The sequence below is a fragment of the Salmo trutta genome, chromosome 1, assembly GCF_901001165.1.
Source record: "Salmo trutta chromosome 1, fSalTru1.1, whole genome shotgun sequence".
NCBI lineage: Eukaryota > Metazoa > Chordata > Actinopteri > Salmoniformes > Salmonidae > Salmo > Salmo trutta.
Window position 1 is genome coordinate 39,342,005 of NC_042957.1, and position 60,948 is coordinate 39,402,952.

The 60,948-nt window shown below is 42.9% G+C and overlaps 1 protein-coding gene and 1 long non-coding RNA gene across 2 annotated transcripts; one reads left to right on the forward strand and one right to left on the reverse strand.

Moving 5' to 3' along the window:
- Window positions 1–28,431: 28,431 nt before the first annotated feature.
- LOC115195633 (uncharacterized) lies at window positions 28,432–31,801 on the reverse strand. Its single transcript, XR_003878725.1, has 2 exons — window positions 31,662–31,801; window positions 28,432–29,539 (listed from the first exon to the last, which is right to left on the reverse strand). It is a non-coding gene; the product is annotated as an uncharacterized LOC115195633 (long non-coding RNA).
- A 2,671-nt stretch (window positions 31,802–34,472) lies between these two features.
- Window positions 34,473–58,587, forward strand: LOC115195637 (sine oculis-binding protein homolog). Its single transcript, XM_029755714.1, has 7 exons — window positions 34,473–34,782; window positions 37,424–37,562; window positions 38,401–38,595; window positions 38,878–39,029; window positions 45,645–45,746; window positions 46,432–48,489; window positions 55,528–58,587. Exons 1-6 carry the CDS (start codon window positions 34,690–34,692, stop codon window positions 48,478–48,480), a joined length of 2,730 nt encoding a protein of 909 aa, XP_029611574.1. The 5' UTR covers window positions 34,473–34,689; the 3' UTR covers window positions 48,481–48,489; window positions 55,528–58,587.
- Window positions 58,588–60,948: the final 2,361 nt, after the last annotated feature.

Consider the following 60,948-nt stretch of genomic DNA (forward strand, 5'->3'; position numbering starts at 1 on the left):
ATTGAGCATAGGCTATAATCTCTCAGACCCCGAGCGCATCCATGGGGAATCACAACCTTTGTGAAAGTTGTTACTGTGTGCAGCAGAGAAGAAGCGAAACACTAAGTTGGTAATTTTTATGGAAACCTGCCCATTTGTAAGAAGCATGGTAACAAGCATTCATTGTATTTACATACCGGAATTATTGCCAGTTACATGTTGTTATTACACTGAAACTATGAGCTGTTACAGTTAACTACAATACTTGTTAGAGTGTAATTACACATGTAATTACACTGTAATAAAGACCCCTTAAATGAAGTGTTACCAAAAAAAATGATATATGATTTTTTATATTTTAATAATAGTTTTACTATGTACTTCAGTTTGTGTCCTCAAAAGTGAGTACACCTCAGCAATTTAGAACCATTTTTACCAGAAGGTGAGTTCTAGACCTTTCTAGAACCATGCAGCATTACTAGTTATTGTTTATGGATGTCTAATGAAAAATAATTAGTTTTGGGTACGTCTATTTAGGCGGAAATCTATATTTTGCTATAACGTTCAAGAGTTAAAGATGGTTAGAGCTTTCCCTCAGAGACTTATGAGGACACAAATGGGTCACTCTCACTAGCGTCCCTTTAAAATCGTGTTTGTGTGTAGACTGGTGTCCTGGTTGTTTCTAAGTCTTATAACAGCATGGTATACTTTCTTATCTGGGCCTACTTAGCCACCCTGGGACTGATAGCCCACATCACATCATCACATGGTCGTGTCGAGACTACCGCCTAAATAGACAGGCTTTTAATTGATCCTATTTGGTGTTTTAATTAAGAGCACAAAGGGGCCGGATGTTGTGCACCGACACCATTTGGTCAGGGAGATCTAGCCCAAGGCTTTTGAGGACTTCACCCGCTCTGACCAGCTGGCCACAGATTGATTTATAATCCCTCCTCAAGGGTAGTTTGCCTCTCTTCTGCTTGCTATTCGTCTCAATTTCTCTCTCTCTTTTATGTTTCTCTCTTTCTCTCGCTATAACCACCTCTCTCTCCCTCACTTTAACTCCCTCTTTTTCTTCCCATCTATCACCTTCTTTCTCTATTTTTCCTTTTCTCCCTGTCCCTTTTCTTCTCCCCCCATCTTGCTGCCGCATCCCTCTCAGAATTAAAACCAAATGACTTAACAGATCATCCTACTTCTAATAGACAACAGATACATTGAATGTGTGGTGAGTTTGGACATTGATAGATACTCACGGCACTGTTAATAAAATTGAGCAATGACTAGCACCCCTGTTTACTATAATATTGAACAGATGCCCTGCTCTGGATGTGCTAATAAAGAAAGAGAGAGGTATACAGGCTCCACGATAACCCATATGAATGGGGCTAGGCTGGAGGATATTTTTAGAGCGGGCAAGTTGTTTGTTCTCCCTGGAAACCAGGCTGCTGCTGCTTCAGTGATTGGGTACTTGACCTCAGCCAAGCCAAGCCGTGGACCAAAGCACGGAGACCTACTGTAACTAACTAACTAACTCCTGGAAGGCTTATCTCCATGGAGTTGTTTTCCAGGCAGAGATGTTGTAATGTTGTAGGCACCCCCTCCATTTCAGAGTAACCTGAGTTGTGTGCATTAGGCACCAAACGGAAGAAAACGGACTTAAAACAGAGGGGCTACTTAGGCTTGTCCAAAGAGAAATGTTTGTTTTCATTTGCTGTTGAAAAACGTTTTCCGTTGTGTACCACAATGAAAAGGACCAAGGGTGGGGATGTTCATGACAGTATGATCTACTCAGCATTATTCAAGTTTGTGGGGATGATCCACTCTCATGACTTGTCTTTTACTCGTGCCTGATTGGTCAGCGGGGGAACACATTTCTTCCCCTACCCCTCTGCTTGAAGGTCAGCGGTTGAGAGTCACCCATATTCAGTACAGTGCATGTGTGCATGTGATGCTTTTGGCTCTCACAGAGCAATAGAAAACCATACACCCACTACATTTGTACGAGTATTTCCATTTGAACAAGTTTACTCATAAATTTGATCTGAGACCTCACTTGCTGCAGTTTCAGATCAATAAATCAAATACATTTAAAGTTAGCTACTGAATATGACATTTAATACCAGACAGACCCATTTTTCCAGAGGGAAAAGAGAGAGAGAGAAATAGGTGAATCAACATGTGTCTCTCTAATGAAAACTGATACACCAACCACTCTTCCCAAACACACACACCACACACCCCTCTCTCTCATCATTGTCACTGTGCCTCAGAGGAGGCTCTAACGTGTAGGAAACACAATGTAGTCCGTCATTCATCAGAGGACAGATAGCATCTTATCTGCAGGCTTCCTCCACAGTGCCAGGACAGCGAATTAAATATAATGTTTATCCTGTGGATTAGCGAGCTGATTATGCTGACGCGGGAGTTATTGCCCCCTGTGTTCGAAAGTACAGGGAGAAGCCCTTGGGTCGGCACAATGATTTCAGAACAGACAGTACTAATTGGCACACACCATCAAGTAGTGTTCATTTTCTATCAAATACTAATTATTCGCTCAATTGGCCTTTCCTGGTGCAATGGAATAGTCCCAAATGTGCAAACTGTGCATGATGGAACCAATGGTGTTGTCCCAAAAGTGCAAACCACACTCAATCAAGCACTCATTGCATTTGAGAGAAAGCAAACACTATTTGAACCCAGGTCTAGTACACACACCATCACTATGAGTATGAGTTTCCTTCTCCTCTCACGTACCTTTTCAGTTTTTGTTATGAAAGTTCTACTTGCTCTATGAGAGTTGGAGGTTGTGTTTTTGTGGGGGAGCTCATTCCTGCTCAGCCCTGTTAGCTATGTCTGGTTGCCAGTTCTTCATGATATGAGGAATGGAGGAGGGAAGTGTTTGCGGTGGAAGCCCAGCAGGTCGGACGGAGTGTGATGTCTGAATCGCCGTCTGAGTCCAGGCTACGGCACATGAGTGTGGCTGTTGGACCCATGTCACATCTCACTCACTTCACAACGGAGTGATGCTAGCGAGAGGAAAACGCATACTTGCTAGGGGGAAAACTCAAAGATGAGTTGACTCTGCTCACACAAATACAAACTCATAAAAAGCTAGATGTTCCTTCTACCCTCACACATACACACACTCTCTCTCCAGAGGCAATTGACTTAAATATTCCAGTCCAGTCACACGCACACACCATAACATCTGTCACCGGCCATGGTATCTGACACTTAATTGGGCACCATGTTCATTATACAAATGTCAGGGGATGGAGGGAGGGTGGAATGGAGGAGTGGGAGAGCTGAGTGGAGCTGGTGGACTGTTAATGAGATTTCATCCAGGCGATAGGCTCCTTAGTCAGACCTCACATCCAGTGTGTGTGGTTGTGTGTGTGTAATTCTAGCCGCCTAGAGAGAACACACTCACTCACCTCACCTAAACCATTAGTTGTGTATATGGTATATCTCAAATTTATGAATGATAGACACATTATTCCACCATCATATGTAAACAGTAGGGTTGCGAACAGTAAGGAGAAAACAGGGAAGTGGAACGGAGAGATAATACCTGAGCTTGTCCTATAAGAACACAGATTTTCATCTTCTGTTGAAAAAGGTTTGCTACAGTTAACCCCACTGAACACGACTTGAGTTTTGATTTAGGACGATTTATCTAGATCTTGGGCATTAGGAGCCATCCACGCTGGTCCGACGAGCTGCTACTCGCTCCAACATTTCCTATGGAAATCTGCTGAAACCGACTTACCATCCAAACCTTTGTCCCATGAAACATGTGTACAACATTGATATTGTATATGCTGAGAACATGGTAACCACATTCTGGGTATGTTCTGTTTGACATTAAGGGAATGTTCTCCTAACTCCAACACCAAAAATGCTGAAACGGTTCTCAAAAGGGTTTTGCTAACATAGATAGAATGTTCCCCTAACTAACGGAAAACTGGACACTCAAACATTAGGGGAACATTACATGTAACATTACAAAAAACGTTTTCTCTCCTTATAATTGTAAGCTGGGTTCCTGAGGGATTATAATTGTGATGCATAGGCGTGAACAGGAAGTGAGAGCTCTTGTCTGATTCCTGTGAGGAGACAAGGGAGCCAATGTGTGTCTAAAAGTAATGCCTCCTGGGTAGGTGATGTGGGCAAACATAGCCCTATACCATGACACGATGAGGGCAGAATGCTATGCGAAGTGCTATGCCAGTCAGGTGTAGGAGCTGGGAGGGTCTGATAGTGTTGATCTAGTGTTGAGTCAGAGATCTCTATCCCTGATTGAAGAAACCAGTATCTCAATGGTCTACCTATCGTCATTGCAGCTACTGTAAATAAATGTTTATGGTGAATACTTGAAGGAGCCTTTGGTACAGGAGTAAGTTGTGACTGAAAATATTATTTTCAGACAGAAAAAAAACATTGTAAACAAGTCAATAGTGTGATGTGTATAACAGGACAATGATTAGAATTTTCATTGTTTGTATTCTTCCTATTTTCCTCTCAGTTTGGAGGAGAACCATCCTACTCCTCCCTGGAGGAGCCGCCTCTGCTTTGGTATCCAAGAAGAAAACATTTGTACTCGAATGCTTGCTTGGGGGTTTCATGTGCATGAGGAGTAGGAGTATGAGTAGGAGTATGAGGCTCCCCTAGGTCTGGAATTATGTTGGAAAAGAGAAAGTGTCCCCTCTAGCCACAGAACCCTGCAGAATGTCACATGGACCAGCCAATGATGCAGGACACCCTGCCATGGACATCTGAAATGAGAGCAGATAGAGAAGTGATAGAAAGTGGGGGATGAGGTGGATGATATCAGACACTTCTTTACTCTATGACTCATTCCGTTTGAAGGTGCTTTTTCACATCCTCGAAAGTGTTCTCTTTATTCTCAGATCTGTAGGGACAAGCATTTAAAAAAAACATTTTTTTTTGCGTATGTTTCAGAACAGTCTAGGCGCACAATGCTGTTTTGCAAAAAATATGTACTTTTGTCAGAAAACATGATATTTTGTGATATGGCATTTCGGTTGTACAATTACAGTCCAAAAATGTGGTTTGTTTCAGGTCAGAAAACTTGTCATCTACACTAGGTGACAGGATATTATTCATTACAGTATGAATGCTTTATCCTACGTGTGTATGCCAGATTGCAGTGTGTTGTTTGTTTTGATAGCTGTCAGATGTTCTTGACAAGTGAGAAAGGTTTGGGGACGCCTGGGTCATGTTCATTGGCTCATTTGACGGAAAACATTTTGCAACAGAAAACAAAAATGAGTGTTTCATATTGGACAAGTCTGGGTAGTCCCTCCCTGTTTCAGTCAGTTTTCTTCCATTTGGTGCCTAATGAACACAACCCTGGTGCCCTGGTCAGCGAGACAAGCCGACTCAATAACACATCCATGTATTCAGCAGTCATTGTACACAGGTATTATCCCCATGTACTTTGTGGGTTCCTGGCTGAGCAGCCTAAATAAATCCTAGTTAAGCCAGACTGAACGCTGCACGTTCAAATGGGCACAGCCTTCAGTCTGGTTTAACCAGGATATGGTAGCTCAGATGGCATTCTTTCGCCACACTCCCCCGGCAGCAGACAGAGTGGGTGGAAGATATTTCCCAGCAGCAAACAGGTGCCATCAGGTGTGTTTTCAAAAGGTGAGGAATAGAAAAGAGAGGGGAGGCAGCTGGAGCTCATCCTAGATATGCTGTTACTAGAACAGACACTCTCAGAGAACAAGTGAGCAGCAGACCTGGGTTCAAATACGTTTAGAAATCTTTCAAATGCTTCTAGTATTTGCTCTAGCCTGCCAGGTTAGCCAAGTGGGCTTTATCACTCCTGTCATTTTAATCAGGTCAGTATAATATAAATGAGAGAGAGAGAAAGAGCGAGAGAGAGGGAACTTGAGATGGATAGTAAGCAGAAGAGAGACAGACTACCCTTGAGGAGGTATTATAGGAGCTACAGGAGGACAAGCTTATTGTAATGCCTGGAATGGAATAAACGCAGTGAAATATGTAGTGCATATGTGTTGATGTGTTTGATACCATTCCATTTGAGCCCATCCCCCTTATAGCGCTTCCCACCAGCCTCCTCTGGTCATATTTGACCAATTTACAAGTTTTCTCTCTGAAAAATGTAGTTCATTTAATCTGATTGTCATAAGGTTCCATGACTTTGTCCACACAGGGCATCTGAACACACAAAATAAATGTTGATGATTTTCATTACATTTTGGGTGTTTTATTTAACTTTTGTTCACCTCTGGTGTTCCCTGTCAAAAATGACTGGTCATTAGAAATTAATGGGTGAGACTACAATTAGTGTATAAAATTCAATTCAGGCACATGCCCATTCATCAGATGGACACACTTCCTCTCCCAGACCCCCACATGTATGTGTGTTTGAGCACACACACCCCACTCCCCTTCTTGGCTTTCATGAAAACCCCCACGGGAACCTTTCCCCAATATAATCTTTCCCCGACAGGAACCAGACCTGTTGGCATTCTCACAAACAATCGCAACATTGTTTCAATAATATATAGAACTTTTCTCGCAGCTCTGGCATATAAAGGTTTTTTGAGGCCTTGCTCACAATTCATTCTGTGGCAGCACAATGACCAAATGATATACTGTATGTAAGGATCTTGATCATATCTTTGATCATGACACTGGTGAGGAGGAGAGAGTCCTTGTTAAACTTTGACACAAAGTAATCTGTGATAAATAGCACAATATGTTTCATCTGAGTGTTTGTTATAGTCAAAATAATTCATACATTATGCATTATTTTTACTCAAAAACGAGTTGTATGAGCTCAGGTCAATGAGCCCTACAGGCCATAAATAGCCTATAGGTTCAAAACTTGTAATGTTCACAAGAACTTAAGTTGATAAAAATATCTAACACAACATTAGGTGATAATATATGTGTTATTATCGATTTATAATCAGCAATAAGGAGGTCATTTGGACTGGGAACACAGAATTAATTAACATGAAACAAACATAACAGGAGGGTTAAAAAATACAAATGAGTTTATCTTGATTTGAGAAAGGCATCTTCTAGTTCTATGGACAGATTCTGAGTTATGATATGTGAGATGCTCTGTTATGAGCAGAGGTAAAATACCCCAAATTCTCTGGGGTTTAAGCCAGGGACACACAAAGCCAATGGGGAGGCAGCTTTCTAATGCTTCATAAATGTGCTTGAAAGCAGTATCCATATCCATTGGATGTAGTGATCACAATATAGTAGCCATATGTAGGAAAAATAAAGTTCCAAAGGCTGGGCCTAATATAGTGTATAAGAGGTCATACAATATGTTGTGTAGTGATTCCTATCTTGTTGATGTAAAGAATATGTGTTGGTTCGTGGTGTGTAATGAGTAGAAAATAGACATTGCACTTGGACATTTATGAAATTGCTTATCCCAGTTACTAAAATAAGCATTAAGAAAATGACTGTAAAAATTGTTAAATCCCCGTGGATTGATGAGGAATGTAAAAGTTTTATAGTTGAGAGGGATGAGGCAAAATGAATGGCAAATAAGTGTGGCTGCACAACCGATTGGCAAAAATACTGAGAAATCATGTGACTAAACTTAACTTGTTATGGATAGGGGGCAGTATTTTCACAGCCGGATAAAAAAACGTACCCGATTTAATCTGATTATTACTCCTGCCCAGAAACTAGAATATGCATATAATTATTAGCTTTGGATAGAAAACACTCCAAAGTTTCTAAAACTGTTTGAATGGTGTCTGTGAGTATAACAGAACTCATTTGGCAGGCCAAAACCTGAGAAGATTCCAAACAGGAAGCACCCTCTCTGACTATTTCTTGGCCTTCTTGATCATCTCTATCCAAAACAGGGGATCTCTGCTGTAACATGACATTTTCTAACGCCATATGAGTTATGTTATACTCACAGACATCATTCAAACAGTTTTAGAAACTTCAGAGTGTTTTCTATCCAAAGCTAATAATTATATGCATATTCTAGTTTCTGGGCAGGAGTAATAATCAGATTAAATCGGGTACGTTTTTTATCCGGCCGTGAAAATACTGCCCCCTATCCATAACAGGTTAATAAAAAGAAGAAGCTATACTATGAAACAAAGAAAAATGACAAAGAATGACAGTAAAAAACTTTGGAGCACCTTTAATTACATTTTGGGAAAAAAAGGCATACTCTGCTCCCTCATTCATTGAAGCAGATGTGTCATTCATCACAAAACCGACTGATATTGCCAAATACTTTAATTATTTTCATTGTCGAGATTAGTAAACTTAGGCATGACATGCCAGCAACAAATTTTGGCACTACACATCCAAGTATATCTGACCAAATTATGAAAGACAAGTGAGTGTGGGAAACGTGAAAAAATTATTGTTGTCTATCAACAACGACAAACCACCAGGGTCTGACAACCTTTATGGACAATTACTGAGGATAAGAGCGGATGATATTACCACTACTATTTGCCATATCTTCAATTTAAGCCTACTAGAAAGTGTGTGCCCTCAGGCCTGGAGGGAAGCAAAAATCATTCCACTACCAAAGAATAGTACTGGTTCAAATAGCCGACCAATCAGTTTTGGAAAAAATGATGTTTGACCTGATACAATGCTATTTTACAGTAAACAATTTGACAACAGACTTTCAGCATGCTTGTAGGTAAGGACTTTCAACAAGCACAGCACTTACACAAATGACTGATGACTGGCTGAGAGAAATTGATGATAAAAAGATGGTGGGGTTGTTTGTTAGACTTCAGTGCAGCTTTTGACATTATCAATCATAGTCTGCTGATGGAAAAACATATGTGTTATTGCTTTACACCCCCTGCTATATTGTGGATAAAGAGTTACCTGTCTAACAGAACACAGAGGGTGTTCTTTAATGGAAGCTTATCCAACATAATCCAGGTAGAATCAGGAATTCCCCAGGGCAGCTGTCTAGGACCCTTTATTCAATATTTACTTACGACATGCCACGACATGGCTTTGAGTAAAGCCAGTGTGTCTATGTAGGAGGATGACTCAACAGTTTACACATCAGCTACTACAGTGACTGAAATGACTGCAACACTTAAACCTCTTAAGGATCCAACCCTTTTTTGTCAATTTTCGCCTAAAATGACATACCCAAATCTAACTGCCTGTAGCTCAAGATCTGAAGCAAATATATGCATATTATTGATACCATTTGAAAGGAAACACTCTGACATTTGTGGAAATGTGAAATTAATGTAGGAGAATATAACACATTAGATCTGGTAAAAGATGATACAAAGAAAAAAACTTTTTGGGGTTTTGTACCATCATCTTTGAAATACAAGAGAAAGGCCATAATGTATTATTCCAGCCCAGACGCAATTTAGATTTTGGCCACTAGGTGGCAGCAGGGTATGTGCAAAGTTTTAGACTGATCCAATGAACCATTGCATATATGTCCCAAATGTTGTATCAAGACTGCCCAAATGTGCCTAATTGGTTTATTAATACATTTTCAAGTTCATAATTGTGCACTCTCCTCAAACAATAGCATGGCATGTATTCACTGTAATAGCTACTGTAAATTGGACAGTGCAGTTAGACTAACAATAATTTAAGCTTTCTGCCCATATCAGGTATGTCTATGTCCTGGGAATTTTTTTGTTACTTACAACCTCTTGCAAATCACATTAGCCTACATTAGCTCAACCGTAGAGGTTTTAAATGACTAGCACACAGCTCAGACACCCATGCCTACCCCACAAGGCAGAAATGCCTTCTGGAACATGTGAACTTTCATGTGCCTTAATAACAAACTTGTATGCCATCTGTAAATATGAATACAACTGTTAAACTACGAGCCTAGTTAGTTTAGCCACGGAAAAAACAGCAACCTTCCTGCACGCCATGATTGGTTGAGATAATGACTGGGCTGGACATGCCGAGAGATGAGTTCGGGTTGGTCTGCATGGCTTTTTTTTAAGATATCACATACTATAAGTGTTGCTCTCGACTTTCTGGAGGACCAAATTTTGAAATCAGTGGAATTAGAGTATGTGATAGCTAAGGAGATGGAGACAATTCTGCCGTTGGATTGCAAATATGCAGGCAGGGTTGAAAAGAGAACACACAGAAGGCATTATTTTCGCCACACTCCCCCGGCAGCAGACAGAGTGGGTGGTAAGATAGTCTAGCTAGCTACATTTTCAGATATTACACGTTTCTAATTTTGTCAGAAAGTTGTTTTAATTTCAAGTTAAAGTGTACTGTTAGTTAGCTAGCTAATGTTATGTGTATGATCTGTGAAGTAATATTATTTGTATCTCAGAGCAATTTGCATTGCTAGTTATAGCCTAATGTTAGCTAGTGTCGTGGAAATATTGGCTCAAATATTTCTCAGATACCGGAACTTGTGAATTCAAATAGACATTATTACAAAAGTAACAAAGCCGAGCAGGCCCATGGACCAACTGAACTTTCCAGTCTCAGCACTCTCCTTTTATACAGTTTTACCCTTACTGAACATAGTCACTCCACTTTATGTAAATTATTAATACCCTTTAGCCTTGGCAACCCTTATCTTTTTGCCTTGCTTAGTTTCCATTCATTATTGGCTCAGACATTAGGGCATAGATTCTAGTGGTGGCGTGATAGCAATGACACAAAAATAAACAGACATGCTCACTCCTAATGCAAGTGCCTATCTAATGATGACTATAACTGATTAACTAATGTGCCTGTCCAAAGGCCTTCACAAGACCCAGAATGACCAGGCCTGTGTTGATCCAGCTTTGCACAATCACATGGATTCTGCTTACATTCTGCTTACATATGTTTAATGATTTAATCCTATATTGATTAAGCTTTCTACATTCACATGGGCTCAGCCTACATTCTGCTTACACATGTCTAATAATTAACCCCATATTGATTATGTTTCACTACTTCTGGGAAAACAGTATAGATACTGGAAAATCACCAAAGCACTGGAAATTATCCTACACTAGCTAACATTGAACCTGGTTGCTTATCTACCTGCAGATTCATGCAGGATAGTAACATTATGAGTTGGAATTACAGTTCATTGTTTAGCTAGCTAGCTACATGTCTAAACAAAAGACTCCACATTGCAAGTAAACATTTCAATAGAATGTTAAGGATGTCACTGTGACAACTGTCGATAGACGTAGCTGGTAAATTCGCTCTGGCTATCTACTCCAATTTCAGAGCACTCTCGTCTGAGTGTGCCAGAGCGCAGAATGACTGATGAATTTTCAAACGCTCAACATATAAGCATAAATATGGCCAGTGTCAGTAAACGTTGGCAAAAAAAAGTGTAATTCAATTGTTGCCAGCAGCACAGTTGCAGTCAATAACACTCTGGATAACATAAAAACAGCCTATCCAGCTCTGCTAGGATGAGTAAAATGGTCAGAGTGAGCTGTTCTCTCCTTTGGGTCTGGAAGTAGCTAGCAAGCTAGCCAACATTAGCCAGTTAGCTTGGGTGTTTGACTGCTGTTGTTAGGTCAGAACGTTCGCATCAACCCTACTCCTCGGCCAGAGCATCCAGTGTGCGCTCTGAAAGCTCAGAGCGCAATACCCTCTGAATTTACAAACGGACAATCTGACAATGCTCTGAGTTTACGAATGCCCAGAGCACACTCTGGCACTCCAGATTAAATGTACAAACACACCGGTAGTACAAACCAGCCTTTGGTCTTGAAATCTTTGGTTGTTTAGTACGTGGCCTCACATTTGAATCTTTAAAGAGATGGGAGGGGCGAAAGCTTAAGAGGGTGTGAACCATGCTGTATGTGTGTAGACAAAGAAGAGCTCTCCAGTAGGTGTCGCAAAATATTCAAGGGCCATTTTCTCAAAAGTGAGGTAATAAGTTTATCAACTTTTAAAGCAGAATTACTTTCACATTGTTCCTGAACTGTAGTATATGATATACCATTTTCGAGCTATGCGTCTCTACTTTATCCAATGTAAAAAACACAATTTCATATGTTGCTACATAAGACCGAATCGAGACAGTCGGTCACATATGTGGTAGTGGAGTAGGGGCCTGAGGGCACACACTTAGTGTGTTGTGAAATCTGTTATTGTCAGGAATCCCGCTTCCTGAGTCTGTTTTCTGCCTGAGCTGACTCTTTTTTGTTTTGGAGTCTGTTTCCTGAGGTTCCTGAACGCACCCTGTCTGGTTGCCAGGTGACGAAGCTAGGCGGGAGAACTCTTGATTACCGGCACCTGCATCTCATCAGCCATCTGCACACCTGGTCCTGATCATCAGCTCTTCTCTTCATAAGCCCTGACCTGACATCCATTCCCTGCCGGATCGTTAGCAATGAACAGTATGTTGTGTCAGCGTATCAGCCTCATGTTTCCAGAGTTAGTTTTGTTGTTCTGTACTTTTTGCCGGTTACTCACCCCCGTTTACTCTGTCTACAGTCATCCTCCCGGAACATTTAACTCCCTTGCCTGGCCGTCGGTGGATTCAGTGACATCATTGGATCTGCCTATTCACTCTCATCAACTCACCTCCGCTGCCGCTCCGTCTCCTGGATTATTCTATTTTCACATCAAGACTGTAAATAAATACTCACCTTCATTTTACTCACCTTGTCCTGGTCTGCTTCTGGGTTCAGCTTTAGAGAATCGTGACAGAATCCGGCCAGAAATGAATCCAGCAGACCTGGACTCCGTTCGCCATGCCATTTCCCATCAGGAGAATATGTTGGGACAACACAGCACGGCGCTACATGAGATTGCACTTTCAGTTCAGACCTTTTCTGCTAGTCTGACGAGTATCCAGGCTCAGCTCAGTTTGCCGGCGGATCATCTACCACCTACTTCACCTCTCTCACCTGTCGTTTCTGGAGATGTTCCCTTCCGTGAGCCCAAGGTTCCGACGCCAGATAAGTACGAAGGGAATTTGGGAAGATGCCATTCGTTTCTTATGCAGTGTGGGTTAGTGTTTGGTCTGCAGCCCCACTCTTACGCCACAGACAAGGCTAGGATCGCTTTTGTTATTGCACTGCTGCGTGGAAGAGCTCTGGAGTGGGCTTCAGCCATATGGGAACGACAGGACACCTGCATGGTGTCATACCAGGAGTTCACGGCAGAGCTGAGGAAGCTTTTTGACCATCCTGTACAAGGTAAGAACGCAGCTAAGCGTTTGTTCTCTCTTCGCCAAGGAGCACGCAGTGTGGCAGAATTTGTTATTGAATTCAGGACATTGGCTGTGGAGAGTGGGTGGAATGAGGAATCACTGCAAGCGTTTTTTTACCAGGGGTTGTCGGAGCAACTCAAGGACGAGTTGATCTCCTATCCTGAGCCTAGTGACCTGGACAGTCTGGTAGCATTAGCGATTCGGGTGGATAACAGAATCCGAGAGAGAAGGAGGGAGAAGCAATGGGGCACGTCCCATCAATCAGCTACTCGGTTACCATTCGGGTCAGGAAGTGGACCGGAACGAGTCGATCATTATTCACATTACGGGATGAGTGGAGGGGTCCTGCTTCCAGATCCTGAACCCATGCAAGTGGGGCGGCACGAGTTAACCAAGGAGGAGCACCAACGTAGACGTGAGACCAACAGCTGCCTCTACTGTTGTAGCTCGGGACATTACAGCTCCGCTTGTTCCCAGCGCCCGTTAAACTGCTCGGCTCGCTAAGTTTGGGAGGTCTTTTAGCGAGTCAGTTTCAACCTCTCAATAGTTCTGTTAGACCCCTTTTTCCTGCTACACTCATGAACAAGACCCAGAGGTTAGCGATTAACGCATTTATCGACTCAGGTGCAGATGGCAGCTTTATTGATGCCGACTTGGTGGAACAGCTGGGGCTTTCCAAGGAGAAGTTACCGGAAGCCATTGAAGCAACCACTCTGGACGGCAGTAGTCTGGCATGTATCACTGACGGCCTGTTCACATTCTGTTCCCAATCAGGTCAGTTATTCTAACCCCCCAGATTTGTCCCTGGTTCCTGAAACATATCACGAATTGGGTGAAGTGTTCAGTAAGCAGAAGGCTCTGTCACTTCCTCCCCACCAACCTTATTATTGTGCCATTAACCTGTTCCCTGAAGCTGCCTATCCCAAGGGATGGTTATACAGCATCTCTCGACCTGAACGGGCAGCTTTGGAGACCTACATAAAGGAGTCTCTAGCTGCTGGTGTCATTCGTCCCTCGTCATCACCCCTGGGGGCAGGATTCTTTTTTGTGAGTAAGAAGGATGGCTCTCTTCGACCTTGTATTGATTATCGGGGGTTGAATGATATTACGGTCAAGAACAAGTATCCCCTGCCATTGATGAGCTCAGCTTTCGATTCCTTACAGGGTGCTACGGTGTTCACTAAGCTAGATCTACGCAATGCGTATCATCTGGTCCGTATCAGAGAGGGGGACGAGTGGTTGACTGGCTTCAATACACCGATGGGTCATTTCGAGTATCTGGTGATGCCGTTTGGATTGACCAATGCTCCAGCAGTGTTCCAGAGCATGGTTAATGACGTCTTGAGAGATATGATCGGTCTGTTTGTGTTCGTTTACCTGGATGACATTTTGATCTTCTTTAAGGAGCCTTCCAGCCACGTCCAGCATGTCAAGCAGGTTCTGCAGCGGTTGTTGGAGAACCGCCTGTTTGTGAAGGCCGAAAAGTGTGACTTTCACGCCCACACTACATCCTTCCTCGGGTACATCATCTCCCGGGAGAGATTAAGATGGACCAAGAGAAGGTTAGGGCAGTTCTGGATTTGGCCCAGCCTGATACGAGATTGCAGCACCAGAGGTTTCTGGGGTTTGCGAATTTCTATCGTAGATTTATCCGTGTCTACAGCCGTGTGGCCGCTCCATTAACTGCTCTGACTTCTAGCACCAGGACCTTCAGTTGGAATCCTGAGGAAGACCGAGCATTTCTGGAATTGAAGAGTCGATTCACCAACGCCCCGATTCTCTCTCAACCTGACGCTGCCCGGCAGTTTGTCGTGGAAGTAGACGCGTCTGATGTGGGGGTTGGCGCCATCCTGTCTCAGTGAAGCTCCACTGACGGTAAACTCCATCCCTGCGCTTTCTACTCTCGACGTCTTTCGGCTGTGGAGAGGAATTACGATGTGGGTAACCGGGAGCTTCTCACGGTGAAACTGGCCTTGGAGGAGTGGCGCCACTGGTTGGAGGGAGCGGAGCAACCATTTATTGTCTGGACTGACCACAAGAATCTTGCTTACGTGCGATCGGCTAGACGTCTCAACTCGCGTCAGGCCAGGTGGGCTTTGTTTTTTGGACGCTTTAATTTTTCCCTGACGTTCTGACCTGGGTCTAAGAACGGCAAGGCAGACGCCTTTTCCCGGATGTTTTCCAAGACGGAGGAGAGTGGGGCCAAGACCGAGACGATTCTTCCCCAGAACTTCGTCGTGGGAGCAGTCACATGGAGGATTGAGGAGGAGGTTCTGGCGGCCCTTCGGACGCAGCCTGGTCCCGGTAGCGGTCCACCCGGTCGGTTGTTTGTGCCTGAGTCGGTCCGGTCTGCTGTCCTCCAATGGTCCCACGCCATTGGAGCAACTGTCAGTCTCACGTCTGGATTTCACCCCCAATCTAATGGTCAGGCGGAGAGAGCCAACCAGAAGATGGAATCCATGCTGTGCTGCCTTGTCTCCTCCAACCCCACCTCTTGGGCCTCTCAGTTGCCATGGGTCGAGTATGCCCACAATACTCTCCCTACATCTGCTACTGGGATGTCTCCCTTCCAGTGCCTGTACGGTTACCAACCCCCCCTTGTTTCCTTCTCAGGAGAAGGATCACTCGGTACCCTCGGTCCAGGCTCACATTCGTCATTGCCACCGGACCTGGCATCGGGCCAGAAAGGCTCTCCTTAGAGTTTCTGACCGTTATCAGCTCCAGGCGAATCGTCGCCGGATTCCAGCTCCCGCTTATGCCATCGGAGATAAGGTATGGTTGGCTACACGGGATCTTCCTCTGCGGACTGAGTCAAAGAAACTGTCACCGAAGTTCATTGGTCCGTTTGTGGTGGAGAGAGTGATCAATCCTGTTGTGGTTCGACTCAAGTTGCCTAGAACGCTCAGAGTCCACCCCACCTTTCATGTCTCCTGCCTCAAGCCTGTGCACCTCAGTCCTCTGCTACCCCCTCCGCCTCCTCCTCCTCGGATGATCGGAGGTGGTCCAGTCTACACAGTGCGCCGCATCATGGATTCCAGACGGCGGGTCGGGGTTTCCAGTATCTCGTGGACTGGGAGGGGTATGGTCCTGAGGAGTGGAGTTGGATTCCTCGGCGTCAGATCCTTGATGATGCCCTCCTTCGTGACTTCTACCGCCTCCATCCTGGCGCTCCGGGTTGTCCGCCCGGTGGCGTTCATCGGAGGGGGGGTACTGTCAGGAATCCTGCTTCCTGAGTCTGTTTTCTGCCTGAGCTGACTGTTTTTTGTGTGACATCATTGGATCTGCCTATTCACTCTCATCAACTCACCTCCGCTGCCGCTCCGTCTCCTGGATTATTCTATTTTCACATCAAGACTGTAAATAAATACTCACCTTCATTTTACTCTCCTTGTCCTGGTCTGCTTCTGTGTTCATGCATTAGAGAATCGTGACATTTATGAATGTATTGAATGTTAGGAATGTTATGAATGTAATGTTTTTAAAATTGTATAACTGCCTTAATTTTGCCGGACCCCAGGAAGAGTTAATGGGATCCATAATAAATACAAATACAAATATGACAGCTGAGTGATAATGAATAACAAAATCAATGGAGGCACGTGCCCTGTGTGCCCGGTTGGTATTCAGCCTTGATTAACTCAAATTCAGATAGCTGGCTAGACTATCTACCAATCTAAAAAATTTTAGCTAACATGGCTTATCGAGTGACTATCAGTGACTGAAATATGAGAAAAAATGCTGATACACAACCAAATTTCGAAATTGCACCTGTTGACCTCTTATATTGCTTATGCCTGGAACCGGTACTATGTATGTCAAAAGTAATATTGAATTGTGTTTGGATGACATATTTCAAGGACATGCATCTACTGCTTGGATAGTTCCATCTGAGCCACTTTTATTTGTGGTTGAGCATCAGCTGGAGTTGTGTAAAGCTCACCGCTATTGGACCCTTGAGCAGTGGAAACGTGTTCTCTGGAGTGATGAATCACACTTCACCATCTGGCAGTCCGATGGACGAATCTGTGATTGACAGATGCCAGGAGAACTGTAAAGCTTGAAGTAGGAGGAATAATGGTCTGGGGCTTTTTTTCATGGTTCGGATTAGGCCTCTTAGTTCCAGAGAGGGAAAATCTTAACACCACAGCATACAATGACATTCTAGACGATTCTGTGCCTCCAACTTTGTGGCAACAGTTTGGGGAAGGCCGTTTCCTGTTTCAGCATGACAATGTCGCCGTGCACAAAGCGAGGTCCATGACCTCAACCCCATCTAACACCTAGGGAAGAATTGGAACCCCGACTGCGAGCCAGGCCTAATCGCCGAACATCAGTGCCCGACCTCACTAATGCTCTTGCGGCTGAATGGAAGGAAGTTCCCATACTAATGTTCCAACATCTAGTGAAAGCCTTCCCAGACGAATGGAGGCTGTTATAGCAGTGAAGGGGGGACCAACTCCATATTAATGCCCACGATTTTGGAACGAAATGTTTGACGAGCTGGTGTCCACATACTTTTGGTCATGCAGTGTATGTTAAAAATTGGTTACAATGATTACATAATCCTGTGTTTGAAATTTCACACTCAAAATAACAGTTGATTACTTTTTCAAATCCAATGTAATTTCCATTTAGATACCTTGTCACAATTTACATTGAAACAATGTTGATTCAACCAGTTTGTGCCCATTGGGACAATAAATAGCCTATTAACTTGTGGACAAGTTAAATTATATGTTGGATTCATGTTTCCAACTAAATCAAAACAACAGTTAAAGAATAGGATTAACCCAGGGGCTCAGATCAAACTATCTGTCACAACGCCCAGAGAAGGTGGCGCCTCTCCCCGGTCGGGCGGTGCTCGGCGGTCATCGTCGCCGGACTACTAGCTGCCGCTGATCCATGTTTCGGTGTCTTTTGGTTGTGTCTGTTTTAGTCTGCACCTGTTCATTGTTTGTCATTAGTGGGGGGTATTTAGTTTGTCTGTTTTGTTTGGGATTCGTGCGGGATTGTTGCTTGTCATGTTTTATGTGGTGGGAAGGATTTTTTCATGTATTATGTTACGCCGCGTATCTTGTTAGGCATTAGGGTTGCCGGGCTGCGCCCTGTCAGTTTGGATTTTGGAGCTGTCCTCCTGCCTTATTTTGATTGCGCACCCTGCCTTGGTGCCGCCTTTGCTCTTTGGATTATTAAACGTCTGTTCAACGGACCTCAGTCTCCTGCTCTTGACTTTAGCCCTTTCCTGCTATCGAAGGATAACGTGACACTATCCAAGCATTAGATATCCTTTAAATGTTGATATTTGGTTGTTTTCTCAACCAAAAACAATTCAATATTACTTTTGTTATACAGTAAATAGCCTAAAGTTAAGGCTAATTCATAAACCTGGCCTAACAGTATTTATTCAACCTTAAAATGAGTAACACATCCATGGCCCCATTGAGTTTAGCCTACTGTAGTCTAACTATAAATGTCTTATGTAATCTTATAAAGCGTGCATGTTCAAGCTGTCATGCAAAGGTCACAGGTCTGTGGAGATCTCCACAATTGCAATAATAATCTGCACAGATGTTCAAGCAGCATTAATCACTTGCTCTATGCACTCTGTATTTAAGGCTAGGCGTCCCAGTAGCAGGACACCTGTCGACAACTTCCGGTGAAACTGGAGGGCGCACAATTCAAATAAATAATCATTAAAATTATGGATATTAAACATTTAGGTACATACAAGTGTCTTATATCAGTTAAAAGTTTAACTTCTTGTTAATTTAACTGCATTGTCTGATTTACAATAGGCTTTACAGCGAAAGCATGCCATGCGATTGTTAGAGGACGGCGCCCCACATCAAAATATTTTTCAACCAGCACAGGTTTCATAAATTCACAAATATCAATTAAATATTCAATTACTTTTTGAAAATCTTCCTCTGATTTGCACTCCAAGGGGTCCCAGCCACAACATGTAGTGTCGTTTTGTTAGATAAAATCCTTCTTTATATCCCAAAAAGTCTGTTTAGTTGGTGCCATCGATTTCAGTAATCCACTCGTTCAACATGCAGAGAAAGGATTCCAAATTGCTACCGCTAAACTTTGTTAAAACAAGTCAAAATACAATTCTATTTAATCCTCAGGTACCCTAAAATGTAATTAAACTATAGTATTTCATACGGAAAGATGTGTGATATTAGCAGGTGCGCACACAGACTGATTTCCAACAGTACTAAAACTCATTATTCTTCCTCGTTTTGGAAGAAACAAGCCTGAACCCTTGAACAAAGACTGTTGACATCTAGTGGAAGCCATAGGAATTGCAACTGGGAGCTGGATTTGGATATGCCCCTATACATTCCATTGTAAGAGCATGGGCTATCAAAAAAAATTCAGGTTGGTTTTCTCCTACCATATCTATTGTGTTGTAGTCTCCTACATTATTAAAACATTTCCACAAACGTCAAAGTGTCTCCTTTCTAATGGTACCAATTATATGCTTATCCTGGCTTCAGGGCCTGAGCAACAGGCAGTTTGCTTTGGGCACGTCAGTCAGACAGGAAGTGGAGAAAAATAGACCCTAGCCTGAAGAAGATTTATTTTTAATGTAGCCTAATGGCAACTGCAATCCAGGTTATTTGGTTGTGCCATTAGATGAAGCATCGTGATAACTTTAAAGTGTTGTATAAATACAAAATATCTGACATGCTTTTATATGGTTGAAAGCACAGTGATAATACATTTAGATGAAAACTAAACAAAAAATCAGACATCGTTTTTCCATTAGAATTTGTTTGTGCTTTTAGATGTTTGAAGCGTAGTGATAGCACATCGGGAATTTCAACAAACTTCTGGTTGTCTTTTTGAGTGGGTGAATGAAGGTTGAAATCTCATAATCAACTTCTCAACCAAATACAAGGCATTTGGAAAGTATTCAGACCCCTTCTCTTTTTCCACATTTTGTTACGTTACAGCCTTATTCTAAAATTGACAAAATAAAACATTTCCCTCATCAATCTACACACAGTACCCCATAATGACAAAGCAAAAACTGTTTTTTAGATATTTTTGCAAATGTGTTAAAAATACAAAACAGACATACATTATTTACATAAGTATTCAGACCCTTTCCTATGAGACTCGAAATTGAGCTCAGGTGCATCCTGTTTCCATTGATCATCCTTGAGATGTTTTTACAACTTAATTGGAGTCCACATGGGGTAAATTCAATTGATTGGACATGATTTTTCAGGGGCAGGTACTGGGAGACTAGTCAGGATCGAGGGAAAGCTGAACGGAGAAAAGTACAGTGAGATCCTTGATGAAAACCTGCTCCAGAGCTCTCAGGACCTCAGACTAGGGCGAAGGTTCACCTTCCAACAGGACAATGACCCTAAGCATACAGCCAAAACAACGCATGAGTGGCTTCGGGACAAGTCTCTGAATGTCCTTGAGTGGCCCAGCCAGAGCCCGGACTTGAACCCGATCGAACATCTCTGGCAACCTGAAAATAGCTGTGCAGAAACGCTCCCCACGCAACCTCACAGAGCATGAGAGGATCTGCAGAGAAGAAATACAAGTGTGCCAAGCTTGTAGAGTCATTCCCAATAAGACATCGGGGCTGTAATCACTGCCAAAGGTGCTTCAACCAAGTACTGAGTAAAGGGTCTGAATACTTATGTAAATGTCATATTTAATTTTGAATTTTTTATTTTTTTTGATAAAATTTCGAAAAACCTGTATTTGCTTTGTCATTATGGGGTATTGTGTGAAGATTGATTAGGAAATAATCTAATTTAATCAACTTTAGAAAAAGGCTGTAACGTAACAAAATGTGGAAAAAGTCAAGGGGTCTGAATACTTTCCAAATGCACTGTATTGCCCGTATGGTCACATTTCATTTCCTCTGAAAAAGCTACCCTTTTGAAAAGAAATACATAGTCCGCCACCCCTTGTCTTACCAGACGCCGCTGTTCTATCCTGCCGGTACATCGTATAACCAGCCAGCTGTATGTTGATATTGTCGTTGTTCAGCCACAACTCCATGAAGCATAAGATGTTACTGTTTTTAATGTCCAGTTGGTAGTTTAATCTTCCCCGTAACGTGACAATTTTGTTGTCCAAAGATTGCATGTTTGCTAGCAGAATTGAAGGAAGTGGGGGATTATATGATCTCTTCCGAATTCTCAGAAGGCAGACCGCTCTCCGGCCTCTCTTTCTCCGCCTCCTCTTCACGCAGATCACGGGGGTCAGGGCCTGTTCCTGAGGGAGCCGTATATCCTCCGCCTCGGGCTTATCAGAGTCGTGAAAGAAGAAAAAGAATTCTGCTAGACCGTGGTGAGCAATCGCAGTCCTGATGTCTAGAAGTTATTTTCGGTCATAAGAGATGGTAGTGGCAACATTATGCACAAATTGAGTAAAAAAATAAGTTACAAACAACACAGATAAACGAACAAAAAACAATATCGGTTGGGGGCACGTTAAATATCTGCCTACTACTCCGGCGCCATCTTACAATATTTTTGTAAATAACAGCTGGTGCACTATATCTAAGGATATCTTGAGCTATTGCTCGCCTAAGGTTGAGTATATCATGAAAAGCTGTAGACCACACTACCTACAGAGAGTTCTCATCTGTATTCTTCATAGCTGTTTACATACCACCTCAGTCAGAGGTTGGCACTAAGATAGCATTGAAGGAGCTGTATTCCGTCATAAGAAAACAAGAAAATGCTCACCCAGAGGCGGTGCTACTTGTAGCCGGGGACTTTAATGCAGGGAAACTTAAATCAGTTTTTCCAAATTTCTATCAGCTTGTTAAATGTGCAACCAGAGGGAAAAAACCTCTGGACAAGCCTGTACTCCACACAGACAGACGCATACAAAGCTCTCCCTCGCCCTCCATTTGGCAAATCCGACCATAATTCCATCCTCCTGATTCCTGCTTACAATCAAAAATTAAAGTAGGAAGCACCAGTGACTAGGTCAATAAAAAAAGAGGTAAAATGAAGCAGATGCTAAGCTACAGGACTGTTTTGCTAGCACAGACTGTTTTACACCACATCTGTCATTAGCTTCATCAATAAGTGCATCGATGTACGTACAGTGACTGTACGTACATACCCCAACTAGAAGCCATGGATTACAGGCAGCATCCGCACTGAGTTAAAGGCTCGAGCTGCCTCTTTCAAGGAGCGGGACTCTAACCAGGAAGGCTTATAACAAATCCCACTATGCCCTCCGACAAACCATCAAACAAGCAAAGCATCAATACAGGACTAAGATCGAGTCTTTCTACACCGGCTCTGATGATAGTTGGATGTGGCAAGACTTGCAAACAATTACAGACTACAAAGGGAAGCACAGCCGAGAGCTGCCCAGTGACACGTGCCTACCAGACGAGCTAAACTACTTTTATGCTTGCTTCAAGGCAAATAACACTGAAACATGCATGAGAGCACCAGCTGTACCGGAAGACTGTGTGATCACGCTCTCCGCAGCCGATGTGAGTAAGATATTCACAAGGCCGCAGGGCCAAACGGATTACCAGGACATGTACTGTGAGCAAGCGCTGACCAACCAGCAAGTGTCTTCAATAACATTTCAACCTCTCCCTGTCCGAGTTTGTAATATGATTGTGGACTACAGGAAAAAGAGGACCGAGCACTCCCCCATTCTCATCGACGGGGCTGTGGTGGAGCAGGTTGAGAGCTTCAAGTTCCTTAGTGTCCACATCACCAACAAACTAACATGGTCCAAGCACACCATGACAGTCGTGTAGCGGTCACGACAAAACCTATTCCCCTCAGGAGACTGAAAAGATCTGGCATGGGTCCTCAGATCCTCAAAAGGTTCTACAGCTGCACCATCGAGAGTATCCTGACTGGTTGCATCACTGCTTGGTATGGCAACTGCTCAGCCTCCGACCACAAGGCACTACAGAGGGTAGTCCGTACGGCCCAGTACATCACTGGGGCCAAGCTTCCTACCATCCAGGACCTCTATACCAGGCGGTGTCAGAGGAAGGCACTAAAAATTGTCAAAAACTCCAGTCACCCTAGTCATAGACTGTTCTCTCTGCTACCGCATGGCAAGCGGTCCTGGAGCACCAAGTCTAGGTCCAAAAGGCTTCTGAACAGCTTCTAGCCCCAAGCCATAAGACTGCTGAACAGCTAATCAAATCTGCATTGACCCCCCCCCCCCCCACCTTTTTTACACTGCTGCTACTCACTGTTTATTGTCTATTATCTATTATCTATTATCTATTATCCATGCATAGTCACTTTACCCCTACCTACATGTACATATAACCTCAATTATCTCGACTAACCTGTACCCCTGCACATTGACTCGGTACCGGTACCCCCTGTATATAGCCTCGTTATTGTTATTTTATTGTTGCTCTTTTATTTTTTACTTTAGTTGAAGACCTTTACCGAATGGAACCCTATTCTCCATGTTGTGCACTACTTTAGTACTACAAAAGTAGTGCACTATACAGGGAATAGGGTGCCATATGGGACGCATGCCATGAGTTAGCAGCTGTTCTTCACTGTAATTGTCTAATCTTTGGAAAACCTCTTCAACCCCTATTGGCCTTTATCCCTCAGCCTTGGGCCTCTCCTCCCATTACCGAGAACTAACCAACACAGAGTAGGTAGGCGCTTCCGGGTGCTAGGCAACCGGTCATGTGTTGGCCAGGTGTGTGACAGAGATACAAGCTAACATGTTTGTTAGTCCAGTTTACATGAAGCTAATATATCGGAAATAACTTTCCTGTTTCACTCTATTCTGTGTATATAGCTCGTTCCTACAGGTCTAAACATAATTTACACAAATTAAGAACCTCAATCAAAACCCAGTGCCTATATGCAAAATACCAGACAGGACTCCACACACCTCCATACACCAACAGGTCCATACACACTGTCCCATAGGAGTCTATATGTGGATGGAAGGATGGTATACCTGGTTGCTGTTTGGATAGGAATGTCTCTCTCTTTCTGTCTGCATATGATTACCAAACAAACATGGGGACGCAGACACAGTTAAAAATAAAGTTATAAAAATCAATGTTTGACGTCAATTGTCTGTGTGATGGAACGAAATTCACAAAATTAAGCACACAAGTGGTGTCCCACTGGGCGCAAACCGGTTGAATAAATGCAGTTTCAACCTAATTTAATTTGTCAATGTATTGTTCCGTGGAATCTACATGGAAAATGCATTCCATTTAAAAAAATAAAAATTGAGGGTGGAATTTCAACCTCAGTATTATGTCATCATTGTAACCAGTTTACATGACAAACTTCACAAACGTTGTATAAAATGTTGAATTTGTACCTTTGAAACGTCAGATCTTCAACATTATTTCCACTATCAGAAAATTAATTTCTCTGGGCAGCACCTCCTACCGAATAGCTGATCTATCTACAGCTATTAATTTGGTTTCCCATCCAGGGTTTTAACCAAGCCCAGCTTAGCTTTGACATTTCTTACTGACTACTCCCAATGTGCTATCGTGAGAATGCTTATTGAGAGATCTATATATTCACTGTTGCTATTGAAGTCATTCCAAAGGGTAGGTTTAACAGAGCAAATTCAATATTTCAAATTGAACCTTCAAGTTATTCATAAATATGTTTGATTAATTTCTCCACCTCAACCAAAAATCTAAGTTAAAGAATAGGAATAGATCAATTGAAAAATAATTTCAACTGCATTTAAAGTTTGATTAGATTAAATTTAGACCTATTCTTTAACTTAGATTTTTGGTTGAGGTGGAGAAATTAATCAAACATATTTATGAATAACTTGAAGGTTCAATTTGAAATATTGAATTTGCTCTGTTAAACCTACCCTTTGGAATGACTTCAATAGCAACAGTGAATATATAGATCTCTCAATAAGCATTCTCACGATAGCATAGGAATAAATCAATTGAAAAATAATTTCAACTGCATTTAAAGTTTGATTAGATTAAATTTAGACCTACTCTTTAACTTAGATTTTTGGTTGAGATTGAGATCTGAATCCAACACATTGGTAGACAAACTGGATATTGAATTGTGTTTGGTTGTCAACGCAAACAAATATCAACATTTGAAGGCGATGTATCTTCTGCTTGGATAGTTCCATCTGTGCAACTGCCTTAGTCAGGTTTTAATTCCAGTTTGTCTACAAATTAATCATTTCTATGTTTGATTCACATCTTCAAATTAAAGAACAGGACTAAATCAAATCAAACTTTAAATGCACTTTACATAAAGTTTGATTTCATTTAGGCCAATTCTTTAACTTTGATTCTTGGTTGAGATGGAGACGTGAATCCAACATATCAATTATTAATTTGTAGCTAATCTGGAATTAAAACCAGACTAAATCAGTGGCACAAAAGATAGGCCAAAGATATCTCCTTCAAATGTTGATATTTGGTTGTTCAATTCCAATATCACTTTTGCAATACAGTAAATAGCATATTAAATTGTCGACAAATTAACAAATTATATGTTGGATTCACATCTCCAATTAAATACAAAATAAAAGGATTACGCCAGTGGATCAGATGAAACTATCCAAGCATTATATATCCTTTAAATGTTGATATTTGCTTGTGTTGTCAACCAAACACAATTCAATATTACTTTTGTAAAACAGCCTTAACTTTAGACTATTTAATATCTTACAAACTAATGAAACAGTACTCATTCAACCTTACAATGAGTAACACATCCATGGCCACATTTTGAGGTAGGCCTACAGGAACTATAAATGTCTTATGTAATCATAGAAAGCGTGCATGTTCAAGATAGCATGCAAAAGTCGCAGGTCTGTGAAGATCTTCACAATTGCTATAATAATCTGTGCTGAATCTCGAACAGCATTGATAATTTGCACTATAATTTTAATGCACTCTCAAGGGGGATAAGACAAGCTGGGCAGGGAAGGGTAATAGAGCAGGGAGAGGATGGAGGGAGACAATAGGCAGGTCAATGGCTCGTAAAGCCTGGCTTTAGGGTTGCTGAGAAGCACTTCCGCACTGCATGGTCTCTCTCCACTGACTGTAGCATCATCAGTTTACTGAGTTCTCACGCTCTACTAGTCTATTCACTGAAGATGTCATTCCACAGCATGCACAACAGGTTGCACAAAAATAACACAGTGGTGGGAACATACTTTAGATTTCGGCATTTGTGCGAAATTTGTTTCCTGTCTATAATGTTGAAATGGATTGAATGTTGTGGATTTTAATACTTTGTTAAATGGGAATTTCACCTCTTTTTAACCTTATATTCAATATCTCCACTCCAGCACCATACCAGTCTCTACATAGGGGTGGCCAGGGTTGGGGAATAACGGATTACATGTAAGGGATTACAAAAAACGCTAACTGTAATCCGTTACATTAACTGCAAAAATATTGTAATCAGATTACAGATACTTTTGTAAAAGTAGATGATTACTTTGAGGATTACTTTTAAATTCAGAAGGGGTGTTTGCGGAAAAAATCTTTGACACTTTTCTGTTTTCTCAATCTTTCAAATCAGCATTGAAAAAAGGCGCGAGTTTAAGGTGTTTCGACCTGAGTGAGTCTGACCACAAGTCAGAGACCAGTATGATGACACATCATGTGTTTATTGGATCGCGGGAAAATAGCAGGAATAGACTTTTGTAAGCTACAGTCCAAGCTATGTCTTCCAATGCTGCGACTGCTGTCGGCATCCAAAGATTATCAAACTTGAATAAACGCTTGGAGGTAAGGCTGACAGCAGTGGTGTAGTCTACAGTGATACGGATATCACTTATTATTAGAAAAATCTACATAGCGCATTGATGTGAATCACACTGCTGCTCTCTCATTAAGCTATTTGCACCTTATGGATTGTGGCTGTTCACAAATCTAGATGTGTATTTGGACGTTTGGAGTTCTACCGTTAGACATATGAAATGGTAACACTGGTGCTAGAGCTGCTGAATCAAGTGCACCTATTATCAACAGCATGAAACAAATGAAGAAAAAATAGTTACCCAAGGCTTTGTTTTTTACAAAAATGTTTGGTGATAGAGTAGGAATGGCTTGGAGATGTACCGGTTGGTTACCACTGGTCTATGACAAACAAGTAGCATGTTTGTCTGAGGCTACTGATCTCTTCATTTTGCATGGTAAAGATGTCAGACACCAGATAGGTGCACTAAAATGTACATAGTATGGCGCGCCCCTGGAGCAAACTAAGGTTATGTGCCTCGTTCAAACCAGTGACCTTTTGGTTACTTTTTCTGGTATAATTCAACAACGAAAATTGGATGTTAATCCATATTTGTCTGCTGGGGCACAAAATGGCCGTCGACGTAGTTGTAGTCCCTTTTTAAAATTAGCCTACATATTAGAACAATATCTGTATTAAAGGGATAGTTCACTGCAAAACTGAGTTTTTGCTACATACTGAAAGTGCTCTCTTGAAATTCTTGACTGCTGACATGGACAATTGTTTGGAACAAAGTACATTAAGTGAACTATGCCTTTAAGATGGTTCTAGCCATGAAGCTGCATCACTGTGAGTATGAAAGTATTTTTTCCCCATTCTCTGCAGCAGTCCTCATGAGTATGCAGCACTGAGGCAAAGACTAGACAGTGTTGGGTAGACTTCGGAAAGCATCTCATTACCTAATCAAATAGTAAATAATATACCTTTGGGGGACCCTCTCCAACTCTTGGCAAGTGCATAAAAAAAGTCAGTGCCTTAGGGTTAAAAAGTGATAAATGTGGCATTCTTAGGACCCCAGTCAAAAACTGACATCTAGAGAACATGGTCATAACTATTTTGTAGTGCGTGTCACTGGACTAGAGATCGAGGGGGCATCATAGAATGCAGAGTCTAGCTCAGGCCCATGCAGCCAGCTCAGCAGTTGCTGTCTCGACAAAGTGGCAGCTCAATAAATAATCTGGCTGCTGCTGTTGGACCCCTATAGGAAACTACATTAGGATGTAATGGACCGAGATCGATTGCGAGAGATGATGGATCAAAGTAGAGGTGACAGACCTAGAGGAGTGTTTGAGGGCTGGATCAATGAACAAGCCAGAAATCTTAAAACAAGATTTGGTAGTTTGTAATTTCAAAGAGTTTACAGAAGTTAGAAGCTACATGGAACTTTTGCCCTCCAAAAGGGGTTCCTAAATAGAGAATCTTCAAAATGCCAACTCATTGAACCCAGTGACCCAGTTCAGTATCAACCAACAAACCACCTTCAAACAGTAATCCAAGGAGGACACAAAATATAATTTATTATAATTTATTGTACATTGTTATTCTGTACCATTAATTCGGAAGAGCTAACAAAAACTAACATTGCCATTTATACAAAATATAAACTATAAGGGGGAATATACATGTGTCACCCTTTCCCACGTGGTTACAGTACAGTCATTTTGTTATGACCAACCCATGCATTGAAATGGAGATATGCCAGTTATATCCTCCTTGAAAAAGACCAGAAAATCTTTAGAAATCACTACGCATACAGACTCAAGTCCAGTGTCAAGGTTATTCTCTTCACATACAACACATTCTGGTACATTGCCAATAACACAAACTAAAAAGCACCAAATCGTGAAAACCCCATTTAAAATATTTTAATTAAAAGAGGTTTGAATTTCTTTATTAATAATCTCCTATGCACAACCTTCACTTTGGGCACATACAAAACACATTTCAGATTATTTTCCTAGGTATAATTAAAAACTACGATTAGAACTTCTGTACACCAAAGTGGTCCACCTTTTGAGAGACATGTGACATGACAACCACCTGCATCCTCCAGGCCTACATCCCCCAGCATTCCACAGACTGATAACCAGGATGTTTTGGTGGAGTTGCTATGGAAACACAGGTCTTGAGGGATGATGGAATATAGTGCTGGAGCAGGAAGCCATGTTGAAGAGTGCCATTCCTTTGATTCTCCATAAGTGATTTGAAAGGGGTGGTGATGGTGGCAGCTTCCTCTCCAACTGACGTTACACTCCCCCTTCGGAGAAAAATGGCAGCACTAGGATTTTCTTTCTTTTGGGCGAATGAGTGGGTGGGGCGAAATCTTAGATGTGAGCCTAGTGGTCTCTGTTCAGTGCGGTTGAGGGGAGTGGTGGTGGTTATGGTAATAGGGCGGTGGATCAAGGGTTCAACAGTAACGGTGCAGGAGGGAGGTCGCCATGACAGTGGGGAGCAGGTGAGAGAAGGGGCTGGACTGCAGTGACACTCCCGCTCCGGTAGGGGAGGTGGAGTTGGCCGAGCTGCTGTACGTGTCTGTGGCCATGGTGGTGGAATTGACGCTGGAGCCCGCACTTGTCGCGTTAACCCATGTGGATCCTGTTGTGTTTTGGGAGACCACCTGCAGGCAACCAGGAAGAGGCTTGGTTAAGCGGAAACTCAAAACGTAATTCTACAGAATTGGGACAATTCCTCATTGATCCATGACAAAGCACATTTCAGCCAAAGCGGACATCTTCAATATGATGTAATATCTAGAGGACTTGTGAAATGTTGACACATTTGTGAAATTTCGGTTGTGGAAGGCTGGCTGTGAAAAACTAGCACACAATAGGTTGGACACCAGCTATAGTGGCATGGGTATTCTAGGCCAAGCGTGTAAAACAATGGATTGCGATGTAGATATTACAATGAAATGGCCATTAAGGTTTGGGGAACGTAATTATCCCAGCTAGCACATATGGTTCCTTGGACGTTATGGGAATGCATGTTTGTGGTTTCACATTTGTGTCCTGACCAGTAAAAAGTTAACTTATTTTATTTATGTTCTGAGAACAAGTAAGAATTGCCTGTTCTGGGAACATGTATTTTTAGGTTGGAGTGAGGTTCTGAGAACAATTTACTGTGGTTCCATGAAGGTTTTATTAACACTCTGAGAATAGAATGTACAGGTTTTTGAATAACTTCCTTAACGTTCCCTGAATGTTTGAAGACTTCTCAAAGCACAGATAGGACACATGAGTGTAATTTTCTTAGGCATTGATCATGCAAACACTTTTGTGACATAGCCTCAGTGAGATTCTACAACCTTCTGTTCTCTATGCGTGGAATTAGTTCATGCCGCCACCAGGATGGAGCTAGCGTTCCATTTATTTAGATGTGTAATGTAATATATATATATATATATATATTACACAAAAAGCTGTTAATTTGAATCTATTCAAACAGACCCAATTTCAAAGGAAACTCATTAAGATCAGGTGTGGCCAGTTAGTGTGAGTGGCCAACACCTGAACAAACTTCACGTGATGGCAGATAGAGTTGTGGATGCTGAGAACGGAATGTATGCGTTTTTAAATTACATTCTAAGAATGTTTTCTGACGGTTACTAATGTTAATTTTTTTGGAAAGGAATCTTAATGTTCTCAAAACAATTGAGAACATGACATTAATAGAACCATGAGGAAACATTATGCTGAAGTACTGAAATTCACACAGAAAGTTGTTTCTTAAAGTTCTCTTAACATTGACAACATTCCTAACGGTCAAACACTTGGAGAACGTTCCTGGAACATAACCAAAATTGAAATTAATGTAACCATGTTTGAACTTTCAGGAAACGTTCTGTTAAAGTAATGAAATACCAAGAAAATAATGTTGTCAAGTTCCTTAAATGTGCCAAAGCCAAGCAACTATACTGCACAATTCCCAGAAAGTTGTGGGGAGGTTGTATGCTAAATAACCACATTTCAACCATGCTCTCACCAAGCTCAGAAACATAGTTCTCAGAAGTTGTGCTAGCTGGGTACTGATTGAACAATTTTGTAGTCCAACTTTTCATGTCAAATCCCACAGGAAACCCCTGGATTAGATCAAATATCAGTTGCCTATCCAAGCCAAGCACATTTCCATGGGATGGAAATTAAAATAGCAAATAAAACGCAATGCACCTTTAAATTACAGACACACACTGGCAATAATTAGGAAAATCTATGTTTTTTGAATTGCTATGTGTGACTAGCCTATCTGGGTCACAACCAGGTATCGCATAACCAGTAACACCATACAAAGAGAGAATGATAGTCCAAAAGCAGACAGACGCGCAAACTGTTGGTCTTTGCTACCCGTTTCAGGTTTCGTTTTAGCGCGCACTGACATAAACTTTAACCCTTGGAAAGACTCAGGTGTACCGTGGGTTTAAATAATTAATTCGCCTAAGTGTTTTTATAACAAAGTGATACAAGAAATAAATGTGGGATAATTGCAGAAAAGACACCGAAATTATATGATGTATATGTTTAGGCCTATAGATGAGAAGTAACGAATACCCTAATGGGCTAGCTATTAGGCTACTTTAAGTCCTGTCCACCCAAGCCATATAAAACCTAATCAAAAACAATGTATTAATAACTATCGAATTAATAACCTACCACAAAAATACCGCAAGCAAATGAAAAGCGAATTACTTAATTTAAAAAAAGTATTTTTCTTTTTAATATGAATAATACATGTATTTGTCATACCTGTGTCGATAAATATATGGCGAAGACAATCACTCCAAGATGAACAACTGTCATTTTTGACATCCTGATGATGATGATCTGGCCACAACTTCAAGCGCAGCCACAGTCCCTCTGAAAATGTGATCACTGAAATAGTCGGACCAAGGTTTTATACCAGCATCATGACTGACGTGTGACGTTGAAACTTGGTCACATACACAAACAACCTATAAACAAAATAACAATGTAGCCCACTGTAAAAGCATGTGATACACATATTTGTTTTTATATTGAACATATGCGTCGTTGATATCCACATGGATTGTATGTATTTCATTCATTTATTTTAATAGATGATTTAATTAGAGTATGTGTCATCAGTGGGAAGGCAAAATTCGGAAGCATTCATTGGACTACAACCAAACAAAATATGGCTATTAAACCCATTATATAATGCAATTGGATGGAAAGGTCTGCTACACGGGGCAACTTCAATTCAGTTATTATCCGATTTTAACATCCAAATGAAGCCACATAAAATTGCCAAATATTGTCGAATATTGCAGTTAGAGATTCCAGGAATAGAGCTGATTATTTTCCTTATTTTACATGCCAGAGTCATATCTGTTCTAGCCTACATCGTATATCTATTACATCTGAACGTTCCAAAACCTTATGTCTTACTGAACGCGACATTACTTTTGACCAACGGTGACATCTCCTGGCTATAGTTGGTAATGAACCTTTTATGGTCCTATGTGAATTATATTAGGCTACCTGCGTCTTTTGTTTTACCATTGTATGGACAGGTTCCTATGACGCATAGAGTTATCTCAAAATGTTCTGTCCGAGCGTTATATGTATACAAATCTAATGGGTCAAATACACATGGGTTTCATCGGCAGAGGTAGCCTAACGCTTCGAACGCAGCATAATCTGGATATGTATGCAACAAAAGTTCAACATTCACATTCTGATACCTTTTATGTTAAGCCGTCTACGCATACAGTTTGAAGCGTACGTTCGATAAATCCAAAGTATGCACCACACTGAACGCACTGAAACTGCCTCTGCAACGCAAACGCAGCGTTTCATTGGAAATGAATGTAATGATGGTATACCGAGATGCAAAACACTGTCGGTGTGCTGGAAGCGTGACTCCATAGGCTAAACATGCATCCAAATGGTAAGCCAATTTGCCTCAACAGAAAATATGGTAATATCGCCCTCTGGTGGCAAGTCAAAGTGTCGCAAAATTCAAGACCTTATATAGCCGCCCATTGAGAACTTATGGGGGGAACCTGTTTGTACCACACAAACGTTCTCGATAATTTTTCTAAATTGGCAGGGACAATACACTATAATCATCCCTCTATGAACAGTAATGCAAATAATGATACATTAAGGGTACACCAAATTGCCCTTCTTATGATTGGATCCAGATGTGGGGATTGTAACTTTAGGCCTATAAATACCGTCTTGAGTCCCTGCCATTTTGGTAAGTGGATTTCAGGGGGAATAGTGAGGGTCTGGGTCCCCTCCAGAGGGAACCCAAGGGACAGCGTTCCCTTCACTGTCTGTGCTCTCTGCAGAGGCACCAGATGTGCTCTGAGACGGGAAGAGAGGGGGCCTTTTGGAAGGCATCTGATAAGCCCCATTCCCAAAGCCCAGGCGGATCTCGTATCACCAGTGGCCAGCGGGTCTACGAGGGGAGCGCAACCTGAGCCAGCGCACCGGGATCGGGTTTCTGTTTACATGAGCTGTGGTCCCAGGGTTCCTCGAAACAGAGCAGGGCAGAGGGGGCCGAGGGGAAATGGAAGAGGGGTTGTGCAACACCCCGCTTCCTGTCTTGTCCTGTCTGTCTGTCTGTCTGTCTGTCTGTCTGTCTGTCTGTCTGTCTGTCTGTCTGTCTGTCTGTCTGTCTGAGGTCCATATAGTCACAGAGGGAGGAGAGTGAATACGGTAAATAAAGATCAGAGAGCGAGAGATAGAGAAAAAGAGGAGAGAGAGAGGAATGCGAAGAGAGGGAGAGAGGGAGATCAGCAAATCAGCCACAGAGTTGTTGGAGACGTATACATTTTGCTCCCGAGTGGCGCAGCAGTGTAAGGCACTGCATCACAGTGCTAGAGGCGTCACTAAAAACCCTGGTTCGATCCTGGGCTGTATCACAACTGGCTGTGATCGGGAGTCCCAGGGTGGCGCACAATTGGCCCAGCGTTGTCCGGGTTAGGGTAATGTTTGGCCTAGGGTAGTGTTTGGCCAGGGTAGGCCGTCATTAAATAAATAAATAAAAATAAAAAAGACACTTCTCAGTGGCATAGGCCTATGTGGTCTCGTCTAAATGAGGCCCTAGCAGGTCCGACTGTGACATCCCGGAAATATAGTGTTAAACATTCACTGAATAGGGATTTCAGCAGAGCAGGCACATCATTATAAGGCACATCAGATCAGTGTGTAGTGACTTCCTTTCCTCTTGACCATAGCCACTAACAAGTGTGTGGTATCACTGACAGTAAAATAATAGTGGATTGCAGGCTACTTTACATTGTTATGTATCCCCTGTCCAAGGCTGCTATGTGTCCTCTCGCTATCTCTCTCTTTGATCGAACAGATGTCATTTGAGAAAGCCCCAAACATTATGTATGGGTATCATTTACCCAAACTGACTTTTAATCTATTTATTTAAAGACTGGAATATAACAGACAGTGTTGGTAGTATGTTCCCCACAGTCCTTGCATTCCTAATGAAATGTATCTGTTGAGGGGTGGGCGCCCGGTATTGGGTTACAGCGCGGAAGCCCCTCCTTGCTCTCCGGGACAGAGAGAGGGGATTGTTCGTTGGCGGCGGTACCACGGCAGCAGCAGGCCACAGCGCCCAACACACATGTTCAGTGGAGAGTCAATGGAAGGAGCCCTCAGATGACGGACGCAAACGTCTGGGCATGACAGCCGCTGTCACTGAGAGTGACAGCTTTCGCTCTCTGACTCCGCACCTCGACTAGACCCGAGTGAAGCCCGCCAAAGAAGTGACACGGAGCCAGTCAGAACTATGCCAGAGATGGAAAAAGGGAGACCACCGGAAAATAAACGCAGTAGGAAACCTGCGCACCCCGTCAAGAGAGAGATCAACCAAGAGATGAAGGTGAGAGGAAATGTTTTGGCTGCTTTTCTTTTGTCGGTGTTCCGTTTGTGAATTCTTTCAAGGGCAGTTTGGGGCTATTGAGACAGTGGGAGAGAGCGCCGTGCGTAAAAATCACAGTTGAAGAGGCACAGAAGCGACGCAAACTTTGATTTGTTTCATTGAAATGATTAGCGCACCTCCCTTTAAAGTTGTTTTATAATCTAATGCCAATATTATTCAATACTGACGAAATAAAAAGGATAAAACATTTGTGTAACATTAGTCCCATATTGGTGAAATAAGACAGCTATATTAGATTACCTGGCCTTGCCATAATAAACCAACTGTCGGGAAATGTACTTTTCCGGGGGGATAGAAAAGTGTGTGTTTAATTAAAGTGTCAATCTTATGTTATCCAATAGGCTATTTGATATCGTGCACACTGAATTGTAGCCCTTCTTTAGTGACGCCATGTCAGTCCAGCTGTGGCCGCGCGCAATGTCCAGTGGTGTTCCAGATGTGCGTCACCACCAGACAGCAAGAACACATAACTTCTTCCCGGCATTGGCTGTGCGCGCACTTCTTGTAGTAGGATAGTCTATTACAATCTAACTTTTTATAAAATGGAAGGCATTTGGCCAAACATACTGAGTAACACTGGTCACTTGAGACTATCCGCTTAGGACATTTGAGACTTGTGAGTAAAAGGTAAGGAATATCCATGAGCTCCCCCTCCATAGGACAGAAAACCCCAAAAGGAGTTTGGGTTTTTATTCTGGTCTTTTCGTGAGAGAAGAAATGTGGTCTTTTTACGTGAGTGGTTTGGATTGTAGCTTTGATATACAGGGAGGGGTGTAGAATTACAACTTAACAAATTTTAATCAAAACATGCGAAATGCTATCCGTGCTTGATGTAAGTCAGCCTGGCCTGGATCTGGGCTGGATCTGGGGGTCGGCCCTGGGTTGTTGCCTTTGGCTGGGGCTCTCTCTGTGGTTTGGGATATGGCTTGTCACTCTCACAAAGCAGATGTTTGTCTGAACTGCCAAGAAGAAACAAAAACAACATTGTGGGAAGTAAAGCATGGGGAGGGGAAAGAAAAGACGCCTGTCTCTGCCTAATGAGAAAATAGTGAGACAAAACGACACTTAAATGTAATATAGAAGGACTTGCCCTGATGTAATCATTGATGAACACTGGGCTAGTCCCATGGCAGGCAGCACTGACAGACTACTACTTTGTGATTCTCAGACATGTACTGGATCTACAGTATAGGTCTTGGGTTATGCGTGGTAATGAACTGGGGCTGTTGGCCTTGAAGGCCAGTTGTATACGGGTTGCATTATGAAATAGAGAAGGGGAGGGAAAGAAAGAAAGAAAGATGGATAGACAAAAAGACAGACAGACACAGTTGTTTCTGGTGAATTCAGTCTGCGGGCTGATCCGGTCTGGTCCTGTCCAGTGTTGTGTCAGCTAAAGGATCTATTTCAACACCATAGTCTGACCCACTCCCTCCACGTAAGACCGTAGCACAGCACGGACACCAAAACTTGACTAATCATCATTAGGCATATTTAGCTGGATATGATACCTCTGTGTGCGCACACACACACACACACACACACACACACACACACACACACACACACACACACACACACACACACACACACACACACACACACACACACACACACACACACACACACAGAGCTCCATTTCTTTGAGGCCCTGGTCCGGAGCAGAGGTCAGTCAGTGTGAGGAAAGCAGGGGGAAAAAATGTGCAGTCAGTACTACAGGCCTAGTACAACACTCCCACAGGCAGGCTGTCCACGCTGGAAAAGGTTGAAACCCGAGAGTGCAGTGTCGGGTATCAGGGCTGGAAGGTGCCGGGCGGAGGGGGCCAAGGAGAGGCAGAGAGAGGAGAGGGCAGGGGAGAGGAGGGAGGGGACACACAGAGAGGGACTGGAGAGGAGCGGGTCATTTCCCAGAACCATGGGACCTAGCGGCGGTGTAGGATGTCCCGCTCTGATTTCTGCCCATTCCAGATCATGTTTCTGCTCCAATCCCCGTTCGCCCCCAAAGCCACAGACGCAGAGAGGTGGACGGATGAAGAGACAGGGCGAGACAGAGAGAGAGACCTTTGTGTTGTTTTTTAAATCATGGTCTTAATAAAAAAAAAAAAGCCAGGACGTTCACTTCTCAACCCATCTGCTAAGAACACTTTTTCTTCTTCTCTGTCTCTTTTTTCCCCCTCAATTAAAAGAGATAAACAAATGATGATTCATAGATTTCACAATAGTATTAGGTTGAAAAACTTTTCCGTCTCCGATTTAGCAAGAGTAAACAAACTGGAATACATCATGGAAAAAAGAGTCATACTGTATGCCTCTGTGTTCCCCTATTCATTTCATCCAGGCAGGGCTGGTCTGGAAGTCAAAAGAATTCAGCACATTGATTCGGGAGTGGAAGCTCTGGTTACATTTAAAGAGTGGGATGAAAAAGTTCCACTCACAAACCTTGGATGTAAGGTCACTCGAAACTGAAGTTCACATTGGCTTAGCATTAGCATGCAGTGTTTCAGTTGCCCGTCTCCTGCCATATCACCTGACTGACATAACCTATAATGTTGCTCAGTGATTTATTTTCCTTTTCTCCCTCTAGACGTTTGCAGAGAGCACTATGAATGAGCTCCTAGGCTGGTACGGCTATGACAAGGTGGAGCTCAGAGACAACGAGGCAACCGAGATACGGAACTACCCCAACCGAGAGAGACGCCAGCAGCATGTCTCCGTCCTGAAAGGTAAGAAAAGGCGAGGGTCCCGTTCAGTAGGGCACATCGTAGCAAAACGTTTTGCAACAGATAGTGGAAATCTGTGTTTTAATTGAACAAGTTCAGTTAGAGCCTTACCGTTTCAAAATTGTTTCTGCCTACTGAACAGGACCCAAGATCATTAGTTCAGATAGTATCTTCCCGTTTCACTCCCTTTCAAAACTTTTCTGCCAACTGAACAAGGCCCAGGTATCTGCAACACAGGTAACATAGTTAACAGAGGTCAGACAGAATTCACGGGTAACCCAATAACAAAGCATACAGGTTGTTCAATCCAGACATAGAATCACTTTAAACATTTGCTAGACATACTTGCAACTTAATTCACCCTTCTTATGTTTCACTTATTATCCCTACAGTAAACCTGTATGGCTGGATTTTTTCTCTTTCTAAAATGTTCAGTGCCATTGTTGTCTTAGGTCTCTCTTTATCTAGTGTTGTGTTGTCTCGCTTGTCTTGATGTGTGTTTTGTCCTATATATTTTTTGTTTATTTGTATTTTTAATCCCAGACCCGTCCCTGCAGGAGGCTTTTTGCCTTTACGGTAGGCTGTCATTGTAAATAAGAATTTGTTCTTAACTGGCTTGCCTAGTTAAAAAAAGGTTAAATAAAAATGTTAAATTAACTTTTGTCAACATCCTTTGGGCTGCATATACATTATTTGTTTATATAGAGTGATATTAGTGCCCCCAAAAGCTCAACATTTTGAATGCAGATTACATTTATTTTGGCACTTATATCATTTCATACCTATGTTAGAACATAAATTGACTCTCATAAAGTGACCATACATATCCTGTGCCTTCCAGAAAACTCAGTGCCGAAGTCCAAGAGCTTGAACAGCAAAGTCAGCCCCTCTGCACTGGCCATGAGGAGTGGAGACAGAGAATCATCCAGCGTCCCCTCTTCCACTTCCTCTTCCTTCCCCAGCTCCTCCTCTTTGACCAGCCCTAAGGAGCAGAAGAGCACTCCCATAATTGTCCCCCTTATAAAGCCATCTGCAGGTAGGGCAAACATCACACATGCACACACACAAACAAGCACTTTGTGTGAACAACTGGGTTAGAACCTGGGTCTCCTGCACATCATAAAAGCTTGCTAGCCCGCTGAGCTAAAGCCTAGTCTTCAGGTCATCATCATCATCATCACTACCACATGTAGCCTACAATTATTTGATACAGCTGTTGATTAAACACTCACATGCTCCTAACATGGTCATCTTCATCATCATCAATCACACTTCGCATGTTGATGTTGATTCCTCTCTCCTCTGGCTCTGTCCACAGTGGAAGACGTGCAGAATGTGCAGATAGTGTGTGTGTGGTGTCAGAAGGAGGGGGTGAAGCGCTACTCTCTCTGTATGGGCACTGAGCTGAAGAGCTTCTGTAGTGAGAAATGCTTCGCAGCCTGCCGACGTGCCTACTTCAAACGTAACAAGGTGAGGGATTCAACCTTGATTCAACTAGGAGTCAATGGACCATTTTAGGTCCGACAAAACTGATGCAGTTCAGATGGAAATAAAGATAAGCACGCACACACAGATACACACACATATACACACACACTTTAATGGTGAGATTTCTGGCAGGTAAACAAACCCTCGGAAATGGAATACCACTGTTTTCATCAGTGAGGTCATCATACCATTGTATTGATAAAAAAAATCAAGAATTTAAAAAGAGTGTGTGGGTGCATGCATGTGTGAGGGGTTTTATCCAAGCACAGGTAACACACACACACAGCACACACATAAGCTACCCAGGAAAGGGCTGAAAATAGCCCACATTAATATACAGTGAATTCGGAAAGTACTCAGAACCTTTGACTTTTTCCACATTTTGTTATGTTACAGCCTTATTCTAAACTTGATTAAATAGTGTTTTCTCCCTCATCAATCTACACACAATACCCCCTAATGGCAAAGCAAAAACAGGTTTTTAGACATTTTTGCAAAGTTATAAGAAATGAAAAACTGAAGTGTCAGTTTTACATAAGTATTCAGACCCTTTACTATGTACTTTGTTGAAGCACCTTTGGCAGTCATTACAGCCTCAAGTTTTCTTGGGTATGACGCTACAAGCTTGGCACACCTGCAGATCCTCTAAAGTTCTGTCAGGTTGGATGGGGAGTGTTGCTGCACAGCTATTTTCAGGTGTCTCCAGAGATGTTCGATTGGGTTCAAGTCTGGACTCTGGCGGGGCCACTCAAGGACATTCAGAGACTTGTCCCGAAGCCACTCCTGCATTGTCTTGGCTGTGTGCTTAGGGTCGTTGTCCTGTTGGAAGGTGAACCTTCATCCCAGTCCAAGGTCCTAAGCACTCTAGAGCAGGTTTTCAGCAAGGTTCTCTCTGTACTTTGCTCCGGTCATCTTTCGCTCGATCCTGACTAATCTCCCAGTCCCTGCCGCTGAAAAACATACCCACAGCATGATGCTGCCACCACCATGCTTCACCGTAGGGATGGTGCCAGGTTTCCCCCAGACGTGACGCTTGGCATTCAGGCCAAAGAGTTCAATCTTGGTTTCATCAGACCAGAGAATCTTGTTTCTCATGGTCTGAAAGTCCTGTAGGTGCCTTTTGGCAAACTCCAAGTGGGCTTTCATGTGCATTTTAGTGTGTAGTGGCTTCCGTCTGGCCACTCTACCATAAAGGCCTGATTGGTGGAGTGCTGCGGAGATGGTTGTCCTTCTGGAAGGTTCTCCCATCTCCACAGAGGAACTCTGGAGCTCTGTCAGAGTGACCATCGGATTCTTGGTCACCTCCCTGAACAAGGCCCTTCTCCCCCAATTCCTCCGTTTGGCCGGGCGGCCAGCTCTAGGAAGAGTATTGGTGGTTCCAAACGTATACATTTAAGAATGATGGAGGCCACTGCGTTCTTTCTGCAGAAATGTTTTTGTACCCTTCCCCAGATCTGTGCATTGACACAATCCTGTCTTGGAGCTCTACGGACAATTTCTTCAAACTCATGGCTTGGTTATTAATCTGACATGCACTGTCAACTGTGGGACCTTATATAGACAGGTGTGTGCCTTTCCAAATCATGTCCAATCAATTGAGTTTACAACAGGTGGACTCCAATCAAGTTGTGGAAACAATTTGAAAATGATGATCAATGGAAACAGGATGCACCTGAGCTCAATTTTGAGTCTAATAGCAAAGGGTCTGAATACTTATGTAAATACATTTTTTCAGTTTTTTTTTACTTTTAATACATTTGCTAAAATTTCTAAAAACCTATAATCACTTTGTCATTATGGGGTATTGTGTGTAGATTGATGAAGATTTGTTTTTAAATCCATTTTAGAATAAGGCTGTAATGTAAGAAAATGTGGAAAAGGTAAATGGGTCTGAATACTTTCCGAATGCACTGTATGTAGCCTTAGAAATAATGTTCATAAATTAATAACTTGCTAACATCAGATAACATGTATATATTAGCCATTTCTGAGACTCACTTGAATAATTCATTTGATGATACAGCAGTAATGATACGAGTATATAACATCTATAGAATAGACAGCAATGATTATGGGGGAGGTGTTGCTGTATAAATTCAGAGCCATATCTCTATAATGCTTAGAGAACATTTTTTTGTCAAGTGTTATTGAAGTGTTGTGGTTGCAGGTTCACCTGGCACATCTAAAGCCTTTTCTTTTGGGGTGTTGCTATAGGCCACCAAGTGCTAACAGTCAGTATCTAAATAATATGTGTCAAATGCTTGATAGTGTATGTGATGTAAACAGAGAGGTCTACTTTCTTGGGGACCTGAATATTGACTTGTTTTCATCAAGCTGTCCACTCAAGAGGAAGCTCCTCACTGTGAGCAGTGCCTGTAATCTGGTTCAGGTTATTAATCACTTGAAAAGAAAAGGAGAGCCGCACACTCTAGGATCTCAGATGCAATAATTTAATAACCTAATAACCAACTTTTCGACAAACCTGTCTTCATCAGGTTATTAATCAACATACCAGGGTGTTTACAAACACTACAGGAACAAGATCTTGCACATGTATAGATCACTGTAGAACTTTCTACGTCTAAAGCTGTATCCATACCCATTGGATGCAGTAATCACAATATAGAGGCTATATCCAGGAAAGCCAAAGTTCAAAAAGCTGGGCCTAAAATAGTATATCAGAGATCATACAAAATATTATGTGGATGATGTAAAAAATATTTGTGATGTGATAAATAAGGAGCATCCAGACACTGCACTTGAGTAATTTATGAAATTGCTTCTTTCAATTATTGATAAACATGCAACTGTTAAGAACTGACTGTTAGAACTATTAAAGCTTCATGGTTGATGAGAAATTGAAAACTGTATGGTTGAAAAAGATGGTTGCAAAAGGAGTGGCAAATAAGTCTGGCTGCACATCTGACTTACTGCAAATTGAGAAATTATGTGACTAAACTCAACAAAAAGAAGAATAAACTTCATTATGAAGCCAAGATCAGTGATATAAATGCAATTATGGGCCGAAAGACAAATTCAACTCCATCGTTCATCAAATCTGAAGGCTTATTCATCACAAAACCATTTGATGTTGCCAATTATTTTAATGACTACTTCATTGGAAAAGTGGGAAAACTTAGGCAGGAAATGCCAACAACGAACAGTGAGCCATCATACTCATGCATAAAAAAACTAATAATGAAAGAAAATCATTGCAAGTTTTAATTTTGTAAAGTTAGTGGGGGAGAGGTGAAGAAATGATTGTTATCAATCAATAATGACAAACCTCCTGGCATTGAAAACAGGTGGAAAGCTACTGAGGATGGTAGCTGACTCTATAGCCACTCCTATCTGTCATATGTTTAATCTGAGCCTAGAGGAAATGTGTTGTCCTCAGGCTTGGAGGGAAGCCAAAGTTATTCCGCTACCCAAGAGTGGTAAAGCCTTCACTGGTTCTAACAGCAGACCTATCAGCTTGCTGCCAGCTCTTAGCAAACTGTTGGAAAAAATTCAGCATGCTTATATAGAAGGGCACTTAACATGTACTGCACTGACACAAATTGCTGATGATTGGTTGAAAGAAATTGGTAATAAGAAGATTGTGGGAGCTGTACTGTTAAATTTCAGTGCAGCCTTTGATATTATTTACCATAACATGTTATTGAGAAAACATATGTGTTATGGCTTTTTAACCTCTGCCATATCATGGATTCAGAGCTGTCTAATAGAACTCAGAGGGCTTTCTTTAATGGAAGCTTCTCTAATGTCAAACATGTAAAGTGTGGTGTACCGCAGGGCAGCCCCCTAAGCCCTCTACTCTTTTCTATTTTTACCAATGACCTGCCACCTGCCACTAAACAAAGCATGTGTTTCCATGTACGCTGATGATTCGTTCATATACGCATCAGCAACCACACCTAATGAAGCCATTAACAAAGAGTTGCAGTCTGTTTTGGAATGGGTGACAAATAATAAACTGGTCCTGAACATCTCTAAAACTAAGAGCATTGTATGTGGTACAAATAATTCCCTAAGTTCTAGAGCTCAGCTGAATCTGGCAATGAGTGGTGTGGCTGTTGAACAAGTTGAGGAGAGTAAATTACTTGGTGTTACCTTAGATTATAAACTGTCATGGTCAAAACATATAGATTCAATGGTTATAAGGATGTGGAGAGGTCTGTCCATGATAAAAAAGATGCTCAGATTTTTTGACACCACACTCCAAAAAGCAAGTCCTGCAGGCTCTAATTTTGTTTTATCTTGATTATTGTCCAGTCGTGTGGTCGAGTGCTGCAAGGTTGAGCTGCAGATGGCCCAGAACAGAGCAGCACGTCTTGCTCTTCATTGTAATCGGAGGGCTAATATAAATACTATGCATGCCAGTCTCTCTTGCCTAAGATATTGTCTAGTCATGGTCGAGTGCTGCAAGGAAAGACCTAGTAAAGCAGCAGCTGTTCCAGAACAGAGCGGCACGTCTTGCTCTTCATTGTAATCAGATGGCTAATATAAATATTATGCATGCTTGTCTCTCTTGGCTAAGAGTTGAGGAGAGACTGACTGCATCACTTCTTCTTTTTAAAAGAAACATTAATGTGTTGAAAATCCCAAATTGTTTGGATAGTAAACTTACACACAGCTCTGACACACACGCTTACCCCACCAGACATGCCACCAGGGGTCTTTTCACAGTCCCCAAATCCAGAACAAATTCAAGAAAGCATAAAGTATTATATACTGTATCCGAGTGGCGCAGCCGTCTAAGGTACTGCATCTCAGTGCTGGAGGTGTCACTACAGACCCTGGTTCGATCCTGGGCTGTGTCACAACCGGCCATGATCGGGAGTCCCATAGTGTGGCGCACAATTGGCCCAGCGTTGTCCGGGTTAAGGGAGGGTTTGCCCGGGGTAGGCCATCATTGTGAAAAAATAATTTGTTCTTAACTGACTTGCCTAGTTAAATAAGGTTAAATAAAATAAATAAATATAAGAGACATTATTGCATGGAACTGTCCCATCTCGTATTGATCAAATGAACAGCAAACCTCGTTCCATAAACAGATAAAGCAACATCTCACGGCACAACGCCTCTCCCATATTTGACCAAGCTAGTTTGTGTGTATGTATTCATATGTAGACTACGTGTGCCTTTTTTAAATTGATGTAGTTCTGTCCTTGAGCTGTTCTTGTCCATTAATGTTCTGTATTATGTCTTGTTTCATGTTTTGTGTGGACCGCAGGATGAATAGCTGCTGCTTTCGCAATAGCTAATGGGGATACTAATAAAATACAAACAAAATACACACAGACACCCACACACATGCTGGTTTCTAATAGACAGGCCAGTGTTTGGAGCGTGGGAAGGGGTCAAAGTTCGCAGAGGACAGTTAGGGCTCAATTCAATCTGTATCGCTGAAGCATTACAGATTAGGTTATAGAAATGTAAAGGTAATTTTCGTATGCATCGTTTACCAGGAATGCAGTCTCAGCTAACTTGGGAACATTGGCTTTAAATTTCAGCCATGCTGTAATGCTGAACTTCTGCGATACGGATTCAATAAAGCCCTTAGTATCAGTTCGCCTTAATGGAGAAAGGGCCGGTCATAAATGTGGCTTGGTTCGGGAGGACAGGGGAGTAGGGTCCATACACCACTTCTCTCCCATACACATTACCACCATTTTTCACCCTCCATCCAAGACATGGATTCCCCCTCTTAGAGGCATGGGGGTGTCAGGCAAGGCTATCCCCATTCAACATTTCCGTTGTTTATGCAGCGCTAGGTTATAGTCACACAACAACTGACAGGGGGGGAAGAGGGAATCGTCTGCTGCCTACCTACCAGGCTGCAACAAACCGTCCATTTTTTTGGTTGGTGGAGGTGGGGATGGAACCGTGGCCATTGGCTTGTCCCTGCTTGTCTCACTGAGGAAGAAGGGCAGGGGGCCTAGGGGCAAGGTGTCCACTTTCAGCGCATACCTTACCTGCAGCTGCCTCATGTTTCGTAACTGAACACGACTCAATGGGTCACAGAGAAGGGGGGTGCTCACTGCTCGCAGATCCACACAGGATCAGCTTACATGAATCGGGAGGAATTTCCAATATTAATACAGCCGGACCATTGACAATAATATAAGGGTTTTATGTTTGTCAACTACTTTATCTTATCAAGACATTCCAAAACGCTCCCTTTGTTTCAGTGACCTCAAAGCCCACAGGTCAATGTACTCTGTTACATTGAACCCCTATGACGAGGCGAATCTTGCAGTGGTTATTTTGGAATTGGTTATGTAAGTTTGCTTTAATGACCATGAGAGCCATCCATGATGACTTAAAGCAAATGCTACCTTATCAAAGTTTGGTGCTTAAATCCCATAGCGGTTCAACTGAATCCAGGCTGTACTCTAAAACAACTTTAACTCAATCCTGGGACGTGTTCACAACGTTTTAAAACATTTTGCAACGGAGATAAAAAAAACAAGGAGTGTTTCTTATTTGACAAATCAGTCAGTTTTTTTGTTTGTTTGGTGCCTAAGAACATGACCGAGCTCTTGATAGTTGGTTATAAGTGTTTAACGATGTGGCTTCGCCCCCGTCCATCAGGCCCGGGATGAGGATCTCAATGGAGGTGAGCAATCCCCCCAACACATCCGTGCCGATGAATCACCCCGACTGGTGATGAAGATGAACAGCGGTGGGGCCAGAGTAAGAACAGAACATAATCCACATCATGGAAATACTGAAGTTACTAAAATGTTTTTGCTCAAAGGGTACTAATGAAGTCAAGCATGTTTGTCTTTAAGAGGTATACAGCTACTTCAAAACACTTAGGGGCAGTTTGCAGGACACAGACTAAGCCTTAGACTAGGAGTAGGCTTAATTAATCTGTGACTGGGAAACTGTCCCTTAAATTGATAGTTCAGCTGTTTTCCATATATAGATATTTGTTACCTTTAAATAGGCTATGGACAAGGAGAGGCTGCAATCCACATTAGGTTTTGTTAAAGTAGTCATAGCCAACAATTAGCCACATTAGCATTTTGTGACCAATTCCCCATGCAAATGAATCTCTCGTGTTTAGAATATATTACATTTAATGCCCAAATCATAAAAAAAGAACACAATGAATTTAATATGATTTGGCCATGAAATTGAACACCTGCTAAATAGGGAAGATTGCCTTACATGGAGAATTCTTCCCAAATGTTGAAGTCACTCCTTGTCCATTATAGACTGATTAAATGTTTTTGTGCGGAAACAATTAAGAGCCTTTAAGGCATTTTGAGATGGAAAAACAAAACCACTCTATTCAAATAATGTTATACAGTACATTCCACATTCAAATAATTGGTTTTCCCTTTTCACGAGGCACTTTAGTAATTCTCCACAGTCACTCTCGCCTGTACCGCAGGTGTGCGACTGGTGCAAACACGTCCGCCACACCAAAGAGTACCTGGACTTCGGTGCAGGCGCAGAACGGCTCCAGTTCTGCAGTAGCAAGTGCTTGAACCAGTACAAGATGGACGTGTTCTACAGAGAGGCCAGGGCAGCTCTCACCAGCTCCAGCCCAGGCCCAGGAAGACCCACCCAGGATGGGAGAACTGAGTCCAGCGGAGGGGGTCAGAACCAGAACCTCCTGACCCCCGAATCGTGGAACAATGGCGCGGGGGTCGTTCGGGGGAGGACCAGGTCACCCAAAGGGCCCATGCCGATCCACAGCACAGCGGCGGCAAGGACTGTGTCACCATCTGAGGCGTCGTCCTCGTCCTCCAAGGTCCCCATCTCTGGGCTGAGACACCTGGAGAGGCATGTCCTGCCACCGTTGCCACCCCCAGAGATGGCAAACCACCACCCCGTCGCCCCTCCTCCTCCTCGCCCCCCCATGGAGCACCACCAGCACCACCACCAGGCAATTCCTCACATCCCACTGCCCTTCATCCGGCCCCCCCTCCACGCCCAGGGACTGACGAGCCCCCTTGCCAATCCCCACAGGTGCCACCCTGGCCCCCCTTCCAGCCCCATCAACCGGTCCACCCCTCACTCCCCCCACCACCCCCACCTCCAGCCCCCCTCGGCCTCCTCCATGAACCCACCTAGAATGCACCCATACCCGGGGGCATACTTCCCCGGCCTGCACTCCCCCCCAATGATGGGGCCCCGTGGCCCTGTGCCCATGCCCCCTATGATGAACTTTGGGAGATGGCCGTCCCTAGGCCCCTTCTTCCCTCAGCCCATGGTCCTGGTTCCCTACCCCATTATTGTACCCATCCCCGTCCCCATCCCCATCCCTATCCCCATACCCATATTCCCTAAGGCTTCCCCCTCAGACCCCCTAGGGATCTCCCCCAGTGGGGTTATCCAGCCCGTGCCAGATGGGATGGAGAAGAGGTGCTCCAGTGGTGTCAAACTGCCCTCTCCCGGGAGCTCTGTGCCAAACAGATTAAATAGAACCACCAACCAGGGTCTCCCGTCGCCCTCCGACCACCCCAAAAGGGATATCACAGATTGGGTTAAATCAGAGAGGCAGGCTCCGTCGCCCATGACGACCCCCCACAGTGCAGAGTCCTCCCCCAGGGCTTGCTACGATGCTTCCCCGTCTTCCACCTCAGTGATTGAGGCACTGTTAGACTTTAAGCTGGGCCAGCAGCAGCAGCCAGAGAGACAGCTCATTCATAGAGTGCTCCAGAGGACCCCAGTCAAGCTGGAGCTCAACCCCCATGGAATGGTGGACCTGTCGAGTAAACGGGAGTCCAGAGCGGGGCAAAGCACCAGGGTAGTGGATACCAGAGTGGACCACCACAACCACCACCATGACATTATCAAACCCACCCCTCCACTATCCCAGTCCCCCCCTCCCCTGCACGACACTTCCTTCCCCCAGAGCCCAAACACACAACTTCCCTCGCACACTCCACCAATGACCAGAGGGGGATGCCGCAGCCCTCCCTGTGATGCCGCCACCTCCTCCCCCCTGATGTCCCCAGACATCCCTAACCGAACGACTACATCATCATCCCCCGACCCTGCTCCCAGCTCAGACTCCTCCCAGTCCCAGAGAGAGGCCCCGCTCCTTGGCCCTGACTCTGTCCTCAGCGAGCTGGAGGCGGTCAAAGAGAACAGCTGCTCCAATGGCCAGGTCCAGGGGAGGGACCAGGGCCAGTTCCCTCCCCTCCCCACTAGCCAATCAGAGGAGCCCTCACCCAGTGCCGACCCTAAGGACCCCCACATCCTCGATGAGGACCATGCCTATGCCCTGCCCACCCCCACCCCTACACCCACCAGGACGGGCAGTTCCCCAGCCACCACCCACACCACACTCCTTCTGCCCAAGCTTAGGGACAAGGGCGCCCTCTGGAGCCCACCGAGTGTGGCTAGGCCTGGGGACATGGAGCCTGCTCAGAAGAGACGGTGCCTCCGCATCCGAGATCAGAACAAGTAGAAGAGGGAGGTGGGTGTTGATACACAGGCTTTTAGGGCACTGTAACATATGATTATTTTTTTTTGGGGGGGGGGTCATGGAGATGTTAGGATACCTAGTGGAATCTGAATGAGAAAGACGTAATACAGGTGAAGATTATATAAAGGAACTTCCATTTAGATGAAATAACCTTAGAAGAAGGTATACAATTAACTGTTTATATCTATCACCAACAATCAAACACACCCACACACACACTCGCGTGCCCTGACAGATCCCCATATAAAACAGTCCAACATCCAAACAAAGCGTTGTCACTGTAACAGGCCCTGCATGGTGAGGTGATCTCTTTTCAAAGTGACTCTCACTGTCTCTCTTCTCTGCTCCTTCCCCTGGCCTAGCTGTAATCCTAGAGCTGTGGGGAGTGCCAAGTTACTGGGATTCTCTCTCTTTGGCGCCATTCTATTTCGTGGCCATGCGCATAGTATGTAACAGTGTGTGTGCGTGTGTGCTTTAGGGAATATCCCATTGGCTCCATTGCACCAGGCAAACTCTAATCAAACACGGTTGATTCAAATACATTTTGAGAACCGAGCTAGCACATTTGGTTCCAAAGCCATACACTTCCTGATCAGTAAAACAGAAGGTTTTTAAAACATTCTGAGAAAATTTCACCTGTTCTGTGTACATGTTTAGGTTGCAGAGAGGTTCTGATCAGAACCTTTATTGTAGCACTGCACCACCAGGGTGAAGGTAACATGCAATGTTTTTTAACTCATTCAAAGCTATTCATTTTAGTCTGTTCAAACAAACCACATTTCAAAGGAAACAACCCTATCAGTCCCGAGACCCCAGCAAAAATCGGCTTTTAATTTATCTGACCTTCATTTATCTGATTGTTCAGCCTTTATATTTAGCCTCACAATGAATTGTTTTACCATTTTATTTTCAGGATAACCAGGGCTACAAGTAGAATAGAAACAGTTTGATTGACAAATGAAATAAAAAAACAAGGTCTGCCAAAGAAAAAATGAATTTATATGAATGCCGTGCTCAGTGGAAAATGTACGTCCTACTAGTCAGTGACAACTGTGTGGAGTTTGTGACAGAAAATATGGGAGCTTATTACAGTATTATAGACACTATGTCCTGGGATTTCCTATGATCTTCTATATAGAAGAACCTCTTACCTTCTAACAACTCTTGTGTAGCTTGTGAGTGTCATAGAGTGTCATAGAGAAACACATGTTACATGTGTGTGTTTGTGAGAATCTCAGCTTTATTTTAATAGTTTGTAGCTCAAACCATTCAGACTCTACGGACATTTTTGTAAAAAGACCCGGCCCGAGCCCCTTCGGGATCCACCCTTGTCTCACAAATACCGCTCTAGCTCAGCCCCCATTAATCACAGTGTCCACGGGTGAGGTCGATTGATCAAGGGTGATCGAGCAGCTCACCCAAAGGATTGGGTACTGCCAAAGTTTCACACTGTGATATTCTTTTCTCCCATGAACCACCACTCTTCCAATCCAGCCCTCTTTCTGGCGTTACCTTGGAGACGGTGGGTGATCAGCAGACTCGAAGGCGCTGTGAATATGAGAGCCTGTGTCTGTGTGTGTGTGTGTGTGTGTGTGTGTGTGTGTGTGTGTGCTGTGAAAATGAGAGCCAGCCCTCAGTGATAGAGCTCTGGGGCTTCATTAGAAAACTGAGCAGCAGAACCGGAACGATCCGGTTACGTGTGTCACAACGACACTGACATGCAATACTGGCCCTGGCGCCGTCGCTCGGTCTCACTCCTATGTAGGAGTTTAGTGGTGTGCAATCATCTCTTCTAGTCTCATTTAGTAGCATTTATTGGCGTTCTCTTCTCTCCTCATCTCCCCTATTCTTTCTTATCCTCTCCTTCTACACTCTCGTCCTCTCCTCTTCTTCAACTCCTCTCCCCTTTTCTCTCCTCTCCTCTCCTCCCTCTCTCTTCTCTCCATTTCTCTACTATCTCTCCTCTCTCTTTTCCTTTCCTCTCCTCTCTTATTCCCTTCTCTCACTTCACAGCTTCTTCCTGCCAACCAGATGTTCTATGGAAGACATAAAGTACATTCAAGTAACAACCCTAACGACCAATCAGATTGGAACCCTCCTTACTTTCGACAAATCAGAACCGTCTCCAGTTTACCCTTTTCTAATTGTTCATTCAAATGGTCCTTTTGCCACCCAGAGCTGTGTGATTATGTGCTTCTCTTTCCGTTTTACATCCTGGGCTTAATGTACACATGATGACAGAGAAGGTTTTGATTTCCAGTTACCTCTACTTCCTCCCTTCTCCCCTCCCATTTCGAAAACCTCAAAAGGTCAAGGGTCATCTTGTGTCTGAAAGTGAAAAAGATGGCTATTGGCAGAGAGTGACACATAACCCAATAACTGTTTATGGTATATTCCCAAAAGCCATGTGCCAGAAGTATTAAACCATCCTCTTTCAGAGAGGTCCCCGCTTCACCCTTTGTCATTTGTTGTGGTTTCACGTGGTCCACCGGTCTCCTTAGTAACCAATACACATGAAAATCACAGAGTGTTGCCAGCGTTGCGCAGGCAGATTTATTGCTTGGTGTTCTGTGTAAGGGGAGCCTGTGTGTGTGTGTGTTTGTGTTTTTGGTTTTACTATCTTTGTGGGGACCACAAGTCCTCACAAGGATAGTAAAACAAGGAAAATTCGGACAAGTGGAAGTTTCCTCAGTCCCCACAAGAAAAAATACTATTTTGGGCTTAGTGGTTAGGTTAGGTTAGGTTGACAATTAGGGTTAGGGTTACAATTAAGGTTAGGGGCTAGGGTTAGGAGCAGTGCTTAATTTGAACCGGAACCTATTTGGCCGGATCCGGTACATCTCGTGGCATGAAAAATGATTGTCTCTCACAGATCTAGAATGAGATTCACTTTCTATGATCTCGATCCCTCTCTCTGCTCTAATTGAGCCTGCATGTCACATTTGTCATAATAATGATCGGACCAAGGCGCAGCGTGAGTAGCATTCCACATAATTTATTAGAAAGTGAAACTTAGAAAAATGCAAAACAAATAAAGAATAGACGAACTGTGATTACAATGCAATATAAACAATATCCCATAACCCATAAGTGAAAAATAAGCTACTTAAGTATGATCCCCAATTAGAGACAACGATTATCAGCTGCCTCTAATTGGGAATCATACACAATCATTAACATAGAAAAACAAACCTAGAACCCCACATAGAAATAATAAACTAGACTAGCCCCCCAGTCACGCCCTGACCTACTCTACCATAGAAAATAAAAGCTTTCTATGGTCAGGACGTGGCACTGCAACTCTCTTCTCTCCAGCATTGCACTTTATAATTGATTTCCTTATAGAGGAAAGGGTTATGGAGGAGCCTGGAGGAACCTGATGAATTGAAATAAATTTGCCAAAGTTATAGAGTTACTGCTGTCTTTTCAGAAATAAATAACTACTACACCACAGTAGCAGTGCGTGGGTAAAATCACTGGGGAAGCCCCCCCCCCCCCCAAAAAAAAAGCAATATTACAACCTATGTGATGTGATAATTGCGTTGTTTGCTCTATAACCTGTTAATTCATATGCCTTACGGCCATGATATAGAGACCTAAAGGCCCAGACAATAAGAAGAGACAGTGGTAGAATATATTCAACCACACCTTTGTTTTATCACCGGATAGCAACCTCTGTCCAGTGAAGTCCACAAAGCATATTGCATGTACAGTAACAGACAGTTACATTGCTTACAGCATGGTCAAGTCAAGTTAATGTTTTTGGCATTTTCAGACCACTAAACAAATATTGATTTAGAGCCACAGAGAGTTACCACAAGTCGCAAAGAAAACAGGAGCTGCCTCCACTATTCCAGCACCATTTCAACTTCTACATTTCAACATTATCAAATCACCTCTTCTTTTGTCTAATACAGTGAAAACTAAAAGATACCAAAAAATAATTTAGTCCAATCAGCTAAATATGATGTGGCTATTCATGGTTCTGATTTCTTTGTGTGTGTGTGTATGCGCGTTTGTGCAAGTAGAAAAACATTTTGACTCACCCTACTTGTGTAGAAACAACAATGCCATCCTCCTCTCTTTCATGTTGACGAAACGGTCTGTCACTCTGTCATACAGTACACGCTTGTATTTGTTGTTGTCCTAGGTTACCTGGCTAAAATGCTTGTTTGCTATCCTAACTTCCATTCATTGGCAACCTTAGTTAACATTAGCCTTCAACATTTAGCTACATATTGAACTTCCATCCTCTCAGGCCAGTGGCACAACAATGTATGAATTAATGGTTGGATCAGAATAGCCATTATAATCATTGGCCAGTACGGAGAATTAAGTAAAACCTCAAGTCCAAATCCCTATCTCCATCCATGGTTAATTTAGAAAGGGACAATTTTAGCTAGGTAGCTTGCCACCAGAGGACAAGAACACAACGAGATGCAACAATTCAAGTTTTTCTGTCAATACCATATGCTCCAAAATCAAAGCTGGCTTCCCTTAACACTTTTTGTTGATGCTCCAGGACCATTTACAGTTAAGCTGGCTCAGTTTAGTTCAACCCTGATTGGCAAATTTTTTATACTTTTTTTTATCAAGGGAGGCCAGATGCTCGCTGGCTTCCCTTGCCTTCAATGCTACGGGCGACAACAATGTCATACTTGTTTGGACCAGACAGCATCAGATAGATGGCATACACGTAGAGACACAGAGGGGTGCTGTTTCACACGCTCGGATGCTTACTCCTGTGAGATACATTCAGCTTGAAGGAAAATTATGAAACACAACGACAAAAGATTTTTTGGGTAAGCCTGGCTTCCCTTGGCATCCATGAATATACACCACTGCTACACCATGAGAAAGCCTAAAATTTAGCCACAGAGGATAAATAGCTTCTTTTAAAAATAGCCTAGCTGTGGAGTGTAGCCCAATAACAAGGCATAGCCTACAGTTGGGAACGTGTGGCAAATCTGTGACAAAACTGGCCTTTTGCAATATTTGAAATAGTCTACAATCGCGGGAAAACACAGGTTGTAAAGCACATGGCTCCTGCTGAAAATAAGAACATAACCAGCTGTAGGCTACCAAAATATTTGATCAACATCCAAATATTGTTTTACAAAGTAAAACAAGGGAGAGAGGGGGGGGGGGGCTTTTGGCACTAGCGCATATGCCATCACCAGCAAGTGAGCTGTGCGTCAGAGTAAGTGAAACTGGAAAGCCTTTTTAGGACTATAAATTCCTCCTCATATTGAAGCATACAATATGTCTCCACACACCTAGGCCTAGGCTATTGATGGATTCAAGATAAGGTCATTTTCATTGATCTCAGATTATCAGTTAGTCAGTGTCAAAGTAGCCTGTCATTTCAATCATTTGTGCAGTATTATGGTGCTTTCAAGACAACTGGGAACTCTGAAAAAAACGAGGTCAAATCATGACGTCAGTAATCTTCAGGTTGGAAAGTCGGAGCTCTAGAAAGAGGCCAGAATTCCCCACTTGGAATTCCGAGTTGGAAGACCGTTCAAAACTAATTTTCCCAGTCGGAGCAAATTTTTTCAGAATTTTACAGTTGTCTTGAACGCACTGAAGTCGGAAGTCAGATATTTCCCAGTTCTCAGTTCCGAGTTGTTTTGATCGCGGCATAACAAATATTATGCTAAAGTCTCCAGTAATGTAAAATGACGTAGAATTGGATGAAATGCGTTTAAACAAGGCCAAACATTTCCCGGACCCTAGGCTAGAAAATATGTTTCCCATGTGTGGAACTTCTGTAAGTGCCTCTACTATATTGCTCTTTGTCACAGTGGAAATGTGATGATATGCATGGAATACTTTATTATAAAGAATATTTTTTCTTTCTCATGTGTTCCGGTACCTCAAAGCTCCCCAGGTCACCCCCTTCTCGTGCTAACTTTTTGTTCCGGCACCTCCAAATTTACTAATTAAGCACTGGTTTGGAGTTAGGGGTTAAGGTTAGGGTTAGGTTGTTAAGGATTAGGGTTAGGGGTTAGGGAAAACAGGATATTGAATGGGAATAGTTTTTTTGGTCCCCAAAAGGATAGTAAAACAAACGTGTGTGTGTGTGCGCGCGAGTATGTGTGAGCGTGTGTATACAGTATATGTGTGTGCTGAGGGTGTGTATAGTAACGTGTGTGTGTGTTTGCATGCGTCGCGAGTGCTTATGTGTAATGGGACCCGGTCTGCGTTCACAGTCGACTGACTTTAGCTTAGTAACTCTCAGTGCAGAGGTTAATATGGCTGTCCACTTCCATTGTGTTCGCTACTAAAAGTTTCTTTAAAAATACTTTTAAGTGTTTTAGCTCTGACAAAATCAACAGGCCAACTGGAGGATTTCACCTCAGGAAATAGCCCGGTTTCGTCTCAGTTTTCCCTGCCTTTATTTGGGCTATTTTATTGCCACGTGTAACTAGATCCCTCCACATGGGTATTTGCAGAGCGTTTGAAACTTAAACGGAGAGGGACAAGGGGAATAGAGAGTTAGAGAGTACAGAGCCATGGCTTCTTGGCCCCTGGTGTGTGTGTGTGTGTGTGTGTGTGTGTGTGTGTGTGTGTGTGTGTGTGTGTGTGTGTGTGTGTGTGTGTGTGTGTGTGTGTGTGTGTGTGTGTGTGTGTGTGTGTGTGTGCGCGAGTGTGTGTTCAGCACAGATGTTCTTGGTTTGATAATAACCTATGCGACAGTTATCTGGGTGTTGACATATCAAAAAGCCTCATTCTCACAGTGTTTATGTTGAGTGGGTGGATTAAGGAAGGGAGGATTGACAGAATAGGAGGGCAGATCTAGACTACGGTTTAGATGTAAATGGAAATACAATTCAAATCTCTTTCTCTCTCTCTCATCCCCCTTTGTCTCGCTTTCTCTTTTTCTTTCTGTCTCTCTTTCACTCTCTCCCTCCGTGTCTCTCTCTTCCCTCTCTCTCCTTTTCTTTCTTTCTCTCGCTCTCTCTCTTTCTCCGTCTCTCGCTCTCTCTCTGTATGTGATGAACTGCTTTACTGTTTTACACTGTACAGCGGTACCAGATCCAGTGCCCCGCCCTCTTATGGACATCACCAGAACCAACGCCCTCTCTCCAATCCATTCCTCAGCCAATCAGTCAGCCACCAGGGAGATTGGCCCCGCCCTTCTTCTGACCACGAGGTGCCAATCAAGGATCAGTCCAATGGGGGAAGCAGCCCAAGATGTGGACTTCCAGTATATTCACAGCATCTTTGGACTTCAGAGATACCTCCTTCTTTGATCTCTGCCATACTCCATGAGCCTATCAGAGCCCACTCCTCAACCCTATTCAGTGGCTCTACACTAGACGGTAGGCTACTAGGCTCCAATCATCAGCCTTGTGTGGTCTTCTCAGATGGAGCCTGAACCTGATCTCTTTCCTGGGAAACGGTTTGTTTTCTCTGCCTAGCTCCACACAAAGAGGCACATTGTTCCTCTCCCCCATATCCCACGCTAACTCCCCTACTCGGGTTTTGGGTTACCTGGCCGACGGGGGCTCAGGCTTCAGGAGGAGTGTCTTTTTTTTGGTCTGATTGAGGGCCAGGAATATGTGTGTACCCCCTCTCCTTCTTTCCTCTCCTCTCCTCTCCACCCTGTACCCCCTGCCCAATTGCAGTATACAGTACACACACTAGTCCTGAAGTGCAACTTCTTATACCAATTGCTTGATAACTTTCTCTTTCCCTCTTATATCCTCTCACGAGGGATGATGGTACACAATTTCAGTTCAAGAATTTATCCTCTGGTATTTCTCTGAACTATTTTAAGGAGGGATGGAATCTCCTGGAGCAATGAAAAAGGGGAAATTTTGAACTGTAAACAATGTCACATGATAACAAAAGAGAGAGGGCGCAAGTCCCATATATCAATCTACTGATATAGCTGAGTTGGCAAGGGAAGTTTTGACTTGCCTGAGACTTGAAGACTTGTCCCCAAAATGAATGCCAAGGCTTTGGCTCAAAGGGCTAACACAGTCTTGTGATTTGCAGGAGACCTGGGTTTCAAACCATCACACATGCAGTGATTTATAACACCGACTCAGTCATGGGACTTGGGCTGCATTGTCACAGGCATACCATTTATGAACTTTTTACCACCAATTGGTCTTTTGACCAATCAGATCTTTTGCCAATAATTGGACAGCTTGTGTAAACACTGCCATAGAAGTAGATATTTTGAGTTTCCAAACCCACTCCCTCTGTTGATGCTCCTTACCTTACTCAGATAATGTGCAGTGGGCTCCTTTTGGTGGGTTTGGAACAACAATGTAGGTAGTCATGTTACCAGCCATGGTATTATTTTGAACCGTCAAAGGCTGCAAAATGCAGCTATCAGTATTACAGTTTGATGAGATACTAACTATACGCCTGGTCCCAGATCTATTTGTTCTGTCTTGCCAACTCTTCTAGTCATTGTCATGCCAGACAGTACAAACAGATCTGGGATCAGCATAACAAACTATCCAGTGGGAGCATCATCATCTTGAGGCCTTTCTAACACTCATCATCACATTGTGAGAATTCACTTTTTGTTTTTGCTATACATAGACTTTGACTTTATATTAACTTATGAATGATGCCTCTATAGAACTTCAAAAAGTGCTTTATTGATTTTTATTTTGATGATGATTATTATACTGTATTTTGCCACTTCTAACCAGTTTCCAAATGTTTTGTTAGAATTTGTCCAGTAGAGTGCAGTGTCGCATTTGGAACATACAGATACTTGCCAAAATAATGGAAACACTTGAGTAAATGAGGGATACAAAGTAAATTGAGTGCAGTATGTGGTTCCTGAGTTAATTATGTGATTACCATCCCATCATGCTTAGGGTCATGTATAAAAATTATGGGCAAGCCATTATTTTGGCTGCCATGACTATGCCCCCATAGGATGACAATGCCCCCATCCACAGGTCACGAATTGTCATTCAATGGTTTAATGAGCATGAAAACGATGTAAGCCATATGCCATGGCCGTCTCAGTCACCAGATCTCAAGCCAATTAAACACTTATGGGATATTCTGGAGCGACGCCTGAGACAGCCTTTTCCATCACAATCAACAAAACACAAAATGATATAATTTTTTTTTGTGGAAGAATGGTGTCACATCCCTCCAATAGAGTTCCAGACACTTGTAGAATATATGCCAAGGCACATTGAAACTGTTCTGGTTTGTGGTATCCCAACGCCCTACCTTACCTGTAGCAGCTGCCTCTTTTTTTATATACATAACTAGCCGTCTCCAATACCTTCGGTAAATAGATAGGCTATTTTCATTAACATAAACATGTATTAATTCACCTTCATTCAGTAAACAACCATACATTTAGTGTCAATACAAGTCTGTCTTTTTCATGCCAATTTCAGCAATGGCTCGATCTATTCATCGATCCTGCCACAGATCACCTGTTGCCATCCCATAGCCAAAATAGAACATTGCCACAACCCCCCCCCCCACACACACACACACACACACACACACATACACACACACACACTCCCTCTCTCTCTCACCCACACACACACACAGACACACACACACACACACACACACACACACACACACACACACACACACACACACACACACACACATACACCTCTGCCATCTCAGAACTGCATTCCAAAGAGCACATGCCCAATCAGCGTATGTGTAGCCACGGTGACAACAAGCTCATTCCAGTCAACAGGCTTACCTTAGGTCATGCCTATAGAATCATTGTCATCTTAGTCTGCCCAGGGGACTGTGTCACAAACTAGTATGACTCAGCAGTGGTGTCACTCTATACTAATGCCTGTCATATCCTGCAGTACTCCCCTAGCCATTCCTTAGTGGCCAAAATGTCAACAAAAAACTGCCATAGTATATTGCACATCTACATATACCTACCATTTCTGGCCAGTATCAGTTTGGGAAGATAAAAATGTAAAGTTGTCTGAAACCTATATATTGTGCACTCTGAGGACACAATTCAGATTGTTTTTAATGTAAATGAATATGATAAACTGGGAGCTGTTTGTTGAAGACCCGTTTGTAAAGTGAATAAAGGCTATTCTGACAGTAACAACATCATGTGTTATTCAAGTCTGATGTCGTCTTTTACTTTGTATACCACAAAAATATACTTTTCAATGTAAAATGGTCCAAGTATAGCAACCAAAGTCAAAACTATTCACTGAAACATAACATCCAGATGTAAGCTGGATAACATTCTCTCTGCCATACCTTGGTTGTGTCCCAAATGGCATCGTAGTCACTCTGTTAATGAAGTTGTTAAAATGTAACACATTTGACCCAATGCCTCACTTATGATGTTGGTGTCAGTATTTTATATTAATACACAGACACAGAGATGAAGAGATAAAAAGAAGACTCATTTACACCTTGCACTTACATGTGGTTTCGGGATTGGATTAACATGATCCAATCACTATGTGATCAAGGTTTGTTGCGTCTACACGTGATATTTAAATGTGTCTGGTATCAGTCCACTGTGTCTGCATTGTGACCAGATTTCCTGGTGCCTCCCTGAAATGCAAATTATTTGACAGATATTCTTTCAAAATAATGTGAATGTATTTACTTCAACAGTTAGGCCTTTTGATGTCATAAATTGATGGGGCTACCTATAAATGACATTAGAGACCGGTATAATGATGATTTAAATGGTCATTTTTTTATTTATTTAACTAGGCAAGTAGGTAAAGAACAAATTCTTACATATAATGACGGCCTACACCGGACGACGCTGGGCCAATTGTGCATCGCCCAATCACAGCTGGTTGTGATACAGCCTGGATTCAAACCAGGATGTCTGTAGTGACACCTAGCACTGATGCAGTACCTTAGACCGTCATTTAAGCCCCAAGTGATTTAAATGACAATCGAGATAAGTTTACACTTGAATTATGAAACAACACATATGGAATCATATAGAAACCAAAAAATTGCTAAACAAATCAAAATATATTTTATATTTGAAATTCTTCAGTGGACACTCTTTGCTTTGATGGCAGCTTTGCACAGTCTTGGCATTCTCTCAATCAGCTTCACCTGGAATGCTATTCCAACAGTCTTGAAGGAGTTCCCACATATGCTGAGCACTTGTTGGCTGCTTTTCCTTCACTCCGCGGCCCAACTCATCCAAAACATCTCAATTTGGTTGAGGTCTGGGGATTGTGGAGGCCAGGTCATCTGATGCAGCATTTCACTCTTCTTCTTGGTCAAATAGCCCTTACAAAATAACCCTTGTAAAACAAATGATAGTCCCACTAAGCATAAACCAGATGGGATGGCGTATCGCTGCAGAATGCTGTGGTAGCCATGCTGGTTAAGTGTGCCTTGAATTCTAAATAAATCACTGACAGTGTCACTAGCAAAGCACCCCCACACCATCACACCTCCTCCTCCATGCTTCACTGTGGGAACCGCACATGGAGAGATCATCCTTCCACCTACTCTGTGTCTCACAAAGACACGGTGGTTGGAACCAAAAATCGTAAATTTGGACTCATCAGACCAAAGGACAGATTCCCACGGTCTTATGTCCATTGCTGGTGTTTCTTGCCCAAAGCAAGTCTCTTCTTTCTATTGGTGTCCTTTAGTAGTGGTTTCGTTTCAGCAATTCGACCATGAAGGCCTGATTCACGCAGTCACATGCACTGAATACAAACTTAAAAACACCAAAGAAATGGCAACTTTAAAAAAAGATGACTGCTATGGTGTGTGGTCATCCACACCCCCTCCCAAAATGGCTGCTGTGCCATTTCTTCCCCTTGCATTACTTGACATAGATCCAGAAAAACTAGGTGTAAATCTAGTAAGTCCAGAACTGGCATAGTCCTTTAATGAGTCCTTTAAGACAACGGGGCAGATATTGTGAAATGCTTACTTACGAGCCCCTAACCAGCAATGCAGTTAAAAAAAAATACAGATAAGAATTAGAGATAAAAGTAACAAGTAACTAAAAAGCAGCAGTAAAATAACAATAGCGAGACTAGAGACTATATACCGGGGGGGGGGGGCTACCGATACAGTGTCAATGTGCAGGGGCACCGGTTAGTTGAGGTAGTATGTACATGTAGGTAAAGTTATTAAAGTGACTATGCATAGATGACAACAGAAAGTAGCAGTGGTGTAAGGGGGGGGGGGGGGTAGTATGGTATGCAAATTAGAGTGGGTCTAGGGTTTTTGGGATAATGGTGTTGATGTGAGCCATGACCAGCCTTTCAAAGCACTTCACGGCTACAGTCGTGAGAGCTATGGGTCAGTAGTCATTTAGGCAGGTTACCTTAGTGTTCTTGGGCACAGGCACTATGCTGCTTAAAACATGTTGGTATTACAGACGTGGACAGGGAGAGGTTGAAAATGTCAGTGAAGACACTTGCCAGTTGGTCAGCACATGCTCGCAGTACACGACCTGGTTGTCCG

What these genes read in the sequence shown, in the direction of transcription:
- LOC115195637 (XM_029755714.1), top strand. Translation starts at nt 34,690, where the DNA reads ATGCCAGAGATGGAAAAAGGGAGACCACCGGAAAATAAACGCAGTAGG. An exon ending in CCTTATAAAGCCATCTGCAG is followed by an intron (nt 38,596 to 38,877) that starts GTAGGGCAAACA and finishes CTCTGTCCACAG; the next exon opens with TGGAAGACGTGCAGAATGTG. An exon ending in TGAACAGCGGTGGGGCCAGA is followed by an intron (nt 45,747 to 46,431) that starts GTAAGAACAGAA and finishes AATTCTCCACAG; the next exon opens with TCACTCTCGCCTGTACCGCA.